Source organism: Alnus glutinosa, chromosome 2 (assembly GCF_958979055.1).
Source record: "Alnus glutinosa chromosome 2, dhAlnGlut1.1, whole genome shotgun sequence".
Classification (NCBI taxonomy): domain Eukaryota; kingdom Viridiplantae; phylum Streptophyta; class Magnoliopsida; order Fagales; family Betulaceae; genus Alnus; species Alnus glutinosa.
In genome coordinates, this window is record NC_084887.1 from 32,051,162 (window position 1) to 32,107,300 (window position 56,139).

Genomic DNA, 56,139 nt, shown 5'->3' on the forward strand with positions numbered 1-56,139 from the left:
AATTTCCTTTCTTTTCTTTTCTTTTTTTTTTTTTTTGGGGGGGGGGGGGGGGGGGGGGGGGGGGGGGGGTGGGGGGGGGGGCAGTATTGGCGTATTGGTAATGTTGGTGCATAACATCCCTACAAAAACAGTCCCTAGCTACTCGGACATCAAATTTATAAAATTTATAGTAAAACAAAATAGCATTGAAGAAACTAAAAGGCATAAGAGTAAAACATAACCTTCTAAACTAAGCTGAAAGAAAGCTTCAAATATCCAATGCTAACAACATTAAACTGGAATAAGAAAGCGTCTACAACATCAAATTGGAATAAGAAAGCATCTAATCACAGTGTCTCACGAAAATTGTCATTTACACTCAAAAACCTTGGTACTAAATAAGACACCTGATCAATTTGCTATATAATAAACAAAATAAGGCAATCTCGCCAGAAAACAGCCTTCTAACTCTGGTTCTTTTGCCACAAAACCAACCCAACAAAAAACCGCAATCAATGCCACCATTCAAATTTGCACCACTGTTCAATGTCCTGAACATGTTTCAAAATCAAAGTTAATTTGTCAAATGAATAACAAACAACAAGTATATCAAATTAATTTCTTTGGTACGTAAAAGTATATCACTGTCATTAACAAACAATAAATAAAAATTAAAATATGCCAAAATAAACAATTGATACTTGTTGTTAATTGACCTTGTAATAATTAAATTCCTGTTGTTTCAAAATAAACTCAAGTTACAAGGCCAAGATAAACTATATATAGCTCTTATATGTCGTCCTATATAAAGAGTGATATACCTCGAGTTACAATGCCATGAGATAAATCATGCTAACAATGTCAAACGACGAGGATCAAAAGAAGCTCCTGGAATTTATTATGTGCTTCTAGTGTTAAAACTAGACTCTTCTCAAAACCTCTCCAAAGATCCCCAAATTAGTAGACTTGCAAAACCTCATTGATCATCTGGAGAAGAAAAATGTTAACAAACATATCTCAAAAATATGGTTACTAGTAAAGATGGCTTGGAAAAGCATGCAAATCCATTAATTAATTATAATTATAAATAAATGAAAGCAATCTTACCTCGATCATCAGTCATTCTACCACCTTTCCGACTTTTTCTTCAAGTCAACATCTTCCCATTTATTCTTCATTCTAGACTTGAAAAGATTTCTGACATTCATTTGTATGATCTTAAGTCTTTTGAAGGACCCAACGTCAAGGGACAGAAAATGGATCATATATATATATACAGCTTGAATAAAGCAAGGAAAAGCAGTTTATGTTCTTATTTGAAGTGATTCTGCAGACGAGAAATTCCCTTGCTTGATGATTGTTTAAAATTTAAATTTAAGAGCAGTAGATGTGTTTCACGCACCTAGGAGTTGCAGTTGATGTTTCTGGCTCATCCCTCAGACTGAGTGAGGATAGTGGTTTTGTGAGGTGCCACACACTATCAGGCTCTGGACAACTACTTGAGTCCACCGGCCATCTCATTGGAACAACTAAGTTCCTGTAGCAAACTCAAACAGATGAGCAGTGGTATCGTACATACATATTCAGGCCCTTTTCAGTTAATAAGCAAATTCAGATTCCTCCTACTGTTGAACACAACTTGATGACAACTTAACTAGAACAACATATATGCATATTAACTGGAAAAAAAAAAAAAAAAAAAAAAAAAAAAAATCAGATAATTAAGCTCATACCCCTCATCACATCTGTGTTTGCAGCGATGCATCTTATTCACTGTATAGCTCCCAAATAAGATGTCAAGATGCTTTGCTAGTCTTGGTATATCAGAAAACAGCACAACATCCCAAACCCTCATAACCTGAATGTGATATGAATTCTCCTTGAGAATATCTACAGTCCAAACCAGATTCAGCTGCCCATCGACCTTGTACGTCTCTAAAAGTTGAGAACAAGTCCCATCATGGACAATGATTTTTCTCTCCTCATTGGGCTCACGCCAACCACTCGAAAGCTTTGCCAAAAGAGAAATCACTTCCTTACGAATCTCTGCATTGCTAGTCCTCGCTATAGATTTCTGGAAATCAATGTTGAAGAAAACCTGCATTTTAATTAAGGTAATTGTAATGTGATCATGGATAAAAATTCAGATCAGTTCAAACCCATTACAATTCTACTATCTAAATCACTTTATACTAAATCTTTATATAAAATCATAGACAAATAGGCTTATATAATGCTGATAAGCATAGAACAACCAAAACATTGCATGTACCTTCCATTTAGCCTCTTTGAACAGTAGAGAGTCATTATTGAGTAAAATATCAAGCTGTTCAAGCTCCATCAAGGCAGCAGTAATTGTCTGAGCCAATCTCTTGTCCTCATTGGCCTCATAGAAACACCCACGTTCCTTGGCATCAAGAACTAGTTTCTTCCAAACAGAGTCACTCTTTTGCAGAGTCACACCATCCCCCAAAATCCAAAGGCAATACCTAAAGAATGAAACAGTGACCAAATTTTAATTTGCAAAACCGACAGAAATTGAAACTTTTTCTGGTGCATGCAGCACAATCTGATATATACAAGTAATACCTTGCTCGAGTCAGTGCCACATTTGCTCTTTGTCGGTTGGAAAGGAAACCTACTGATCCATTCCCATTACATCTTACAGTAGAGATAATTATTACATCATCCTCACCTCCTTGGAACCCATCAACAGAGCGAACACTCACACTGAAGCCACTACCAGACTTGCTGTATTTTCTGACCCTCTCTTCAATTGCAAAAACTTGAGCCTTATACGGTGATATCACTCCTATACTAACATTCTTCTTTGTGTTAAGGAATTCTGTCACAAAAAACAGGAAATTGTAAAAGGAATTCACATCATTTGTCTATTACTTTTCTGAAAGCATTTTTTTTTTCTTCGGGATAATAACTTTAGACTAATAAGCAATAAAACATACGTTTAAAAAGATTGTCAACTATCTCAGAGACCACAGCAGCCTCAACCATATTCTTGGGACTGTGCCCGAGACCAAATTCCTCCTTTCCATGAACTACGCTTATAAAGGAGTAGGAGCTGTACATGTTGCCCTGAAGGAAGCGCTTCTCATAGTTTCTTTCTTTAACATTTGGAGCATCTGAAATCTGTTTGTCATAGAACTCTCGATTTGGAAATAAGCTAATGGATGGATGCATCCTGTACTGGACATCAAGAAGGTGCTTCTGGTGCCCCAACATAACAAGTCTTTCGAACAAACTTCTTCCAAATTCAGCCTTCTCGGATATCTTAAAAGTGCACATTCGAAACATGTTAAACAAAGTGGAAGATGTTCATAATTTGCAAAGATCAAAGAACCAAGGATAAAATTCTAACCTCGCTTTTAACCATAGCAGGGAGCTGCCTTTCATCGCCTATGAGAACAGCATGGCGGAGACCAGGTAGTTGTAAAGGAACAGTTGATTCACATTCTTTAAGTTGAGCAGCTTCATCCATAACTAGGAATTCCAATGGCATAATTCCTTCTGCATGTAATTTAGAAGAGCTTGATGCAGTACAGAACACTAGGCATGCATTTGCCAAGCAAAAGTTTTTTATTGAATAATTATCCATTAAATTTGGAACAGAGGATGTCAAAGATGATGCCAGATGTCTCAGTATATGAAGGCACTCTTCTCTCAAACTCAACTTTGTAAACTGACCCACATCGACACCTTGCAACACAATTTCAAGAGATTTGAGCAGATCCAAAGCTCTAATAATTTTCTTCACTACCTCCAATGGTATTAGAGAAGTTGGTAAGTGTGTATACAAATTAACCATACAAAACTTCAGTTGCTCATGAATCGAACAAAATGTCTTCTTTAAAAACTCCTCTAACGTCAAAGGATCATCATCATCGTCCTGTCTTTTTTCATCTTCTTTTTTTTCCAAGTATATTTCGTACTGTGATTTCGGGTCAACAAACAAAGATATCATTGATTCTAAGCCATTTCTCCAGCCAGATAAAGGAGCAAAGCACTTCCCGAGCACATGAGTACGATAGTCAAGAAATACATCAAGAAGACCATCACGATGATCAATCTTCATACGCTCACCATTCCCAAATAAAACTATATCTCCAAGCCCGTATGTGTCATACTCTACCGACTCCCTGACCAACCTCAGCAGCCGTGTTGTAACTTCCAAAACCGCAATGTTAGTTGGAGCACATGTTAATGTTCTGGACTTCTCTTTAAGGAGGGCATGTAATAAGACACCAACGGTCTTTGTTTTCCCAGACCCTGGAGGGCCCCATATCAGTTTGACAGGATTCTGATGATTGCAATCTCTCATACCAATACAGCTTAAAACTGCAGCTTCTTGAGAGCCATTTAGATTATAAGAGCTGATCATGTCCTGTAGATGAGAAGGGGCAGGACTGTTTTTTCCTTTAGAAAAACAAGTCAAACAATTTTCATCATCCTGTTAGGATTAAATATATAATGCATCAGTAATGTCAGTCTTTAAAGAGAAGGTTACTATTACTGGAGAATGTATGAATCGATGTGCGTGACATTGAAGATCAAGCAAAATGATCGAGTTAAAATTCTTACAGATGAATTGGCTTGCAGTACTGTTTTAATAATGTTTGTGTTCCCCCCTTCCGGATCTGGGTGCAGTGCTTTCCATATACGAACATTTGTAGTCATATTCATAAGATACACTGCAAAAAGTGTTTCTTTCTTGTTTGCAAAAGGTGTGTTGTTCTTGAACTTGTGCATGTCTTGTTCAATCACAATGTGCTTCGATGCCAGTATCGGGATTTTTTCAGATGTTTCATTTTTTACCCCGTGAACATAAGCTATAAGATAGAATCTTTTTGGCCTGTTCAAATCATCAATGCATTTTGGTCTAACATTTGTCAAGGCAATAAGATCACCAACCTCAGGTTCATATTTTTCTACATCTTTTCCTGTATTTGCAGTCGGCTTCAATGTAATTTCATAGAACAAGTCTTTAGGAGGTTTAAATTCTTTAGATTTCTCAACAGAATATATTATACAAGTAGGTGCTCGAGAAACTCCTTTCACATTTGAAAGCAAATCAGAATGTGTTTCCGCAATTAAGGGAGGAATGAATGACTTCATGTAATGTGTCATTGAAAAGAATGTCTCTGGAATCTTGTTCACCTGTCAGTGAATGATGATGCCCCAGTTATGCGTGAAAATGTCACGACTAATGAGAGAAAATTTACACATGCTTGTCACGATCGATAAGGACACTAGCAGCAACTTTCCTTAAATTTTTCTTAAATTTAGAGAATCGAGCTACTTTTTAATTCCATATTGAAATAAACGTCATAATACATTTCCTTAATCCTTATACCAATTTAATATTCTTTCAAATAAATGATTAAAAAAAAAAAAAAAAAAAAAAAAAAAAAAAAAAAAAAGAGGAAAGAAGGCAAAGATAAAACTTTTTTTTTTTAATAAAATAATTGATAGGGAAGCAAATGTGTTACCCCATATTTTAGGTAGCACTTTTAGTTTCATTTGGTTTTCCTTATTTGGTAATGAAATTTAGAAAGTCTGTTGTCGGTGCTAAATAACTTGTACATCACTGAATGAAAATTAAACATAAGAACTCTGCAACATGTATGAAAAATAAATAAATTGATTAACAAACAATTAAAGCACTAAATTTCCTATAAATCTTATGTCAAATCTAAAGAATGACGATGGAGAAATTACAACAAACGAACTCTATATGTAACAATTGTAGAGTAAAACATAAAGCACTAGTACTTCAACCAAACAAGAATAGATTCTAAAAACAATAGTAAGCAGCAGACACCAAATTAAACGATATTCCCTAAATTTAGGGAATCACACTACTCTTTACTTCTCTATCTAATTACACCACACAATAGATTTCCTTAATATTTTCCTATATTATTAAAATAGTTTCTTTTAGTTTTTTATTCATTCATTTATTTTAATTTCTTATCTCTCACTCTCTCTCTCCCTCAAACACAACAGCAGTTCATTTGAATTGAATCGATCAAATATTTATTAAAAAACCAATTAAAGTATCACATGAGACTATAGTGATAATTACATAACCACTCTTAATTTCTTTAATCCCCACCATTAGATGGACTATGGAGGCTAGGGCTCACCATTAATTTCGTGATGATGTTCGTATATAAATCTAACGGTTGGAGACTAACAATGTATTCCCACGGATGGATTTTCACATTGCTTTCCAACAGGTACTTCGTTCAACAATGTACAAGAAAATGTGTAAAACCTATGTATTATCTAATAATTGAAAGAAAAAAATAAAGAAAAAAAAGATGTTCGCAATATTATTTATATATTTAGATTCTTCTTATGTCATGTATGATGAATGAATTAATGTGTCAGTCCTTAGCATTCTAACGATGTAAAATAGCCATTCAGATGTAAGAAAGAAACAAAAAACCTGGTTTTTGTGAAGATCTTTATTGAGAACATCCCGGAGAGACCAAGAGAACACCATGTCTATTAAGCTTCTACCATCCAGTTCTTCTTTCTTGCCATCGCGCTTATGATCCATTCTTCTGGACGGTGATTGAGAGAGAGAGGGAGAGGTTCACTGTTCACAATCAAAATAAAGATGTATCCTTAAATAATAAAGACCATCAAAAGCATAAAGGACAAAAGCTCAGAGTGAGAAGACGTTGACTACAAGTCAAGTTATGTGCAGCGTTCAACACCCTGTTCCCTCAGTACGGCTAACATTACCTAGATCATTTGTAGTAGATACATAATTTAAGTACGTAGTTTCCAAATAATCTAAACTTGCCCACTATATAGGATTACAAACATTGCAATAATTAAACGGAAGGAAGTGTAAAAGAAAGGAAAAGGTAGTCGGGCATGTAACGGAATTGAAAGACAAACAGAGAATAAACTTAGGTAAGAAGTAAGGAGAAAAGGAAAAAGATCGAAGATCGAAGAAGAAGAGATTCTCAAACCTTGGAGGTTGTTTTCCAATGTTTGAGGTTTTATGCATATAACGTATGTTAAATATATACTACTTTGAAACTCACACTTCATGGGAAACGAAAAGGACAGATACATCTACATGCTCTTAGGGAGACCAAAAGACTTTCGCCTATTGGTTGGTCGACAACCGACATAGTTTCCATTATATTGGTTCGGGATATGTTATTCTTACTTCAACCCTACATTCATCTTACACTCAAGCCCGGCCCACGTGGGTGAGTGTATTTTTTCTTTTTAAGATTAGAAAAAGAAAAGGAAAAAAAAAAAATGGAGAAAAACTCAAACCACGTAGACTTGAATATAAGATGAGTGTAAAGTTGAAGTAATAATAACATATCCCTAGCCTATTGGTTCATAAGATACCATACAATGCATACATATAAATATATGGTGCCCAATAATAAACGTGGCCAAAACAAGATTAATGACTGTTGAAACAAATTTTCAACAGTCAATGACCAAATCTTTTATTACAAGGGTCATACATTGCAATTTGACGCGGAGAGAGAGAGATTACTATGAATTATTGAGTACTTGCTAAAATGTGCCCCATTTGGAGCCTCATCTCAATTGTTCACATTATCTACGGACGAAAATTTTCCCCGGCCATCTTTTTCTCTTTCTTTTTCCTTTTCCCTTTACCAATCTTTTTTCTTTCCTAGCTCAAACTCAAAGTAGCAAATCTTGCCTCTTTACAAGACATACAGTAACCGAGAAGCTTTCCAAAGGAGCCCACAAAACCGACCTCATGGGTGGACCCCATGATCAACAGAAAGACCACATATGATACTTGCACTTGACGATGTATTTAATTTGGTTAATAATAAGATAATTTTGTAAAAAACTAAAATAAAGTTATTTGTTATAACCATATTCGTAATCGACTTGTTTACAGCAAAAGTTCGTATTGGGAAATAGTATAGAATTTCTCCTGAAGTATATATATAATCTTATAGAAAAGGCAAAATGATAGTTCATAATGTAAAGAAAAATTCCTCCAGGAAAGTAGTTATTAACCGAATCTAGAGCTTCTTTTTTTTTTGCGGAAATGAAAGAATTATTTTTACATTTTTCTTTTCTGTTAATCAGACATTCTTTTCAAGAATATTAGTGTTCGAACCATTAAATCCTTGGAACATACGAAAGAATATAGCTAGGCTAGGGGTTGATTGACTAATGCTCCAGCTACATTTATGGATTATGAATAGAGTATTCTGTGATTTTTTTGGATTATTTTGTTATAGTAATTATAGATGATATATTCGTATAGTTTAAAAGTTTAAAGAAGCATGAATATCATATGAGGGTGGAGTAACAAATCTTGTGAGAAAATAATTAAACTGTACGTATGCCATGTTTTAAGAAATGTGAATTTTAATTCAATCAAGTCACCTTTTAGGAGTATGGATCGAATTTCTATAGATCTTAGTAAGGTGAATATTGTGGTCCTTTGTGCAATGCCAACTAGTGTGATATATTGATGTTAGAAGTTTCTTAGGTCTTGCTGGGTACTATAGAAAATTTGTGGAATGATTTTCTAGTATAGCGGTCTCATTGACATAGTTGACGTGAGAGAATGTTAGTTACAACTGGACAGAAGAGTGTAAGAAAGGTTTTCAAGAATTAAAGCAGATTAGTGTTTTCTTTTGGTAGTTAGAAGACTGAATTGTGATTAAGAAATTAAAATTTTGGTTGGAAGATTTTGAGTAGTTGCTGATAGAGCATGAAGTTTTTGACTGAGTTTATAAGGTCGAGGAAACTGGGTTGATATCCAAAGGTTTTGAGTATACTATATTTTGGTTTTGCTAAAAAGAATTGTAGATTGGTGACTAGTCTTTGATTTTGATTGGGGAGTGTGTGTTATTTAGAAAGCAAAAAAAAAAAAAAAAAAAACCTGTTTGTGATTATGCAAGTTAACCAATTGGGATGTAATTTTTTATGTTTGGTTTGCTGACTACGAGCTTGTAGGTATGTGGATTTCCTAGTTGATGGCTTGGTCTTGGTGTTGGTGACTATTATATTTGGAAGTTTTGTTTTGTTAAAATCTTGGGTTGTTAATATTGATTTTGGGAGATTTGAACTTTGTTTTTTGGTCGTTGTGTGAAAAAAATTATTTTCCTGAAGGATTCATCGAGCATATTGGTAAATACTAAAGAGTTTATTATTTCTGAGTAGCTATTGAATTGTATACTTGTTAATGATGCTATAGTTGGTGTACACATAAAGAGATAGAACATATTTTGTTAAGGTCCGATTCATGATAGTACTATATGGTGTAAAGGATTTTGGTGGAGCGGGTGTATTTCATTGATAGGTATATCTTAAATTATTTTTATGTCTCTTAATTTGAGATTATCGTTGTTCTATAATATATGATGGAATTAATTGAAGAAATGAGATTTGTTATTTGATGAGTTCTGCAAATAGTACATAAGATATATTGTAAGATTGCTTCCATTGAATTTATTACATGAGAAAGTGTAGCGTATACCTCTTCTTAGTTGAAACTTTATTAACAGAATTATCTAAAGCATGACTTAGAGCTAGTAATTGAAAAATTAAATGGACTACTAATTTTAACAAGTGTGTGTGAACAGTGTGCAACAAAATATTAAATGCGGAATTAAATGAGACAAATATTTTGTTGACGAAGTGGAAACTCAATTAAGAGAAAAACCACTCCGGGACAGCCAAACCCAGGATATCCACTATTCAGAAAACAAGACTAGATACAAAGTAGTAACACTCAAATACCCCTGATGCAGTGGTCGTACCTTGCTCTCTAACGTGTAACCCAACACGAGCGCCTCCTAACCAGGTCTCCTACCTTAAGGGGTCTTCAATGGAATCATTTACCTTAGGGCCAACCCCTAAGATAGACTTCACAGCTAATCAAATCACACACTGGCAAAGCTAGAGAGCTAGCAGATCTTCAATATCTCCCTAAACACCCTCTCTAAGCTGTGGAGAATTCACCACCGAATTCTATATTGAAAGCATGCCTAGAGCCTCTTATTTATAGACTTAGGAAACCCTATTTTGAATCAGAAACGGAGTCTGAGGCACGCGCGTCCGGACGGGAGCCTTGGGCCATCCGGACGGGCCAAGTTTTTCTTGTTCGAAAAGTATTCTGGAATTTTCTGCAGGGTCGTCCTGACGGGAAAATCTTTCCGTCCGGACGCTTCTAGTGGCCTCCAGATAGTTAGTTGACAGCATTTTTTGTCAGCTTTCCAACGACGCTGATTTCGTCCCAATCTGATATTTGAGTAAAAAGTTATGATCAAAATACCGGAGGGAGTCCGGACGGTCAACTGCAACCGCCTTTTCAAAGTAGCACTGAAAGCTTCCATAACAAGGCCGCGTCCGGACGGTGTTACCCTAGCGTCCGAACGGTTGCACTTCGACGGCACGTATTACCATAATAAGGCTTTGGAGCGTCCGGACGGTTGAACTGGTGCACGCGATTTCCATATATGAAGCTTGATCATCCGGACCATGAAGACTAACGTCCGGACGGTTGAACTTTGTATGCACGTCTTGCCTTATAGAGAACATTGTCCGGACGGGATCACACATCGTCCGGACGGTAGCGGCCGTCTTCCCATAACTGTGCCTTGAGTCAGAAACCCTAATGCTTGGCAAACACTGAATGGCGTCCGGACGGTATTGCCACGTAGTCCGGATGGATGCGCTGGAACACTGGGGTCTTCTCAAACTCTGAAGAGCATCCGAACGATTTACCATTACGTTCGGAAGGATGAAACCTTGAACTGTTCGAAGCATCTAGACACTGATGAACATCCGGACGGAAAGATCTTGTCGTTCGGACGGATGTTACTGACTGATGAGCGTCCGGACGGAATACCACGTTGTCCGGACGGCTGACAGGGAACCGAAATAAATCTTTCAAAACTTCACAGAATCTTCACGAAGAACATAGCTGAAGAGTAGACTCTGGATAAAGCAGCATCCCTGTGAAAGCAGCAACATTACATAGAAGTGATTTTGTTCAACAGAATGCAGCCAACACAAAAACTAACAGTAATAATAGTTTTTGAAAAGAAAAAATGAATTTATTGGGATCACAAAAGTCTAAGTATTTATTTACTATTAAAGAGTTAAACATGAGGCAATATAGATGGTTTGAGTTGATTAAGGATCATGCATATTGTTCGATTAATTACCACTCTGGAAAGACTAATGTTGTGATAGATGCACTTAGTACGAAATCCTCTCGATTCTCTGTAGTTATGTTGATAACTCAAAGACATATTATATTCTAGATCTAGAAAGATTGGAAGTTGAGGTTATTTAAGGTGATTCTCAATCTTGCTTGGCTAATATTAGTATGCCACTTACTTTGATTAAAATGATTAAAACTTCTTAGGAGTGGCGCACAGTTGAAGAAAATTTTGGACGAGCTGTGGAATGAGAAAAGACTTGTATTTAATGTACGTGTCAGATGATGGAACTTTAAGATTTGGGAATAGATTGTGTGTAACGAATGATTCGGATAATAAAAGATTGATTATAGAGGAAACTCATCTTTCTTCTTACTCTGTACATCTGGGTAGTACAAAAATGTATTATGATCTTTGTAAGATTTATTGGAGTGGTAAAAAAAGAGAGTTGTTTTGTAGAACCATGTCTGATCTGTTAACACTCACATAATTCCAACTAGTAAATGGCTCGACATCATTCATTTGATTAATTATTCCTACTTATGAGGTTGCTCATTATATTTTATCAGAAAAACTTCACTTATAACTCCTGATATTTCATCACTTTTGAAATAAGGTACCCAAACTTTAAAACGTGTCAATTTAGGGTATCCATATTTCAATTTTTTTTTTTTTTTCAATTTCAACCCTCTGTTAGATTTTCATTAAATCCTATCAAAATTTTCAAGATACCCCTGTGTTTTGGTTTTAAAAAAAAATAGAAAAAAATTTCAAAGATTCAGGTACGGTATAAGTATTTTTTCCAAATTCTAAACAACACCTAAATCCTTGCAATTTTTTTCTCTAAAAAAAAATGAGGGATATTTTTGAAATTTTGACAAGATTTAACTGTAAATTCTAATAGGGGGTTGAAATTGAAAAAATTTGAAAGACGGATACCTTAAATTGACACATTTTAAAGTTTGGGTACCTTATTTCAAAAGTGATAAAAGATCAAGAGTTATAAGTAAAGTTCTTCCTAATTTATTTGCACTTTTTCAAAGGTATCATAAGCTCTTGATGTTAGCCACACCAGGGATAATTTGAGAATCATGGAGTTCAGCAAGAGATTTCTTATCTTGCGAAGTATTTTTTGTGAAACATTAGTTTGGGAAAACCTTATGTGGTTTAATAATGAAGTATTGATATTGAATTTATATTTTGTTAACTTGAGACATGTTAATAATATGATCATTAAGAAGTGATTGATATTATTATAGTGAATTGTAATGATTTGTTGAAAGATTTTGAAGTACTAGGCTTAAATATCTTACAATGTTATCAAATGAATATAGAATTTTGGGAAAAATATTAAAAAAAAAAAAAAAAAATGCCTTCTGAACTAACAACTGATTTTAGAATAGCCCCCTAAATTTTCAATTGCACTAATGTGACCCATCAAACTATCAAAGTTTGCCAAAAAGGTCATTTTTGTCAAAATATTCCTATAATACCTTTATTCTATTAAAACCTGAAATAAAAAATTAATAATAAAAAACTATTTAAAAAAAAAAACTATTAATACAAAACTAAAAAGTTAAAGAAATTAAAATCTAAAAAAATTAACTTTAACTAAAAAATAAAAAATAAAAATAACAAGAAAAAAGTGGTGGCTCGGCAACCACCCCAATTAAAAAAATTTAATTTTTTAATTTATTTAAATTTGTTAGTGTGTGTGTGTGTGTGTGTGTATATATATATATATATATATATATATATATATATTATTAACAGTGACACGTGTCGTCATTTTATTGATGCTAACGTGGCACACTCATTGAATTCGTCAAGTGTTTTCACGAAATTTGACTGCAGGGAGTAATAAAATTTTATAAATGTATTTTTGTAAGAGTGACACATGTCATTATTTTTATTAGTATTGACACTAACAGAATCCGTAAAGTATTTTGATAGAATTTGACTATATTGTTTAAAATGCTACTTTTTGCCTACCTTGAAGACCTTTGAATTATTTTTTATTCCGCAGTGAGCATTTTAAAATCATAATTTATCCAACCACATTGATTGATTTTACATTTTTTTTTTTAAAAAAAAAAAAAAACTAGTTTAGTTTAGTTTTTGTTTTTTTAGTTTTTAAGAGAATATAGATATTATAGGAATATTTCGATAAGTATTTTTGACACACTTTAATAGTTTAGTAGGTCACATTAGTACATTTGAAAATTCAATGGACTATTTTCAAATCGGCTGTTAGTTCATTCAGGGGGCTTTTTTATATTTTTCCCTAAAATTTTTGGATGATTACATTAATAATTTATAGAACATATTAAAGATTATAGATACCCTAATTAATTTGTGGGAATTCTTAAATGCATATATTTATGTAAATGTTATATATAAAAATATATGTATTATGTGCCCGTTCTCGAATTGGGGTGTTACAACTTTGGATAAGAAATCAAAGTAGCACCTAAGTAGTTGAACTACATAATCGAGCACTTGGAGATAAAGGATGAGTTATCTGCAACACTCGGCATTTGAGCTTCAGTTGAGGTTTCCATACTGCATGAGCTGGCTCTTGTATCTCTCTTGCTCTCCAAACCATGCGACGCCATAACATCTGCCTCATGGCCCTCATCCCTCAGACCGAGTGAGTGAAACGGCTTTGAGAGGTTGCCCACACTAGTGACACTATCAGATTCAAGACAATTTCTTGGGTCCACTGGCCATCTCATTGGAACAACTAAGCTCCTGTAGCAAATTCAAACAAATGAGCAATGGTATCATATATATTCAGACACTTTCCAGATATAAGCAAATTCAGATTCCTCCTACTGTTAAACACTAGTAGTTGATAACATACTGTCCATTCATCAAATTCAGAGTTTAAGTCTAACTAGAACAGTATATGTGTTTCACGCACCTAGGAGTTGCAGTTGATGTTTCTGGCTTATCCCTCAGACTGTGTGAGGATAGTGGTTTTGTGAGGTTCCGTACACTATCAGGTTCTGGACAACTTCTTAAGCCCACTGCTGGTCTTATTGGAACAACTAAGCTCCTGTAGCAAACTCAAACAGATGAGCAAGGGTATCATATATATTCAGACCCTTTTCAAATAATAAGCAAATTTAGATTCCTCCTACTGTTAAACACTAGTAGTTGATAACATACTGTACATTCATCAGATTCAAAGTTTAAGTCTAACTAGAACAGTAGATGTGTTTCACGCACCTAGGAGTTGCAGTTGATGTTTCTGGCTTATCCCTCAGACTGAGTGAGGATAGTGGTTTTGTGAGGTGCCGTACACTATCAGGTTCTGGACAGCTTCTTAAGCCCACTGCCAGTCTTATTGGAACAACTAAGCTCCTGTAGCAAACTCAAACAGATGAGCAAGGGTATCATATATATTCAGACCCTTTTCAAATAATATGTAAATTTAAATTCCTTCTACTGTTAAACACTAGTAGTTGATAACATACTTTCCATTCATCAGATTCAGAGTTTAAGTCTAACTAGAACAGTAGATGTGTTTCACGCACCTAGGAGTTACAGTTGATGTTTCTGGCTTATCCCTCAGACTGAGTGAGGATAGTGGTTTTGTGAGGTGTCGTACACTATCAGGTTCTGGACAACTTCTTAAGCCCATTGCCGGTCTTATTGGAACAACTAAGCTCCTGTAGCAAACTCAAACAGATGAGCAAGGGTATCATATATATTCAGACCCTTTTCAGATAATAAGCAAATTCAGATTTCTCCTACTATTAAACACTACTTGATAAAATACTTTCCATTCATCAGATTCAGAGTTTAAGTCTAACTAGAACAATAGATGTGTTTCACGTACCTAGGAGTTGCAGTTGATGTATCTGGCTCATCCCTCAGACTGAGTGAGGATAGCGGTTTTGTGAGGTGCCGCACACTATCAGGTTCTGGACAACTACTTGAGTTCACCGGCCATCTCATTGGAACAACTAAGCCCCTGTATCAAAGTCAAACAGATGAGCAGTTGTATCACAAATAGATGCCTCCTACAGTTAAACACTACTTAATAACATACTTTTCATTCATCAGATTCAGAGTTTAAATTTAAATAGAAAAACATACACATATTAGGTGTCCAGTTTAACGAACAACAGATTCAAAAGCAAATTCAGATAAGCTCATACCCCTCAACACGTCTTTGTTTGCACCGATGCAACTTTTCCGCTGTATAGCTCCCAAATACCATGTCAAGATCCTTTGCTAGTTTTTTTATATCAGATAATGGCGCAACATCCCAAACCTTCATAACCTGAATGTGATATGAATCCTCCTTGAGAATATCAACAGTCCAAACCAGATTCAGCTGCCCATCGACCTTGTACGTCTCTAAAAGTTGAGAACTAGTCCCATGGGGCCAACGCCAGCCACTTGAAAGCGTTGCCAAAAGAGAAAGCACTTTCTTACGAGTCTCTACATTGCTAGTCCTCGCTATAGAATTCTGGAAATCATTGTTGAAGAAAACCTGCATTTTTTAATTAAGGTACGTAATATGTCGTCATAAAAATTCAGATCAGTTCAAACCATTACAAAATAAAATTTCCAAGAGTCTACTATTTAAACCACTTTATTAAATCTTTATATAAAGTTATATTTCCATCCTTTGATTCGCTTGAATCTATATGAGAATTTCATCTGTCATTGATGAAGAAATATTAGATAAATAAGATGTTTTACGACATCAAATAGGCATAGAACAACCAAAACATTCATGTACCTTCCATTTAGCCTCTTTGAAAAGTAGAGAGTCTTTATTGAGTAAAATATCAAGCTCTCCAAGCTCCACCAAGGCAGCAGTAATTGCTTGAGCCAATCTCTTGTCCTCATTGGCCTCATAGAAACACCCACGTTCCTTGGCATCAAGAACTAGTTTCTTCCAAACAGAGTCACTCTTTTGCAGAGTCAGCCCATCCCCCAAAATCCAAAGGCAATACCTAAAGAATGAAACAGTGACCAAATTTTAATTTGCAAAACCGACAGAAATTGAACCTTTTTCAGGTGCATGCAGCACAATCTGATATATACAAGTAATACCTTGCTCGAGTCAGTGCCACATTTACTCTTTGTTGGTTGGAAAGGAAACCTACTGATCCATTCCCATTACATCTTACAGTAGAGATAATTATTACATCATCCTCACCTCCTTGGAACCCATCAACAGAACGAACACTCACACTGAAGCCACTACCAGACTTGCTGTATTTTCTGACCCTCTCTTCAATTGCAGAAACTTGAGCCTTATACGGTGATATCACTCCTATACTAACATTCTTCTTTGTGTTAAGGAATTCTGTCACGAAAAACAGGAAATGGTAAAAGGAATTCATATCATTTGTCTATTACTTTTCTGAAAGCATTTTTTTTTCTTCGGAATAATAAACTTGGACTAATAAGCAATAAAACATACGTTTAAAAAGATTGTCAACTATCTCAGAGACCACAGCAGCCTCAACCATATTCTTGGGACTGTGCCCGGGACCAAATTCCTCCTTTCCATGAACTACACTTATAAAAGAGTAGGAGCTGTACATGTTGCCCTGAAGGAAACGCTTCTCGTAGTCTCTTCCTTTAACATTTGGACCATCTGAAATCCGTTTTCCATAGAACACCCTGTTTGGAAATAAGCTGATGGATGGATGCATCCTGTACTGGACATCAAGAAGGTGCTTCTTATGCCCCAACATGACTAATCTTTCGAACAAACTTCTTCCAAATTCAGCCTTCTCGGATATCTAAAAAATGCACATTCCAAGCATATATGTTAAACAAAGTGGAAGATGTTCATAATTTGCAAAGATAAAATAACCAAGGATAAAACCCAAACCTTGCTTTTAACTAGAGGAGGGAGCTGCCTCTCATCCCCTATGAGAATAGCATGGCGGACGCCAGATAGCTGGAAAGGAATAGCTGTTTCACATTCTTTAAGCTGAGCAGCTTCATCAATAACCAAAAATTCCAATGGTTTCCTTCCTTCAATACGGTGTAATTTAGCAGAACTTGAAACAGTGCAAAACACTAGGCTTGCATTTGCCAAGCAAAATTTTTTTATTAAATAATTATCAGTTAAATTTGGAACAGAGGATGTCAAAGATGACGCCAGATGTCTCAGTATATGAAGGCACTCTTCTCTCAAACTCGACTTTGTAAATTGACCCACACCGACACCTTGCGACACTGCAGTTTCAAGAGATTTAAGCAGATCCAAAGCTCTAATCATTTTCTTCACTACCTCTAACGGTATTAGAGAAGTTGGTAAGTGTGTATACAAATTAATCATACAAAACTTCAGTTGCTCATGAATTGAACAGAAAGTCTTCTTTAAAAACATCTCAAATGTCAAAGGATCATCATCTTCGTCCTTTCTTTTTTCCTCCTTTCTTTTGTCCTCCTTTCTTTTTTCCTCTCTTTTGTCTTGCTTCCTTTTTTCTTCCTTTCTTTTTTCCTCCTTTCTTTTTTCATCTTCTCGTTTTTTTTTCAAATATATTTCGTACTGCAATTCCGGGTCATCAAGCAAAGAAACCATTGATTCTAAGCGATTTCTCCAGCCAGAGAAAGAAGCAAAGCACTTCACAAGCACATCAACACGATAGTCGAGAAATACATCAAGAAGATCTTTATGTTCACCAAAAATCATTCTTTTATTTGGATTAAAACGATCATAAATCTTCATTCGCTTACCATTCCCGAATAAAACTATATCTCCAAGCCCGTATGTGTCATACTCTAACGACTTCCTGACCAACCCCAGCAGCCGTGTTGTAACTCCCAAAACCGCAATGTTAGTTGGAGCACATGTTAATGTTCTTCCCTTCATTTGAAGGAGGGCATGTAATAAGACACCAACGGTCTTTGTTTTCCCGGTCCCTGGAGGGCCCCATATCAGTTTGACAGGATTCTGATGATTGCAGCCTCTCATACCAATGCAGCTTAAAACCGCATCTCCTTGAGAGCCATTTAGATTAGAAGAGCTGATCATGTCCTGTAGATTAGAAGGGGCAAGACTGTTTTTTCCTTTAGAAAAGCAAGTCAAACAATTTTTATCACCCTGTTAGGATTAAATACATAATGCATCAGTAATGTCAGTCTTCAAAGAGAAAGTTACTAATACTGGAGAATGTATGATGTGTGTGACATTGAAGAGTAAAATGAGTTAAAATTCTTACAGCTGAATTGGCTTGCAGTACTGTTTTAATAATGTTTGTGTTCCCCCCTTCCGGATCTGGGTTCAGTGCTTTCCATATACGAACATTTGTAGTCATGTTCATAAGATAAACTGCAAAAAGTGTTCCCTTCTTGTAATTGTGCGTGTATTCCTCATCAGTTAAAAGGGGCTTTGATGCCAGTATCGATACCGTACTAGACTCTGTCTCTAAGTCTCTTGGCCGAAGAACATAAGCTATAAGATAGAATCTTTTGGGCCTTTTCAAATCATCAATGCATTTTGGTCTAACATATGTTAAGGCAATAATATCACCAGACTCGGGTTCATATTTTCCTTCATTTTTCTCAGTATCTTTCGCGCTCTCCAACTCAGAATCTTTAATGCTCTCTAATTTTATTTTATAAAACAAGTCTTTGGGAGGTTTAAATGTTTTAGATGTTTCAACATATTCTATTTCACAAGTGTGTGCTTGAGACAGCGCTATTATGTTGGAAAACAAATCAGCATGTGTTTCCTCAATTAATGAAGGAACGAATGACTTGTTGTAATCTGCCACTGACGAGAATGTTTTTGGGATCTTTTTAACCTGTCAGTAAATGATGTCGCAGTTATGAATGGAAATTAAATGCCATGAGAGAAGATCGATCTACACATGCTTGTGGGAACAAAATGTACATCGTTGAATGAATAATTAAAGTACGCATAAATTAAGAAATATATAAAGCAAAGAGAATAGCAAAAAGGGTTACATATTGCTTTTATTCTTTCATAAAATTTACAATACTAAAGACTCGTATTTATTGAAAAATTGTGGTAGGTAAAGCTAAAGATAGTTATAATAATCAAATCAAACCTGATCATTACAATCAATAGTACTATAAGGAATATATATAGCTATTATGTAACCATATCTTATATTCTCACATTCCCTTCAAACTTAATGTGAAAAATTCTGAAAACTTGAATTTGAAAAGAAATACATAGTGATAAAACTATGGAAAATTGTTTTTGTATACACTCACAATGAGTGTAGGACCTATGCATGTGGAATCCATGTAACAAATAACACAACTCTAAAACTATATTACTAATAGAAAATAGTTTGGACAACTATGGTAGGATGATTATTTGTTTACAGTCTTCCCACTACAAGAAATTGCCTCATTATATTAGTGTTGAGATTATTAGCGGCAACCTAAAAGTCGCCGTGCCGCTAATAATGAATCATTAGCATGCATGTCATATATATGTATGATACATGTGCATGTCTGCTCCTAATCTTACCAACAATTAATATATATATATATATATAGTGGCAGAGCCAGAACTTTTGTTCACAGGGGGCAAGATTAAAAAATAAAATTATTTAAAATATAATTAATAAACTAATTTAATAAAATTTAATTATTATTTAAAACATATAAATACAACTTACAATTATATATTTCAATGGTAAGTGATTGAGTTCAATCCAATTAGAGGCTGGAATGAAAATTTTGAAATTTAATTAGGGAATAGAACATCTTGCACTTAAAACTCATTGTACACCTGAGTGATTGAATGACCAAAAGAATGAATGGGAGCGCTCCCTAAGTTGAAGAACGAAGTAAATCTTTTCCTTTCTTCGTTTTTGATTTGTTTTTTTTTTTTTCTTTCTTTTACATTTCTTTTCTGAGCTCCTTCTGGAAAGTGGAAAGACTTGAAGACGACTGAAATTTCTTCCTTCTATATTCTATTGTTCATCAAAGTTTTAATTTACTTAAGGCTCTAAAGAGTGAAGATTGAAATGTCAATTGTCAAGCAACAATTCACTGGTTCGGCAACAGCTGCAAGAGGAGCCTTGGAGGGGTTCTACGTCTACCGGGGGTTGCCCCCCTTAATGAGTGACCGAGAGTTTGAGGGTGGGCAAATCAGGGCCCCACTGTATATATATTTCTTATTTAAAAACCCATAGATATTAGATGGGGTGTATATATATGATTAATAATATATTTAGATAAGAAGAAAAACAGATCGACCAACCTGATTTTTGAAAAGGTCTTTATTGAGAACATCCTCAAGAGACCAAGAGAACACCTTGTCTATTAAGCTTCTACCATCAAGTTCTTCCTTGTTCTTCTCCATTTCTTCTGGGTGATTTCTGCAAAACCGGACGTCAATTTGCCAAAACCCAGAAGTTCATAATGCACGCATGCCAATTAAAGGGGAGAGGGAGGGAGAGAGAGATCAGAGAGAACTTTCCGTACTGAAGAAAATAGCTAGGCTAGAAAAAATTTACCCAATCGCATGGCTAGCTACTACATGGCCATAAATAAAGATAGGTACTTAAACACCCATTATCATGCAAATAATGATCATCAAAAGCAACACAAATGCCGAAAGTGAGAAAGAGGTCTAAAGAAGACGATGAGTCCAAATCAAAGTAAAATAATTGTTAGTGCATAAAAAAGTTATGTCTACGTAGCCACGTACATAGGTATTTAACATTCAACAAACCTGCAATGCTAATAATTAATTAACCTGGTTAAGTATTGTACGTAGACATCTACGCACCTTCCAATTATTGATCTAATTTTCGTACTATATATAGGATGATGAACATTGTAATTAAATAAAAACAAGTGTAAAAGAAAGGAAAAAGGTAGTGATCAATCAGGAATGTAACTAATTAAAAGACAGAAACATGCAAAGATAGAATATATAAAGTAAGAAGAAAAGGAAGAAAAAGAGATTCTTAAACCTTCGATGTTGTTTTTCTATGTACTAGGTTTCGACACTACTTTTTATACATAGACGCCTGCCTTGCTTAATTTCTAAGCTAAGCCCTTCCCCACTCTCTCACCTTGCTTAATTTCTAAGCTAAGCCCCTCGACCCTCGCCCTACAAAATACAAATCATTTTGATTCAGTACGTACTTGAGAAAGAGGATATATATATATTCCTGCTTGTATGCTTTCACATCTTGTACCGAAACACATTTGGTTTTGGTTTCCTTCGATTTTTTACACTAGTAAAAGAAAGTTCTCATTGCTCCATCTCCATCCATGACTGATGAAAATGTTTTCATTGATTTATAAGTGTATCATGCATGCATATATATACATATATACAGGGGCGGAGCCAGGAAATTCCTGGAGGGGGGGCCGGACTTAAATAATATACATTATATATATAGTCCCTTTATATGTGCGTCCACTTGTAAAATAAAGAAAACAAATCTTAAACTTGACTTATAATAGTTTTTATTAACATTGACAAGCAAAAAAACAACAAATAATTAACCAAATCAAACCCATCAAATTAGGAAAAAAAAAATTCCAATAATCAAAGTAAGTTAATATCTATTAAAAATCTTAATCTAGCAAAAATAGCAAACACAGAAAAATATAGACTACTTAACAAATAAATTATGCACAGTTAATAGGAACTAAGAAAAATGAGTACCTTTCAACGAAGCAACGTTATCTTGAGCTTGAAGGATTTCTTGAAAACAAACCAAACACAATAATGTGATAGATGAATCCTGCAAACCAATACAAACAAATAATAAATTAGAAGAAGTAATGATGAACACAATTAAAAAAAAAAAAAAAAAAGTTATCTTTCAAATTGTCTTCTAAATTGATTACTTATTTTAAAGACAAATATTAATTTAATAGAATAATTTTTTTTAAAAAAAAAAAGAAGTCCAATCTAATTTGGATGAGGCTTTTCTATCTAAAATCAAAATGTTGCATTTTAATTAGTACTTATGCTGAAAAAGACATACCTAGTTTCATTTTTTTATGTATTTATTTTGTAAGTTTTTTGAGAATTCTATCTAAACTAAATACTGAAAAAAAATTAAATAATAAATATAAATATAAAAAATTCTATTAATCATATTTGAGGAAGTCTTTCATTTCAATTTTCATTTTTCACCACCCTCAAATCTCATTTCTCTCCCTCATCAACCATGGTCCCACACTCTTGCCCATTTCCAAGTCCCACCACACCCCCCATTCATTTTCATATGCAATCTTCTAATCTCAAGAAAGAGTCAATAGTCTTGACTCCTTGAGATTTTGAATTTATGAGAAGATGGGAGACAATCCACTCAATTACATCTATTAAAAAAAAATCCACTCACCCAATTACTCGAAGCCTCTAGATTCCACTCAATGCTTCAATTGAAACTATTGCCTATTGAGTCAATTCCTTCTCTCACCCATGGTCCCACGCCCTTATGCCCTGGCCCCCTCATCTTTTCATTTTTTTTTTAAAAAAGGATAAAACCGTTCGGTGGTCCTCCTTATTTCTTGTCCTTATCTTTTTATTTCGGGAAAAATATATATTAGCCCCCCAAACTACCATCATTTCTCCATATGGCCCCCCAAACTACCAATGCTTAGATTCTGGCCCCCCAAACTACCACTTTCTGATTTTTTGGCCCCATCCGTCCATTTATATCGTCAATTCTAAACAGAATTCCGAAAATACCCCTCCTACACTTTGAAATTCCCACGGTTAAGGGAGGGGTATTTTCGAGTTTTTGGCCAATTTCTGTTAGAATTAACGGTATAAATAGATAGATGGGGCCAAAAAATCAGAAAGTGGTAGTTTGGAGGGTCGGAGTGCAAGTGTTGATAGTTCGGAGTGCCATTCGGAGAAATGGTGGTAGTTTGGGGGGCTAATATATATTTTTCCCTTTTATTTCTCTCTTCAACCTCACGCCTCCCTCCCTCTTTCAGTGCTTCAATTCTCTCATCAATCTTCATTGTCTATTTGTCCTCAACCCATCTCAAAGAAATCACATAATCAAACACAGACTACACAGTAAACACTCAGATTTTTCTTTTAGAAAAGCCCAAATTTCAAAGAAAAATCATATTAAAGATTTAGAGCCTGCAAAAAAAATAAGAGCAAATAACTCACTGTGATGAGTGTTTATTGCTACTGGTGGTGCTTGAGCCGGTGGACAGAGGGCTGATGGTGGATGCACAGCCAGATCTCAATCTCTCAGACTCAGTTTTCTTGCCTCAGTATTTTCAAGCTCTGCATTTTTTTTTTCTTTTTTCTTGGGGTTGAATGTGAGATTTAGGGTTTGAGGGAAGTTTAAGAGGTATTGTAAAGTAAATTTTGTCTCTTTTTTTCCTTGTGCAGTGTGATTTTTTTATTGAACATTGGGTTGCCGTGTTGAAGAAGATTTGCTATTGATTATTATTTATTTATTTTTTATCTGTTGCGTCTGGTTTTTTTTTTTTTCTAGTTTAGTATCCGCTGCCTTGCTGGGTTTTTAATATTTTTTTTTTAAGGAAAAGAAAAAATATTATAGTAGTAGAGTAGATTAAATTTTTTGGGGGGGCCTGAATTCTTTTTTGCCGAGGCCATATGTGCCTAACCTAAAAAAATAAAATAAAATTTATAGTGTTTGAAATTTTTTTGGGGGGGCCACGGACCCCCCAAGCTTGTACGTGCCTCCACCCCTGTATATATATCAAGTATAAAATATTTGATGCATGCCCAATAACATAGGTCAAAAACAAGATTAAGGAAAATCTTTAAAGCACCACACCTTACAATATAGCGTGTCCTTGAGAGAGAGAGAGAGCTAGCTAGAGTTAGTTTTGTTGCAAGAGCACTCACAAAAACTAAACAATTAAGTGTACTACTTTCTGTTGAGAATAAGACTGTATATTGAATTACACATAATAATATATAGTATACATACTGATACATACATAAGTAACCAATGTGGACATACAATAAATATAAATTTATCAGCTTCCCTTGAACTCAAGATGGAGTGCAAGAGACCAACTTGAGTTTAGAGACGAGATCACGAATAGCCCTAGAGGATATGACTTTGTGAAGAGGTCCGCGAGCTAATCATGAGACATAATGAAATGAAGCTATAGTGAGCCTTTTTGAAGAAGATGATGACAAACAAATTATATAAGTGAAAATCAATCTCAGTATATTTGGTCTATTCTTGAAAATTACCATTACGGGCAATCTAAATAATATTCTTGTTGTCACAATACACAAGAGTAGCAGATGAGAGAGACACACATATCCTGTAATAGCCATCACAACCAAAGAAGCTTTGAAGTGGTGTCAACTAGAGCACGATATTCTGCCACAGTGCTAAATTGAGCAACAACGGTATGTTTCTTACTTCGCCAAGAAATAAGAGAGGTTCCCAATAGAAAACAGTAATCAGTGGTAGAGCGAAGATCGTATGATCACCTCCCCACTCGAAATTTTGAGCCTTTGTCGAATAAGCGGTTCACAGTTACAGAGTCACTCGTCGTCCAATGATCAACGATCCCAGTCAATGCTTTCAGTGCTTGCTTAGAAACCTTCTCGACCAAACAACGAGGGAATAAAGGGACAAGTGCTTCTTGATACATCCCTTGTAAATTTTAGCTTGAAGTTATGGAGTGCTTGTTGCTCTAGAAGTTCAATCATATTACCTGATGCAGGAGGAAACTAGATACAACTATAGAATTAATTGGTCTATGATGTGGCGATGAGATTTATTTAGCTTAGGCAAGAAAGGAAATGGTCAACTACTCAAGAAAGAAAGAAAAGACTTTTGGCAATTGTGATTTAGAAGATATTTTCTACCGAGTTGTCAACGTCCATCAAGAGAAAGACCAAGAAGGAAAGAAGAGACTATAGACAAATCTCTTGATTTATATTTTAAAGAATTTTCATATTTATATTTACGTTGTCGTCAAGTAATATTATAATTATTATTTTTTTCCCTAAATATGGTCATTCTTTGGCACCAAGTATTTTCCATTAATTTGGAGATATTCTTTGGTACCAAGTATTTTCATAATATGCTTATTTGTATTTATTTCAAGTCTTAGGAGATTTTATTAGGGTTTTGCTATTTTTGGTAAAATCCTAGAGGTCGAATTTTTCAGCTATATTAGCCTGTCTTGTGGGCGTTTTTCCAACAGCTTATTGTTATTGATAATTAATCAAAATTCAGAGTTTTTTCTCTGTTTTGGGGTGAATTTTCTGTTTTCTTCCTTGCAAATTGCCTGTTGATTAGCCTACAGAATAATCGCTATTCTGTTCCGGCGTCATTACCTTTGTTGAGCACTCACAACAGTATAACCTCTTCCTTTCTCTAAATATAGAGAAAATCTTAAAAAAAAAATAAAAAAATCACAAAAAGTAATATGCCGCAGCTTCCTTAAACATTGAGTATGCTACAGTGCTACCCAATGTATTGGGTATTTTAGCTTCCCTATAGCTTTCCTATCAATTATTTTAACATACAATATTTATTTCTCCTCTTTTTGCCTTTCATTGAAGCTTGTATTGGATTTTGTAAAAAATGTAAGAGTTTTTTTTTTTTTTTTTTTTGATAAAAAGGTACTGCTTTCATTAAAACAAACCAAAGACCCAAAGGTTTCATTACAATGTTAAGGAATACCAAGACTCCCTAAACAGAAAATCAGAATTAAGTTCTGATTTGGGAGCAAACTACCTAAAAAACACCCAAAGATTACAATAACATACATTGGAAGCCACCCTAACCAAATAAGCACCACTACTAAAAAAGATGGCTGATCTACGCTAGAAAGCGAAAAACTCCAATAAAATCCAAGCATCTAACAGGTAGCTTGTAGATCTAATAAAGAACACAGCAACCGACAAAACACCCCCACAAACGAAGTGGCCGGAACATTGCAACTAAGGAAACCAAAAACAAATACAACTCAAGACAGAGGCGGATTCCCCAGTACCACCCAACCGAAGAACAACCGCCATAAGCCCCATCCCTACCGTGCAAGACCAGAAAATGGCGGAGCGTGACCGTCACGTGCGCCAGAGAGCAAAAGCTCCTCTGGCGCGTGCAGGCCACACGCCGAACTCCGGCAACCGGCGTGACCTGTGCAACCGACAGCAGGAGCGGACGGAGACAGAGAACTCGGCCGAGGGGCGCGTGTCTAGCAGAAATTGGTGGACTTGCGTAGATCTGGCATCAAAAGTCTGAAGAAAAAAAAAAAAGCAATGAAATCCGGCCAAAAAACACTCCGACGACGACACAGGAAAACCAGCCACTCCCCCAACCTGAGCAACGAGAGTAGAACCTACTACCTGAGCCAAAACCAGAAAAAAAAAAAAAAAAAAAAAAAAAAAAAAAAAAGAAAAAAGAAACACAAACCACCATAACCCACAAAGCTAGGTGAACATCAACCCTCACCGAAACAAAAAATGGGGGGAACAAAAACACTCCAAAACCCTAAGCTAGGAGTCACCACCACCGGGAGAGGGAGGCGTGAAGCCTCCCTCTCCCAACAAAACCAACCTCAAAGAAAACCCCTCTCTAAACTGGGAACAAAATCGGGAGCTTCTCTCTCCTCGAGAAGCCACCAACACTTTTTCCTTGTAAAAAATGTAGGAGTTAAGTTGGGAAATTGTATTTTGTAAAAAAAAAATATTTTAATGGTATATAGAAAGATAAAGAAAGCTATTATGAAGTACTGTATTTGGATAGGGAAGCAAAAAATAGTTTTATTTTATTAAATTTAGGGAAAATCAAAAAGAATCTGTTGTGAGTGCTTTAAGCACTTGATGATGTATTTAATTTGGTTAATAAGATAATTTTGTAAAAAAAAAAAGGGTTAACTTCACAGAAGAGTATCGAACTATCCGAGATTCCACAGAAGGGTACTAAACTATCATTTCTCTCGAACCCGGGGTTTTAAATATCAAAATGAGTCCCATAAGGGCATTCCGTCTGTTCTCGGTGTCAAAACGTGACGGAATTGGTACCGCGTGACTTCCACATGACTTTTTCAATGCGTTTGGTCTTCTTTGCCCTTGACTTCAACGGATACAATTTCGAACTTATTTGGCAAGTCGATCATATTATCCGATTTTCCCCCAAATTGCTTTGCAAGTCTCCAAAAACCCTAGAGATCCCAATCCGTACTCGTGCGCTAAGAACCCTAACCGTGCTGTTACACTGTGGCTTGTTTCGACAGTATACACAAGAATCAAGCATCAAAGGCTGATTTTGACTAAAGGTAATGAACTTTTTTGCTCTTTCTTTTTCAGTGTAAATGAATATTTATTTAGTCATATTCGTTTATTTACGGATTACTTGTTTTTTTTTCCGAAGTGCTGGGCATTATTTGGGGTTTAGGGACACTTTTCCCGTTGTTTAGGGTTTAGGTTGTTACGGGACCATGTGTTTGGTCATCGGCAATATCTGGGTCTTATTGAAGTTGCCGAGATGGTGTATTTGATATATTTTTTGGGTTGTGGGTCCTATTTTGTTTGGGTTTGTGGTCCCATTTGTTCCTGTCATTATCTTGTTTCAGGTTTGTTGTTCTCTTTTTTGTGGTTTGTTGTCCCATTTCGGGTTTGTTGCTTAGGGTTGCAGAAAAGATCGATTTTTTTAACACTATTTGTTGTGGTTAATGGGTCTTAATGTGTTTGCCATTATGGGGTGACTTTTGTTTTGGTTTGCTGGCTGATGCCTTTATTATGCATGTTGTATCCAGAATTGCATTGCTTTACTCTGCTTGTGGACCCAATGCCTTTACTCTTTTTTTTTTTTTTTGTATGCTCACTAGGACGTGTCATTGTTTTGTCTATTTGTAGGACACGTAATGTATCCAGAATCCATAATCTTTGAGGTGCACCATGGTGGCTGATTTAATAGGGAGCATAGGGTCACATATGTTGGTGGGGACATATCACATTACCCTGACCCATATGATAGATACGAGTTGTCTTTTATTGAGATAGAGAGGGTAGTTAAGACTTATGGGTATGGTCCTGGTGACCTAATTTACTATAATCTACCTATCAAGAGTCTAGATGAAGGGCTACAACTTATTTCTTCTGACCATGATGTCATTCAAATGGTGGAACACCATAGGGAGCATGGAATTGTAGAGTTATATTTGGTTTCCTTTGGTGTAGTAGATGTAGAAGTAGAAGTACACGGAGAAGAGGGTGTTGATGATGAGGAAGAGGAAGACGAATATGAGAGAGTGTCTAAAGAAAGAAGTGACCCATTATGGGATCAGGTTCTAAGTGATGACTCTGATGCTTATGATTTACATGGAGATGCAGAGGTGGGTTTAGAACATGATGATGTTCGTGTAGATGAAGGGTTTGGACTACAACCAGAAGATGTTGTGGATCAGGAGGTTGGAGTATAAGCAGCAGTTGGTCAAGCAGAATAGGGTGAGGGTGAGGGTGAGGGTGAGGGTGAGGGTGCGGGTGGGGGTTAGGGTAGGGGTGAGGGTGAGGGTGAGGGTTATTCAGATATTTCCGGTAGTGATGAACTGAACTCACCTAGTGCTAGTGATGAAGAGGGTGTAGCTGAGGCTGAGTCTTCAAGACGGCCCTGTGTCACCAAGAGGGTTCCATTTAGTAAGGATGATTTGGAAGATCCGAATTTGCAGCGAGGTAACACTTTTCGGGATGTCTATGAGTTTAGAAAAGCCATTAAGCAGGCCTCTGTATTGAAAGGGAAGGACTTGACTTACCAAAAGAATTCAAGGAGTAAATGCATTGCAGTGTGTGCAGACAAGAATTGTAAGTACAGAGTTTATGGGAGGCAGTTGAAAGATGAGTCCACGTTCATGCTAATTTCAATTAGGCCTAGACATACATGCCCTAGGAGGTACAAGAATCACTTGATCACTTCGAACTGGGTTGCCGAGGAGTGCATGGACTGTTTTAGGGATCAGCCGAACATGCCTATAGATGTCCTGAAGAAAAAGGTGAAAAAGAAGTGGAATGTTGAACTCCACGACAGTTCCTTGTATAGGGCTAGGAAGAAGGCACAACAGATAATTTATGGAAAGTTGGCTGAGCAATACTATCGATTATGGGACTATTGTGCAGCAATTAGAAGCACAAATGTTGGGAGTTGTATAACTCTGATGGTTGAGAGACCTATGCCCGAAGTGCCTTGTAGATTCCAGAGGATGTACATGTCATTGGCAGCCATGAAAGATGGATTCAGAGATGGGTGTAGGCCCATCATAGGGCTTGATGCATGTTTCTTAAAAGGAGTTTACAAGGGACAGTTAATGGCAGCTATTGGAATGGATGCCAATGATAACATGTACCCAATTGCTATAGCTGTGGTGGAGGCAGAGACTAAAGACAGCTGGACATGGTTTCTCGAGGCCTTATTATCAGATCTTGGCCCTAGGGGTCCACATCGGTGGACTTTCATTTCAGATAGACAAAAGGTAAATATTTTCATATATCTTTTTTTTATGATCTACATGTCTTCTATGTGATTTGATAGAGATATTGTTTTCATGTGTGCAGGGATTGGTACCAAGCCTACATGAGGTGTGTCCTCATGCTGAACATCGAACATGTGTGCGGCACTTATATGCCAATTTCAAAGACGATAGTCATAGGGGGTGTTATTGAAGGGCATGCTGTGGAGAGCTGCTTCATCTTACACACAAACTGGATTCTATGCTGCAATGGAGGAGCTCAAAGGCCTAAACCCTGAAGCACACGAGTACCTAGAAAAGGTTGACCCTAGAACCTGGTGTAGAGGATGGTTCAACACAAGTACAAAGTGTGACCTTCTGCACAACAACTTGGCTGAGTGCTTCAATAGTTGGATTCTCAAGTTTCGGGATAAGACCATCCTAACAATGTTGGAAGGAATCAAGGGCAACTTAATAAGAAGGTACCAAAGAAAGAGAGATGCTATAAGGGCCATGGAGGGGAATTTGGGACCAAAAATTAAAGAGAAGTTGGAGATAGAGGAAGATGAGGCCAGCCATTGTACACCAATATTTGCTGGTGATGGTTTGTTTGAGATTGAATGCAAGGGCAGGAAGTATGTGGTCAATTTGTGCCAGAGAACATGTGGGTGTAGAAAATGGGATGTCTCTGGCATTCCATGTTGTCATGCCATCTCGGCAATATGGTATGGTGGAGGCAACCCAGAGGATTATTTGAGTCATTACTTTGGAAAGGAGATGTACTTAAAGACATATGCACCCATCATTTACCCTGTACCAAGTGAGGAGCAATGGGTTAGGACAAATCAACCGAAGGTTGAACCACCTAAGTCAAGAGCAACTATAGGTAGACCTAAGAAAGTTAGAAATAGAGGTGCTGATGAGACATCAAATCCACACTCAATTAGAAAGGGTGGCAAGAAGAACCAATGTGGGATGTGCAAGAAATATGGTCACAATACAAGAACATGCACTGTGAGGATGAGGCATGATGAAAGACAACAACGTAGGAGAACTTTCTACAGAGAACATGCTGCAGATACTGACTGCAATTTTGACAGGATAATGTTTCTTCTTTGTGATTATTTAGCATGCATTTAGTACCTAAAGGCATATGTTTCTTCATAGTGTGAGTTTTATATGTTTGAGTTGTTTTGTGAACATAATTGATACACATTATGTTTTGTGATGGTTTCTGACATTGGATGTGTTCTTTTTAGATTGGTGAATCATCCAATGCACCTGCTGTGGGCCATTCCAGTGCACCAACATCTAGTGCCCCATCTACTGCCCCATCTACTGACAACCCTACTGTACCAACAAGGGGTCGGGGTCGAAAGAGGGTAAGAGCAAGAGGAGAGAGTACAAGCACTACATTTACTGCACCAAGTAGGGGTGAGAAGAGCACTAGAGGAGCGGGTGCAAGTACAAGATATACTAGGAAGAAGGCTAGTACCAGTTTGGCAACTAGAAGCAGAGTTGGTGGAAGATTGAGAGCACATCCTACACAAACTAACCCAAACACTCGAGGAAAGGTGATGGTTGACCTCACTGGGAACCCTTCTGGACCACCCAAGGTTCCAGGAGGTGGACCTGCATGCTCATGGGGTCCTCCCAGGGTTGCAGGTGGCATTACTTTCAGACCAATTCCCCCTGACTTTGACATAAACAAGTCAAAAGCAACAAGTTCTGACATTCCTCCACCTGTAGGCAAAAAGGATAAAGGGAAGAAGAAAATTTGGCAAGTCTGACCGGATATGTGTTGTACATTTTGGAAGGGCATGGACAACATGGTTACATTTTTCTGGTGATGTGTATTTTTGGATATGTGTATTTTTGGATTTCTGTTATGTATTTTGGAAGGGTATTGATGTATTTTGATGTTATTTGAGTAATTAGGAACTGTTATGTATTGGTTTGTTTTTTTGAAGTGTTTTAATGTCATTTGACTTTTGTGTAATGGTTGGAGGAATTTGTTAAGGCAAATTTGTACTTCCTCTCTACTAATCGAAGCTTCATCTTCTGTCTCTCTAGTTTAGACTTGTATTTCTCAGCTTCTTCCCTGCATTTATCAGCTTCATTCTTACTCCTCTCAGCTTCAGACTTATATTTATCTGCTTCATCCGAGACCTGGGTTCCACTCAATTCCCGTTCAAGCTTCAAACTCTCGTGCCACTTCCTTAACCTCGACACAACTCTTAGACCGTACACACACATTTCAGGGTCACGCCATGAAAAATAATCACATTTCACAGCTTCTTGCTGCATAATCGAAAAATCCCATCAATCAAAACTTGCGGAACCCTTAGGGAAAATAAATTGGGAAAACAGAGATAAATGGAACCCTAAGGGGAAAAAAAATTTGGGAAAACAAAGATGGAACCCTAAGGGGAAAAAGAATTGGGGGAAGAAATTACTTACCTTGTAATTTACACAAGAATAAAACCTTCTACCAAAATTTTCCATGGTAAAGGATGTCCACGAACATGCTTTCAATCCACATTTACACAGTGGACTGGTAGAGGTTGCCGAGCTCGATTCACTGTCGGACATAGGTTATGACCGTAAACCCTTCCACGTGAAGAAGGGAAGAAACGCGTTGATGGAGGTAGACTAGACTAGACCGGAGCTGAGAGAGTGAGAGTGAGAGTGAGAGTGAAAGGATGTATGAGAAGGAGGTTTAAGTCGAAGTTTAAGTCGAAATTGTATCCGTTGAAGTCAGGGGCAAAGAAGACCAAACGCATTGAAAAAGTCACGTGGAAGTCACGTGGTACCAATTCCGTTACGTTTTGACACTGAGAACAGACGGAATGCCCTTATGGGACTCATTTTGATATTTAAAACCCTGGGTTCGAGAGAAATGATAGTTTAGTACCCTTCTGTGGAATCTCGGATAGTTCGATACCCTTCTGCGAAGTTAACCCAAAAAAAAATCTTGAGAAAATAAAATAAAGTTTTGATATAACTATATTCGTAATCAACTTGTTTACAGGAAAAGTTGAGATATGTTACATTACATTTTTTGTACATCTCTTTTCTAAATCAACAATTGGATCTGTAGGACCCACATGTGGGTTCTTGTGGCTCGTATAGATCCAATGGTTAATTTAGAAAAGAAATGTACAAAAGATATACAATAGATGTACAAGAATCAGGGCTATAATCGAACCGAGTCGAGCCGAGTATTGAATGTTCAAGCTCGGTTAGTTTAATTTTTTTTGAACACGAGCTTATCACCGAACCAGATAATCTGTTCATTTATTTTTATAACGATCTCGAGCTTGTTCATGAGCTACTCAATTTATTTAGTCCTTCCATATAAAAAGTAAATGTCGCAATTGTTTAATTTTAAAAAAAATTAATACTAATTATTAGTTACTTAATTATGGTTGAGATTTATTGTTTTAGTAATTAGAGAAATTAATTGAAATCTTAAATAATCTAATCTTAATTTTATATGTTTATTTTATAGTATATTTATGCATTCATATACACATAAATGCACTTATATTTATATTCAGACTCACAATTACAATAATTCAACTTATATATAAACTACATTACGAAGAACAATTTTTTTAAAAAAAAAAATACTTAACATATTCTCATTTAATTAAAGTTAAAAATAATACAAATGAAGTTATACAAGCTTATACGAGCCGATCGATCCGAGCTTATATGAACCAAGCCTAAATTTATACGAGTCTGAATTTTTTGTTCAAACTCTATTCGTTTAATAAACGAACCGATTCTGAGCCGAACTAATCCGAGCCGAGCCCAAACATGTTCACGAGTAGCTCTATTCGCTTGCCGCCCTAACAAGAATCATTTCTTTGAAAAGTTCGTATTGGGAAATAGTTTATAATTTCTCCTGAAGTATATAATCTTATAGAAAAGGTAAAATGATATTTCATAATAAAAAGAAAAATTCCTCCAGGACATTAAAGCAGTTAGTAACGGAGTCTATAGCTTTTTTTTTTTCTTTTTTTCTTTTTTTTTGGCGGAAAATGAAATAATTATTTTTAAATTTTATTTTCTTTTCTGTTAATCAGACATTCTTTTCAAGAATATTAGTGTACAGCTAGACCATTAAATCCTTGGAATGGGAGACAGGAAGGCTCAACACCCACAGGCTTGTGGCAACAAAATTGGGAGTTGGATACTGGTGGCCACAGTATTGAAAGTTATTAAAATTGTATTATATTTTTTGGACATTCCAAAAATGGATTAGAGAACTAACAATACAGGGATATGGAAGACATAATAATTAATAGATAAGGAAAAAAAAAAAGTGCAACAAGTTCTAGATTGCAGAATTCATCACTCCTATTCCAAATCTTCACAGGAAATCAATTTCAAGACACCAATTAAGTTGATCTTTAAACAAAACAATGTAAGTCACTCAAATTCTCAGTGGGAAGAAGGAAAACAGGCTATCTACACCAGCAACTTAAATTGCTAACTTTGTCCCCATTAAGATAGCATTAGCTGTGATTGTAAATATAATACTACCTCTTACTATATGACCAGCCATTTGCACATGCATTTGAACCACTATATCTACTTGTCTACCTAGTCATCATGTGAAAACTGAATATCCTTGAGAGAGGCAAGAGGGAGAATTTTTCTGGCATGAAACAAATGAATTCTAGCAGAGGTTTCTCTTATCTTAATCTAGCTCACAGACATACATACAAAGATTCGAGTCATCTGGTAATGTAATTCAGACGAGAAATGGTAGTAATTAATGGTAGGGTATGGTACAGTTTGAACTTGATAAACTGAGATTTGCATCCGGAAATCCAGGAGCAGAACTTACAAATAGGCATTGTGTCATCCTAAGCCCAATTACAATTAGAACTATTTGCTATAAACGGCTAGTCCATAGTTGACACTTCTAATATTGGGGTCTGAGAAACTTGGTGTCAAATGAAAGAGCACTTTTTGGTGATTAAAACCTATATGACCTTTCTCTTTAAGGCTGACAGGCCGTCATAGCCATACAACAGGGGAGAGGATTCTCATTTTAAACCTAGGACGCGAGGGCTGCTACTTTATAGTCGCATACAATTTTTTATTTTTTGTTTTTGTTTTTGATAAGTAATAAAAGTTTTATTAAAAAAGCGTAAGGCGCTCCTAAGTACACACAAAGTATACACAGAAACAACCAAAGCAACTTACAACAAAAAAGAAAACCCAAAACCTTCGGGAGACCTCAACCCTACACCATGTGCACCTTGCCTTTTCTAAACCGGGAGGACGCGCTAGAATTACCATAGTTGATGGAGTTTGCCAGATTCAGAACCTCCCTCCTTCCTTTGGTCTTAGAACATGCTACCTTAACTCCCCGATGGTATTCCTTTTCAATGGCTTCCAAAATTGTCAAGGACGGATCCATATACTTAACATTATCCAACTCCCAATCTAAGGCCAAATTGGGAGGTAAAACACCCAAAAGGGTAAGGGGAATCGTCATCCTCCCCATCCCATACCTCGTCACCTTGCTCCCACTCAATCACCTCCACAGACGGATCAAAGCCTACTGGCCACTTTTGGGATTAGGTCAAACCATTCATTCTGAAATCTGATCCCTTAATAGCGGTAAGAGAACCAAGAGACGACGCACCTTCCTTAACAACCGGAGTAACTAGCACAATCGGGCTCGGATTAAGAAACCCCCGCCGAAGGAAACCCCTCATCGGGGGTTTCTCCTTCACAGAAACTGCCGCACCAGCTACTATCTCGGCTGAATCACTGATAGGCGGAAGCATAGAAAGAGACCCTGGCACATGAGCAACTGGCCTCAAAGCTTCCATAGAAGCGGCAAAACAATTCTCCTCCATATGAACTTTTCTAGCTTCCCTAGCCTTCCGGTAATACTTCTGGAACGACTTAGAGTTCGACAACACAGTAGAAGAGGAACACAACCTCTTACCCAACTCAGCCGCCCCAAAAAAAGACAGAGAAAAGGTGATGCACGATTGAGGAGAAGAGGAAGCTTGCAATTTTGCAAAGGTAGCCCGTCATAGAGAACCGAACAAGTAGTGATCGAAGAAGAGGTATCCCACGAAAAAGACCCAACAACATTACTTACCTCAGACATGGTAGAAGTTACCAAAGGCTCCAAACACAGCACCTCTGGTGACCGCTTGGGGGGGGGGGGGGGGGGGGGGGGGGAAGAGAACCTAGAGTCAGAGTCAGAGGTCTACAGAAATTATTTCTAACATCTGATTCAGGTCTCCGGCTGAAGCCAAAATTCAAATTCATCTCAATCATTATGGTTAAGCATATATCAGCAATAAAACATTGTAACTTCAGAACTCCCACAACTAATTCTCTTTAGAACAAATTGTCCAGTAATCAGCCTCTTCTATAAAATAATGTGACAAAATAGAATCAGCTTGTCTTCCAATCAATTGGGCGGAATTAACATGGTAGGGTTTGAAGTAAGACCCACACTGTCCAAGGACCATGTGAGCGCGCATTTGCTCGAATATTTAATAAAATCAAGAAGCTCTACACAGTCTTTTTCACTCATATAAACATGGATGAAACACACAACCTACAATGTAGTGGTATATACGTATTATGTATGATTCAATTTTTCTTTCACAACATGTAAAGGCAAAATAGTAGTTGCTTCTTTTAATTTGGTGAGACTATCCAGGATACGCATCGAAATTACCAAGACATGGATCACACTTCCATAATTTTTTTCCCAAAAGCACGGATACACATTGTGATGCCAAACAACACCTCGAAATTAAAATCTGGCAGGCACCTGTAACATGTGGCTGATGCTTCTGATTCATTCATTCATCCTTCAGAGTGAGTAAAGCCAATTGGTCAACTAATAACTGCATAGGATCAGATTTGAGTGGATTACTCTTCCTTGCATCATTCCGATCAACTGAACATGAGATCGAAACTTGATCAACCAAGGCAGCTGTAATAGCCTCAGCCAAACTCTCATCCTCATCAGCATTGTGGAAACATCCCCTTGCCTTGGCATCAATAACTAATCTTTCCCAAACAGAGTCACTGTTGACTAATGTGACTCCATTCCCCACTATCCAAAGGCAATACCTAAATGAAGGAAACAATCAGGAACACCGACTATAGAAAAAAAGCATCTGAACTACATTATTTCACGGTATAATTAAGTAATACCTTGCTCGGGTCAGGGCCACATTAGTTCTCTGAGGATTGGAAAGAAATCCCACAGACCCAATCTCATTGCTTCTGACAGTGGAGATTATTATCACATCTTCCTCACCCCCTTGAAAACCATCAACTGAGCGAACCCTCACAGAAAAATCACTTTTGGCCTCCATACTGTATGTCTTTTCAAGCTTCTCTTGAATGGCAAAAACTTGAGCCTTGTATGGTGATATAACACCAACACTAACTCTCCATTTTTTGGCAATAGATTCTGTAAAGAGATGGCAGCATTTCAGAGACTTCAGTGATCAAACATTTGAATGTAATAAATGTATGTATGTGTGTGCGTGCGCAAATCCTTTGCAGTTTGCTATGGTAAGGATTTCTTTTTAAGACTACAGTTAAACAGTTAAATAACTACAGAAGCACCTTTGAAAAGGTTTGCGACCATCTTAGCAACCACAGCTACCTCCACCATATTTTTTCTACTGTGCCCATCATCAAATTCATCTTGTCCATAAGCAACATTCAGTATAGAGTAAGCACCATACATATTTCCTTGAAGGAAACACTTCTCGTAGCTTCTTTCTTTGACTATTGGAGAATCCAAAATCTGGTTGTTATAAAACTCCTTATTTGGAAACAAGCTTATCGAAGGATGCATTCTATATTGAACATTGAGAAGGCACTTTTGGTGACCCAATAAAACCAGCCTCTCAAACAAACTTCTTCCAAATCCCGCCTTATCAGAAATCTGAGAATGATAATTAATTATGTTAGTTGAAAATAAAAGTTCCTTAACTTCTATTTGTGGAAAACACAATTTTTTTTTTTTTTAAAAAAAAAAAAAAGGAAGGGGATTAGGATTCAGAGAGAGAAAGCAATGGAACAATATTGGATTATAACCTTGCTTCTGATCATTGCAGGCAGCTGACACTCATCCCCTATTAATACAATATGGTGGAGACCGGGGAGTTGTAAAGGGATCATTGATTCACATTCCTTGAGCTGGGCAGCTTCATCAATAATTAACATTTCCAGTGTATCAATACCTTCCTGGTGCAATTTAGCTGAGCTTGAAGCTGTGCAAAAAAGCATGCGGGCATTTCTCAGACAAAAACTTTTAATTGCATACTCATTGAAGAAATCCGGAAGAGGAAATGTGTCACGAAGTGATAAAAGTATTTGAAGGCACTCCCTTATGGTCATACAAAGCTTAAAGTTCCCAGAAAGGGCTTCTTTTAATCCTTCATCAGTAACAGAAACACTTCTTAACATAGTTGCAAGGCATTCGAGCCAACCAAGCAATTTTATCATTTTTTTCACCACTTGTAATGATATGAAACAAGTTGGCAAATGGGTATACATATTAACAATAAATGTCACCATCTTCTTTCTCAAGAAATTGTATTTCTGCTTGATGAAGTCTGAAAAGGTCATTTTTTTAATTTCACTATCTTTAGAAGGAAACCCCTTCTCTGTTTTTACATATTTTGATTGGTTATCCATATGGCATTGCACCTTCTCCTTCCATTTCTTCTTGCTCTTATTTTCTTTTAAGGTTTGAGTAATAATCCTCTTCCAAATACTCGGGTTCTGGTTTTTCAAATCTTGAGCATTTATGTCCTCGCTTTTTTTATTACTCTGCAGGTTTCCATCTCCAAGTAATCCTTCCCCCTGCACCTCCATGTAATCATGATAGTCTATCTCATCAACCTTTTCTTGGATTTTCAAGTAATCATGGTATAGCTGTTCAGGGTCTTCAAGCAAGCATATCATAGATTTTAAGCAATGTCTCCACCCAGAAAGTGGTGCAAAACATTCAGAAAGAATATGGGCACGGTAATCAAGGAATACATCAAGAAGGTCATCCCGATCATAAATCTTCATCCGTTCTTCATTCCCAAACAAAACTATATCTCCAAGACCATAACTGCGATATTCAAAGGAATCCATTACTAACCTCAAAAGCCGTGTTGTCACTTCCAATACAGCCACATTAGTTGGAGCACAAGTGAGCGTTCTGCAGTTCCTCTTTAGAAGGGCAAATAATAATGAACCTACAGTCATTGTTTTCCCAGTCCCAGGAGGGCCCCATATTAGTTTCACTGTATTCTTGTGATGGCATTCCCGTGCAGCTATACAGTTTAGAACTGCCTCTTCTTGGGTGTTGTTTAAACTAAATGAGCGAATAACAGCACCTAGAGAGGACACAACAACACTGTATTTTTCTCTTGGGAAACAAAGATTACAGTTTTCCCCCACCTGTACAGAAGATATCAGTGATATCACAAAGACAACTGATACAAGTAAATAAATTTTATATAGACATAATAGAGTTATTCCAGACTACATAACATTGAATTATGGAACTGAGGGTAGAAATAACACACTTCAACTTTTTTTTCTTTTTTTTTCTTTTTTTTTTAATACTAAATGGAGAACCACGAGAAAGGAAATTGAATTGTCAAAACATCATAATGGATACATCTTTGTTAGTCAAAGAGAAAATGACTCATGTTCTTACAGTGGAATCTGCTTGCAGCACTTTCTTGATAATGTTCATGTTTTTCCCACCTTCTCCTGATGTCAGTGCTTTCCATATACGAATATTTGTTGCCATGTTTATAAGAAAAACAGCAAAACGAATTGTTCTTTTCTTATTCTTTTGCATGTTTTGTTCAAATTCAATGGGCTTTGATGATAATACTTGAATCTCATCAAAACTTTCATCTTTAATATTCTTTCTCGCCTTTCGAACTAAAGCAATAAGATAGGATCTTTGCCTGCTCAAATCATCAATGCATGTCGGCCTTACATCTGTCAAAGCTATGAGATCCCCAGTATCTGGTTCATACATTTCTCTATCACTCTCAGAATCTCCCAGTTTTTGCATTTTGATATTATAGAGCAAGTCATAGGGAGGATTGTAGTCTTTAGAGATACTAATCGCTAGTATTTCAACTGCTGATGCCTTTGACACCATTGTCAAGCTTGAACACAAGTCAGCATGTGTTTCCTCAATTAGAGGGAAAACAAATGAGTTCGCATAATGAGCTGTTGACAAGAATTCCTTTGGGATTTTCTTCACCTGAAAGGAAATTATGTTTAGTGTTAGGGGTTGAATTACATATAAGTACAAGCCTTCCTCTATACGAGCGGCATGCTTTACAGAATATAAAGAAATATATCTAATGTGATATATGTAGATTCCAATTAAATAATTAAATTCCTTTTTCAAGTTTTTTCTTTTTTAGCACGCGCAGGGGGGCTGTACAAAAGCCCCAATCATAGAAGGAAAACTATCTCTTTAAGAAAAGGCATCAAGGAAATCTCAGAAGAATTAAAAGGGGGGGGTGGGGGGTGGCTGTACAAAAGCCCCAATCATAGAAGGAAAACTATCTCTTTAAGAAAAGGCATCAAGGAAATCTCAGAAGAATTAAAACTCAGTTGAACCGAGAGCTGAAAGTTCAAGGATATGAGGAAACCCATCATAATCTTGCTTAAAGAAAGCTCAATCCCCTTGACAGCTTACTTGTTGCAGTGATTCCAAATACACCACAGCACACACGATAGAACTGCCTTCAAGCAACACTAAAACTCCCTTTGCCAACCAACATCCCCAACACTCCAAAGGCTCCACTACCAAGTTTCTACCCAAGAGGAATCTAGTAAGGCAAACACCAAAGCCAAAGCAGCCAGGTCACTGAACAGTGACAAAGAAAGTAATCTACTGATTCCCATCTGACCTGCAAATATATCCCAAACTAACCACACATGCTTTTCGCTTAATCATGTTATCCACTGCTAAAAAATTTCCTAATGCTACAGTATCATAAAATGTTGCTTTTGACAGGGAAAGATGAACATTCGATTTAAAAGGGAAACCTTGTAGAGTTCCTATAAAAATTACACAGAGTTCCAATCAATATCATGTGAAGTAAATAAAAACATAAACAAATACCGGAAGAGATGAACTTGCATACAAGGTGATTAATTAATAATTTACTTTCCTGTTACCCCATTAATCGTGCCCATGCAACAGCCCCTTCTCAACAATGGGGAGCCTCTATATGTGACTACAAAGTCACAGCCTTATGTCATTCCTCTAACCTTCCCCAAAATCCGCAAACCTCTAGGCACTCTCACATTCCTACTCAATTTTAAACAATCAAGTCTCCGCTTGTATGTAATTGGAAAATCCAAATGCCGGAAAAATGGCAACCAAGCACCAAACATACCCACATTGATGTATAACTTAATAGGACAATCTGTAACGTACAGAATGGAAGTAATCAACCAAACTAAACAGCCAGGGTGTACAAAAAAGCAGTTAAAATGGCCAAGCAATCACATGAGAACATTAAAAAATAATAAATAATAAATAATAATAATAATAATAATATTGAAATATTGGTCAACATGGCCAAAAAAAATCAAGAGGTAATTAACTGCTAAGTGCAATAAAAGAATGTCATCTAACCTAAACAATTGGAGATGACAACCTAATAAACAGAAAAAGCCAAGGCAAAATGCATAATTTTTCCCAATGAACCGCAATAGTCATATCAACAACCACAATCTATTTGCTTGTTTGATACCCTGGGAACGTCAAAACCCTTAACTTCAAGTTTGTTAGTTTACAGGCAAAGCCCTTTACAACAGACCAAGTTAGACTTTGACTATGAGCCACATAGTCAGAAGATCACAAATACTAGTGACCCCCCTGTATTTGAGATCCCAAATTTAAATTTTATTCACTGTGCACAATAGATTTAGGTTTGTAGTTAACGTGAAAGGAAAGTTTTGGGCAAATCACATTACGAGTGCTAAAAGATACGATACTTGCTGACATTTTTAACTAATACAGTATGCTCACTCAAATTATGACATTCAAATCAGTGACCGAGACAAGTGGACAGTATGCCTTATTAGTTATTACCTTACCAATCAGTAATGATGAAATGAATTTTAATTATGATTGCAGACAAGAAGAACATACAGTTCAATGTAACTCGGGTAAGCTTTAATCCCAACTAATTTCAATCAGTTACATGAATCCTTTTTCACCATTCATCTAAGGTCATGTTCTCTGTTACATATTTGATATCATATCCCGCCACACTAGATCTACCCATATTAGTCCACCTCCATTTAGCCCCTTTTGCTGATTCAAATTGAATAACATCTCTCTTTTGAACCAGTTTATTTGTTACACACAGTCAAACTCTCTTCAGCAACTTTCACCCTTCTTGCTATCAAAAGATACCATTCAAAAAAAAAAAAAAAAAAAAGATACCACATCCACCTTTGAAGGGATATCTTCATTTTTCATTTTACCTTTCCTCATGTCGCCACTCATCCATCTCAACAGTTTTATCTCAATTACACTCACTTTTATCCCATACAAAGCGTATATCTATCTAATTTGCAAAATCACAAAAATTACGCCTTATTCTTGACTAAACAATATTTACATTTTTCTAGAACCATTTGAGATTTGCATTGGTTACATAATCATCAGGCCAGTATAAGTGACTAAGAATCACATGGTCATGAAGGATTCAACTTAACTCAACCCTTTTTTTAAGTAACTCAATTATACCCTCAATCCAACGATATATGCCTTAATTTTGTGCAGAATATGCTGCAGTTATCTGCACACACTTGACCCTTCCTCCTTATGTGAACCATATCCTATAATTTTATCAAATCTTTCTCTTTGTGGCCCTTATACATCCCTGCCCTCAAATGTCACATTGCCCAGCCATTCCCCAACTACTAGCAATTTAAACAAGAAAACAACTATGGTGGCAGTTTTGCTTTAACAACAATGTTGTAAGCATGACAAGCAGTTAAACAGTAACATGTTTCACCATTTTATCTTATATGCCTATCACAGAAAGAAGAAAAATTGAAGAACCAACATAGCATTGCTATTGCTGAGAGAAATGAAAAAGAGAAAATGGGCATAATCAAACCCTGTCTTTGTAAAGGTCTCTGTTGAGTACATCCTGAATGGACCAAGAAAACACCACTCTTATTAAGCTTTCACTTTGAGAACTACTTTGCATCACTTGCTCTTCTTCTTCTTCCCTAAAATCACAATCCAAATAATCAAATATCACTCTCGCCACAATTGCAGAGTAACAATGCAACAAAAGAAACGGTACCCTTTCATCAAATATGAAGACTGCATGGATGCCCGAATGTAAAGGAGCCCTTCACACGAAGCTAAATACAGAGCCTACAACCAAACACCATGTGCGTCCGTACGTTACGATTTCTTTTCCCGCACAAAGGGAAGTAGAAGGAAAAAAAACAAGGGTTAAGAAAACCCTGAATTACTGCTCGTTTATATTTTTTTATCCTCACAAATTAAGGTCAATTTTATTTTTGATTTTTGTTCGCTTTTTAGATGGAGATATTGATATTTTTTTTTTTAATTTAAGGAGGTACGCGTAATTTTTTCAAAAAAAAAAATACGATTTTCTAATAAACTGTCTCTTAAAAGGAAATTATCTAGTTTTGTTTGATAAATTATTTCTTGAAAAATATCTCTAAAATATCTCTAAGGAACGCTTTTTAAAAAACCGCCGATTTCGACGGGTCTTTTCTCAGCCTGTGGGCCAAAAAAAACTATTGGATTGGGCCCTGCTTTGACCCGTTTTAAACTATTATATGTTTTTTATCGCACTAAAATCAACTGTTCTTGACCGATTGCTGAGGCCTCCACACTTGCGTATGCTGTTTCTTTACCCGTTTAATTTAATTTTTAATCTTACCCAAAAAAAAAAAAATTATTAGAATCGGCAATAAATGAATAAGGGGCAATTAACCCATTTAAATGATCCGCCAAAATACGGATAAGTATCTTTAACAATTTTTAAATTATGTGAATTCAAGCCGTTTCATACATCGGATGACATGAAAAATGCTACATATTAAGCATATGACGAGTTAACAATGAGAATTGAGTATATTTTTATTAACTTCTTACACTTTATGTCGTATAAAAAGCTTTGAACAAAAAATTGTATTTTGATTTAGTAAAGAAGAAGCGTATCTTCAAGAGTGAAAAAAAAAAAAAAAAAAAAAAAAAAAAAAAAGCATTTTTAATTTATTTTTTTTTTGTTGCTCGATAACATGTTATACTTTAATATGTAGGATGTTTCATGATGTTGGATGTAAAAAACAGTATAAGTACATATAATTTGAGAATCTAAGATTTTAACGAAATTGTAGAGAATTCTAATCCCCCAAATCCACCCGTTTGCCACCCCAAATGTGCAGAGTAGGGTGAGCTAAATATCTGATTTCCACCTACCGACAACTTAGCGATCTCCATTGAACCGCGACTGCCTAACTATTTTTAGCAATCGATAATCGGAATAAAAAAACTGTTTCGATGTTTGTTCCGTTTAGAAAGCGATATAATTTTTATTTCGTCGGTGAACCAAACTGACTTAACCGACTTTGAATCTCAGCTTTTTATATCACTTGTTTGGCCCAAACAAAAAAAAAAATATTGGGCCAAAAACCCGCTTTTGCCCACAAAAGTAGGTTTGGCCCAATATAAAAGGCCCACGACTAACCAACTTAATTGACCGGCATTTAACCAACTTCACCAAATTGACCGACTTAACCAAAATAGTTAAAATTTATTCTTATCAATATAAAGTTGGTTAATTATTTGACTTCGTCGGCTTTTTCAATTTTGATAATCGAAAATATTCTTATCATCACTAATTTAATACCCAACCTATGCAAAGTCATCAATAGAAGTCTTGGACCTTTCCAGAAACCAGGGGTCCAGGATCGAGACACACTGATTTTGATATAGTTCTCATTGTTAGAAAATTCACGTAGCTAAAACTTCCCCCACAACTATGATCCAATTTGTTACTGCCTTGACAAGCACCTCTTATTACTCTTTAGGTTTGATTGGTTAGATGATGATCCGGCAAAAACGGGGTGAGAGAGTCAATGGAAATATATATATATATATATATATATATCAGTTTCTATCTCCTCTATTTTAATACCAACATTCTTAGTCAATTCTAACTTTCGAATATGTTCCTGCATTAACCGAGAAATTAACCCGTTTGAATTGGTCTCAAACAATTTATTCCTTGTGTCGAACAGGTGAATTTGATTAAAAAAAATAAAATAAATAAATAGATATATTTATTGCTTTGATTGCTAATAATTCAGAGAATAAATTGCTAAAAATTCAGATCAGCTTTAGTGATTTTTCCATGCCATTTCAGAGAGTAAAAATCAAAAAAAGGGCATACAATTATATTTATGGGCATCCAAAACTAAAAGTATCCAAAAAGTGAAGGTCCAACTCCAGCCAAGTATTAATGTGTGACTGTTCTGCATGTTTGGAACCACAATACATTCATCATTCACTGCAAAATTTGATTAACAAAAAGTTTAAATAAATAAAAAAATTCAGAAATTAACAATAAAAAATAGTTACAGGCATGATGAAATGAGTGGTTCAAAGGTTGTTAAAAACAAATGGCAACTAAAGTCTTTGGCTTGAGATGTATTTTATTTTTGTTAATTTGTTGGCCGGTCTTCAACCTTGTGGGCGGTGAAAGATAAATAAACATGGACTTTTATATATATATATATATATATATATATATATATTTGTTCTTTTGGCAGGTCGTAAGCACTTGCGCTTGGATACTGCCTTGGAGGCTTAAAAAATAATAATAAAAAATAAAAAATAAAAATAAAAATTCCTTGGAGAAAAAGTAACCGAACCTACAAAGAAACTCCTAGAGCCGTCGTGTGTGAAAGCCCACAGAGAAGAAAGGAAGCCCATTTATACCCCACCTTTGGATAATCTATCTCCATATTCTCCATTCTCAAACGATACCAAAAGTCAATAGCATTTCTTCATCTGGGAGTCTCAGATCGGAAGAGAAAATGGGCGGAGTGGAATTGGTGCTGCCTAAGGAATACGGCTATGTGGCTATTGTTCTAGTTTTCTACTGCTTTCTCAACCTCTGGATGGGTGCCCAAGTTGGCAAAGCCCGCAAACAGTAATTCTGCTATTCCCCCTTCAATCTTTTGGTTTTGTTGTTTTTTGTTTAATTACCCCCCCATGTTGTTCCTCGTCAAGGCAATTCCTTTTGTTTTGTTATGGAGAAAATTACAATTTATTTTATTTTCTTTTTGTTGTAATCGTCAACAGGTTCAAAGTGCCATATCCAACCCTCTACGCTTCAGAATCTGAAAACAAAGATGCCAAGCTCTTCAACTGTGTTCAGGTTTGATTGAGAACCAAACCCCCCCATTTTGTTTTTATTAGGAGTAATTCTTTTCTGGGTTGTGATTGATTAAATAAATAAATTCATGTGTGCGTGCAGAGAGGGCATCAGAACTCGCTGGAGATGATGCCCATGTTTTTCATGCTGATGATACTAGGAGGGATGAGACATCCTTGCGCGTGCGCTGGGCTTGGTTTGCTTTACACAGTGACTCGCTTTTTCTACTTCAAAGGGTATGCCACGGGCGATCCCCAGAAGCGTCTCACTATAGGGAAATATGGCTTCTTGGCTTTGATGGGGCTTATGGTCTCCACTCTTTCCTTCGGGGTCAGACTGCTGCTTTGATCAATGATGTTGATCAATGTTCTTGCTTAATTCTGTTTTTTGGGATTTTCAAATAAGTTAAAAGGAATTAATAATGTTTGGATTTTATGGGTTTTAGACTTCTTAAGTTTAGCCGTGAAGTTAAATTCCATGTAATAGTTTTCTTTTGTAAGCTTTCAGTACCTTTGTACTACAATCGAATCCTCCATTACAAGGTGGGGGATCTGATGGTTGGTGATTTTGAGTCAGTTTTCTATAATGAGTAGGGGGTTTTACTTTTCAGTTGATTGTTATGTAATTTTGAGACTTCCAAAGAGATATCTCCACGAGAAAAATTGCCATTTGGGTTCTTATTATTGCTCAACAACGAAGGGACATTTAATTTGGTGGGTTGGAATCAGACTATGGTGGGTTCTTTAAGGGTGTATTTGGTATTACGATTTTGTAGGTAAAATATGCAATTTTAAATTGAATTGAAGAAAATGAATCGCTTGAAATTATGTTTTTAAAAAATTACAATATGAAAACGTAAAAAATATACTTTTTCAATCGCAGACGATAAATGGAAGACTTCTATCCCCCATATAGACATTAAATTTGGTGGGTTGGAGTCAGACTATGGTGGGTTCTTGAGGGTGTGTTTGGCATTGCTAATTTTGTAAGTAAAAAGTGCAATTTCAAATTGAATCGCATAACATAAATAGTTTGGAATTATATTTTTAAAAAATTACAGTATGAAAACGCAGAAAATATGTTCTTTCAAATCGCAAGCAAGAGTAATGGTAAATACAAGACTCTTAGCCCCAAATGTAACATAACTTTTAAAATTACTATTAGATCAAAATTTAATAATGATCTATCTCAAATTCAATGGTAATTTTACAAGTCATGTCACCTTTAAGTAATATAAGTCTTGCATGTAGCATTACTTCGCAGGCAATGAAGTGTTTAATACGATTTTAAAGGTCAAACTGCAATTTTGTCAAATACTTAATTACGTTTTTAAAAATTACATTTTTAAATTGTACATTTTAAAATTATTATTTTTAACTCGTACTTTTTAAAATCGTAAATTTAAATAGACCCTTGGTACGAGGGATCATAGGAATTCTCCCATCTAGACTTCTCTTGACCAACTCTTCGAAGGAAATGGATTGAACACCTCTCTATCGGCCACATTAGGGAAGAAGGGGTGGGGGGGGGTGTGGCAGTAGTTCTATATGCCTAAGGAAACAAAAAGGGTTTGATGCCAAGACGTGAAGCTTCGCACATGTTGGTCTTTCAAATGGGTGCCCGGAAGTTTTTGTAGTCCCACACCGAAAGAATAAGGGCACCTGGAAGCGAACACAGACTATAAAACAAAGACGGAGACATTAATTAACGCAGACTTTTCTCGGTCTTTCGGCTAAGAACAAGTGTAGTATCTGTTCTTATCAGTTTAATATCTGATATGTGGCCATCGGGTCACACGATATTGAATTAATTTATTGAGGGGGAAGGCCCACTACAGTAGCTTAGCTGCTGGGTCTTCGAGCGTCGTCCATAAATAATTACAAAAATGCCATTGACAAGCAAAAATTTTTGAATGAATTTCGGAAATTTTGCTTCTTTCTGGCACTGCTCATTATAATTGGTCAGCTTTTTCCAGTTCTGTCACTTCATTCTTAATGTTATAATGAAGCCGCTAGGGCTTTTACATTTCAACGCCTCGGGTCAGATCAAACGTTAACAGTGCGGTCCAACTTGCCATTGAAAAGACTATGTACAAGAATATGGCTCCCCCTCCCCCTGCAGCCAATAGATTTTGACACTTTTTAGTTCTATAAGAGAATCTTTTCTCAGCACAGGCTGTGCCAAAATCATAAGGACACATCCGGGGATTTTATTTTGGAAGTCGAGGGCTTGTAGTTATTTTGGCCCTCCAAAATTGCTACCTTGTTCAAGATCGGCGGATTTTCTCAATTATCTTTGATACCGATACCGTCGTCCCAACCTCTTCTTCTGGGTAATAGAGGTTTAAACTTTTGTATTCACCATACAACTCAATGTGTTCCGGTTAAATCTTGTTTTACGACTAATACTCTGTTTGTTTCGACGTAAAATGAATTCGATATTTTTTGGTGTTTGGTAAAGGTAAAAATAATAGTCAACCGAAAAATAATTTCTATTTGACCAAAAATAATCTTGTTTTAGTTGCATTTTCATTAGTCCACTCCCTCTCAGATTCCGTCGGTGGGAAATATCCTCCTTCATTTGCTGTAGGGGTTTCCTAGATCTTTTCTCTATCTGTTTGTGTTTTTGGTTTTATTTACTTTATATATATATATATATATATAACAGAAGAAAAAGAGCAATTTTAGGAGGTTCCCCAAAGGGTGTAACTTTTTAAGTCTCGTATTGTTTAATTATGTTCTACCACTCAACTTCTTTTTCTGATTAATAATTTATTGTTGCTATAATAACAATGCAAGAGGGTTGTAAATATTAACATACAAGAAGTCTTCTAATGAAATCATAATATAGCATTCATACACTCCCAACAGTGTTGGAAATATTGACTAAAACTCATGTTTCTTTCTCCCTGAGAGAGAAGCTGATTGTTTGGCCATAATATACAATAATTATACAATAGAAAGCCGCCCCAGAAGCTGAAATAAAAAGATTAAAAGGGTTCTTATTGCAAATAGGCCTGAGATTTTCAGGTCAGTCCCATATGTTAAGATCCAGAATTAAGCAACATAATGGCCATACAAAGAGCCAGCGTCACAACCAAGCACTCCCAATGACGATCAATCATGCATGCATGTGCCAACACAATTGTGGTCAGCCTCCAAAGGCAGCAGCAACGGGGTTGGCCACTGGTGCATCATATTTGCTGAAAAGTTTATACGAAGAAAGGAGTGAAAGCAGTGTATAGCAAACCACCGCAACGAATGTGATGGCTACGGATGCGGTGGCCTTGCGGCAGAATCCATCGTAGGAGCCACAAGCTGCGCTCCAGGTAATGGATGTATCTCCCTTGTATGCCAGGTACAATACCTCCGATGACACAGCTCCGGCGGCCAGAATTACGTAGGTGAGTATCTAGGTGCATTTCATTTGATAGACAGCAATTTAATTAATTACATTGGTTCTTTCTTAATTTGTTATGATTTTTAAGTATAAGAGGTTTTGAAAACCAACCAACCTGGTCAAGTAAGAAGAAGGTCCATGCACGCGACATGGTGGAGGGGCGAGGCATGGCTACAACGATTGCTGAAAGAAGGGAATAGCCAGCACAGATTCCATTGGCGTGCACCAAATACCTGCGTAATTAATGAATATATATTTATATTTATATATGAATTAGAAACTTAACTCTTAAGGAGTCTATATTAATATTTCTCACTATGGAATGCCTGAGAAAAATTCACTTACTATTTCTATCATTCATGACTTTTACAATCATATCTTTCAACTCTAAAAATTGTCAATTTATTGTATCATATCTATCCTTTTCAATTTTACTCATCAATTAGGATTAATATCTGTTAAATCTTATAAAAATTTTCCAAATAGTACCTATATATATATAAAAAAATTTATTCAAAGATTTAGGCATGGGTATTTTTATAAATTCTGTTAAATCCTGACCAATGCCTAAATCTTTGCATTTTTTTTTTCTTGAAAAGAATGAAAGGTATTTTAGAAATTTTGAATATTTGATACCCGGTGATAAAATTGAAAAAAATTGAAAGATAAATATATTAAATTGACATTTATTAAAGTTCATAGATAATATTACAAAAGTGACAAAAAATAAGAGGTAATAAGTGAAATTTTTCTTATATATATATATATATAAAAGATGATGTTGAATTTATTTATTGGTACTGTAGCATTTCTTTTTATTTGTTGTTTTGATCATGATGGATGAATAAGTTTCATATCAATTATTAAGACTCCATGTATAAAAATTTAACCACCCGTAGCATTTCTCTTTAATAAGAGGCAATCAATTACCTTTTAACCCTTTCACTTATTCCTCTATGTTAAGACTTTTTTTTTTTTTTTGTTTTGTTAAATTCAACAGGAAATGCATCACGTGCAATACACATGACTCAAAATTATATCCCTACATCAAATAAAATAAAATAAAATAAAATAAAAACACGGTAGGTCTGAGACTGAGACCCAAAGCCAAGCCATGACCCCCTTCTAGCCTCCACATCTAAAAGAAAAATAATTTAAAAAGGTTTTTTAATCTTTAAATTTGTTAGAATTTGTTTTTTCTTATTTTAGTACCTGATTATTATTTATTTTTTCCCTGCAGAACCCTTTAAAATTGAATTTTTAGTTCCTTCCCTGCCCGGCCATATAAGGGTTTGATCAGGCCGCACACACCAGGGGTAGGGTAGGAAGACGATGAGTGGAAGGGAGAAAAGTTCTTCCAGGGATGTCTATAAAGTTCAAGACAGCGACTAGCTACTTTCTTTACTTAGTAGTTTCATGTATTTAATCATGGACCAAAATAGACAAAGAAGAGCTTTAATAGAACGCCGCTATATATATATATATTCTTAGGACATGCAGATGAGATGGCGGCTGGGAGCTCAAATATGATGATAAGATTAAACAGAAGCTAGACAAATTTTTGAAGATGAAAATGAAAGTACGTACTGTACCTGAATGCTCCGAGGTCGGAGTAGGAAAGGGAACCATAGTCGCTGGTCTGAGAGTTTTTGAGCATGACGACGAGTGCCGCGACGCACAGAGCCATGGGGACCAGACGCAGCATTGTCTCGGCAGTGCGCATGCCGCTGGCAGTCCCGTCGTCGTCCTCATGAGCTCTTTGCCCCAGGACGTCCATGGCTGAGCTACCTCTCTTCTCCACAAACATAGCTTCTTCTTCTTTTGGGTGATTTGGGTACTCTCTGGCTAAAGCCGGAGGCCAAAGTTGATCCCAGTAGGCACTAGTATAACTGCTCATTTAATGACACATTGAATAGGTGGGCTGTTGAGCATTCAATTTCATCGTGACAGGCCACGCATTCCCAAGTAGATAATAAACCCAACCCCCCTAATTCTTACAAGTGGCAAGGCCTGGAAGGATTACTTTCGTTTACAATTATTTGTTTATAATTATTTATTTAAATTTGAAATAATTTGAATAGACAATTCAAAGAGACTGTTGATGAGACTTTTTTTTTTTTTTTTTTGTGTTAAAGACTGTTTGGTTTTGCGATTACAAAAAGTATGATTTTAAATTACGATTTTAAAATGTACGATTTGAAAAAAATAATTTTTAAAAACGTAGTTAAGCATTTGATAAAATCGCAGTTTAGCATTTAAAATCACAAATTAGCATCTAAAATTATGCGTTTTCAAAAAAGCATCATCTTATCTGCGATTTTAAAAAGTAGATTTTCTGCATTTTCAAATCGCAATTTTTAAAAACGCAGTTCTCAAACAATTTATGTTCTGCGATTTGGTTTAAAATCGCACTTATTGCCTACGAAATTGCAATCTCAAACACATCCTTACTCAAATAAAAATCAAGTTGCTTAACCACTTATCTGATTAAGTTGGTACAATAAGTGATATCTCACAATTTTGCTCAAATTTTCTCAAATTTTAGATAAATAATTGTAGACGATTCTACAATGCCAGACAACAAGCTATGCCAAAATAAGCAACTAATTATGTGTTCAAATTGTTAGAGCTTACATAAGACTTATTTGTCCAAATAATTTTTGGATGGACATAAATTTTCTCCATAAAAATTTTTTCCAAACTAGTATGGAGAAAATTTCCTTCAACCCATTTCAATATATGCCAAAGTGTCATCTTTGCATGTGATAGGCACATGTTTTCTTTAACCTCAATAACACCAATTAATTTAGGGGTGAGCACCGGGCGGGGCGGATAATTTTTTTTTAGTAGAGCTGATTGCAAGGTCGTTCTACAAATCCACTGTCACTTCTCACCCCCACCAAGTACTTGAAGTACGAGAACAACAATTGCACCCAAAATAAAAGAGACCCACATATCATAAACTAAAGGAAACAAAGAGTTTGTTAGGCAAACAACTCTTCTTCTCTATTTTTTTTTTACTTTTATCAAAAAAGCCAAATAAAAAACATTTTCTTTTTTTTTATTTTCACTTTTTATATCTCATCAATAATTTTTTATTTTTATCCAAATAAAAAATTTTATTACAAAACAAAATATTTTCATTTTTCTATAAAATAATTATAAATTTTTTTATTATTTATATCACATCAATAACTTTTTATTAATATTCAAATAAATATTCTATAACTACTATTCAGATTTATTGAAAACCCAATGAAGAAAACCATTTTTTAAACAGATATGGGAAAGACGAAAACCATAATGATAGACTATGGTATTCTCTAAGCAACAAGAACGAATTTAACAACTATGAGTTGGGATGTTCACATTTCGTTTTGTTCTCTTATACAATGTGAAATTCAGAGCCAAAATCGGCCTTACCCTGCAGCTCTGGTACCATTAAAAAGAAGAAGATAAAACTAAAAGAAATAAAGCGGAATAATAAATAAAGATAAAATTTTTTACGTAATTTGATCTATGATTTACGTTTACAGAATAAAGCGTAAAGAGCTTATTATACTCTTATTTTTCTTGATTGTTTTACAATATAGAATATTTATATTTATAGGATAATTGAGATAGATAAGAATAGTAATAGATTTGATTACCATCGAGCTTAATTACAATCAATCTTATAAAAAATAAATAATATTGTACAATATCAATATAATATATTTGTTTTTAATATAGGAGGTGGTGTCTAAGACGCTCTAACTTTATATTATCCAAATAAGATTGACTTAGATAACTCAATCATTAAATTTTATTTATTTATTTATTTATTTTTACTTAATCATTAATTGATTCTAAGAAAGTTCAATATTTGGTGTACGTTACTCCTAAAAAATAAAATAAATAGGGAATAGTATAATAATTATAATTGGCTAAGAATCACTCCTTAGAATTGGCCAATAGGATTCCAAAGGGGAAAAAAAGAGGATTTTTTTTTTCTTTATATATATATATAAGCTCACGTGAAACATGATATCGATCTACTAAAGATAAGAATAATAATTATTATAACAATTGTAATAGTCAAAAAGTATTTCCATAGCTCCTTTTTTTTTTAAAAAAAAAAAAGAAAAAAAGAGAAAGTATTGCAATATATATATATAGGACAGAAGCTAGATATATAGGACCGTAAAGACTAAAGAAACAATTAAATGAACATAGGGCTTTAAAAAAAGGCATTGCTTTTGGGAAAGTCTTTGGATCAATTTTCTCAAAGTTGATGTTAATATATAATTAGGTAGATTAATGCAATATCCCGGAGAAATATTTTAAGCAGCAAATGCCAGCTGGTCAACAAATGCAAAGGGAAGTATATATATATATAAAGGGGCGGAGCCAGCCCCCAAGTTGGGGGGTCAAATTGAAAAAAAAAGTTTTGGGGGGCCAAAATTAAAAAAAAAAAAAAAAAAAACAATAAAATTTGAGGCAAAATTTTAATTTTTTTTTTTTTTGGGAGAACCTTGGGACTTGGGGGGGCCCTTTTGGGGGGCCCAGGCCCCCAAGTCCCAAGGTGACTCCGCCCCTATATATATATATATATATATATCCTAAAATCATAAAAATGAGAAAACATTAAATGTTGAAAACAGCAAGCAAAGCTCTGCTTCATCCTGACCACCAGATCCTTAATTCTTCTATATCATACGTCCCATATTTATTCTTCCATCTCAGAAAGTCAAGTTTCATATTGGAGGGTAGGATTGTGAAAGTGTCACGTGTTAATTAAGTTTAATATATATATATATATATATATATATATATATATATATATATATATATATATATATATATATATATATTAGATGAAATGAGTTATTTAAATGATTTTAAAGAATTTCAACTATAATATTGACTAATTTTTTGGAATAATAGTACATATATGGTTAGCATTTATTTAATTTTGGATTATGACACTTAATTTGTAGGGTACTTCTCTCTATCGCTCCTTATATATACACGTACATTTCCAAAGCCCTTGTCGACTATCGTCAATAATTAACTCTTTAAGAAAGTTAATTGTGGGTTGCCGTTTTGATTTCGTCTAGCGAGAAGTGGCGGCATAGTTCTTCGGCAGTGACAAGATGTTGAAATTATTTTATGAAAACTTTCAACATTTTTTCTCTATTTTTGTGTTACATTTTGTCCCACATTAAAAAAGCTATGAAAATTATTTGTGCTTTATAGGGGATTGTATTTCTCTTATTCTATAATAACTTTTGGGTAGACACACGCTAGTGCTAGTAGCTAGCTAGTGTCACTCAGTGCTACCGCTCGCCCACACCCATCACATAGTCACATTGACGTTGTAAACGCACTTTGCATGTACGCATCGTCACACACTTGCATGAGCCACAAGCTTACGATTTTCATGTGCTTTTTCTAATGTGTTAACTAATATTCTCATATACAAATATTTTGTTCGATTTTTACATCAATGATTGTTATTTTAGTAGTAATAAATTGTTCATTTTTTTGCTTTATAAAAGGCTGCTTTCAGTAATTCACTTTTACTACTCTTATTCTTCTTTTTTGTTATGAAACTTCACAAAACTTTCCTCAACTTTCACTAAATTTGAAAACTACTCCCTTAAAGTTTAAAAATTCTCAATTTTACCCCTCAAACTTCTAATTTAATGCAATGACCCCCATTCGTCAGGGTTTGACATTAAATCAGTTGAAAAAATTGGTGAAATGACTTTTATATCCCTGAAACTTTTATAAAATTTGTCTCTGAAACTTTTATAAAATTTTAAAATTTACCCTTAATTTCAAATTAAAAATTAAAAAAAATAAAATAAATTGACCTAACGTAGGTCACGGCAGACTCACAGCAGTGGGTCACAAGTGACCCAGCATGGGTCAGAGGAACCTACCACAGGTATGGTGACCCATGCATGGGTCAGCCCATTTATTTTATTATTAAATGAAAGAAAAAAAAAAAAAAAAAACAATGTGAGGGTATTTTAGTCATTTTATAGGCATCCGTTAGGATTTAACATTAAATCCTAAATTCCTAATGGATATATAAGGGATATTGCATCAAATTAGAAGTTTGAGATGGTGAAATTAAGAGTTTTTGAACTTTAAAGAGATAATTTCAAATTGAGTAGAAGTTCTTGGGTTTTTGTGCATCGAGGCGCTGTGGAAGCAGAGATATGAGAAAGAAGGCAAAATAAGAAGAAAAAGATAGGGGCGAGCAATATTGAGAGGTTCCTCATGGCATGCAGCAAGAGAATTAGAGAGAGCAGGGCAGATAATAGAACACAAAAGATAGAGATTGAATTGACAGGGAGTACTTGTCGTTGTATATATATAAGAGAAAAATAATATTTAACCCCCAGATTTTTATCTGAAATGATTTTAGTTATTAAGTTTCTAATTTCAAGAATATAATCATTATATATTGTTTAAAGTTTAAATAGATCTCTCTGTTACTTTTTCGTCAAAATAAATGATTTGTGTCTTAATTGATACTCTAGCTTTCATATCAACACTTATATTTTAAGCGCCAGATCATGCATAAAAAATCAAAAAGAAAGACCCAATCTCCAAAAATAGAAACAAAAACCACATTCATTGTCATCTTAATCTTCTAGATTTGTTGCGTT

At 35.6% G+C, this 56,139-nt stretch overlaps 5 protein-coding genes and 1 non-coding gene across 7 annotated transcripts; 2 read left to right on the top strand and 4 right to left on the bottom strand.

Moving 5' to 3' along the window:
• Positions 1-270: 270 nt before the first annotated feature.
• Positions 271-6,565, bottom strand: LOC133860517 (helicase SEN1-like). Its single transcript, XM_062296106.1, has 10 exons — positions 6,446-6,565; positions 4,576-5,151; positions 3,356-4,444; positions 2,943-3,267; positions 2,569-2,824; positions 2,252-2,468; positions 1,713-2,077; positions 1,382-1,516; positions 387-530; positions 271-292 (listed from the first exon to the last, which is right to left on the bottom strand). The coding sequence occupies exons 1-10, from the start codon at positions 6,557-6,559 to the stop codon at positions 271-273; spliced, it is 3,243 nt and encodes a 1,080-aa protein (XP_062152090.1). The 5' UTR covers positions 6,560-6,565.
• A 6,987-nt stretch (positions 6,566-13,552) lies between these two features.
• On the bottom strand, positions 13,553-20,688 carry LOC133860001 (uncharacterized). 2 transcript variants are annotated; one of them, XM_062295618.1, is made up of 12 exons: positions 20,416-20,688; positions 18,395-18,979; positions 17,056-18,276; positions 16,639-16,963; positions 16,266-16,521; positions 15,949-16,165; positions 15,359-15,696; positions 15,037-15,171; positions 14,732-14,866; positions 14,424-14,558; positions 14,116-14,250; positions 13,553-13,943 (listed from the first exon to the last, which is right to left on the bottom strand). In XM_062295618.1, exons 1-12 carry the CDS (start codon positions 20,515-20,517, stop codon positions 13,676-13,678), a joined length of 3,852 nt encoding a protein of 1,283 aa, XP_062151602.1. In that variant the 5' UTR covers positions 20,518-20,688; the 3' UTR covers positions 13,553-13,675. The 2 variants fall into 2 exon arrangements, with proteins under 2 accessions (XP_062151602.1, XP_062151603.1); XM_062295619.1 differs by lacking the exon at positions 18,395-18,979.
• A 15,389-nt stretch (positions 20,689-36,077) lies between these two features.
• On the bottom strand, positions 36,078-43,243 carry LOC133861127 (uncharacterized). The gene is made up of 7 exons (XM_062296842.1): positions 42,965-43,243; positions 42,773-42,887; positions 39,319-39,882; positions 37,698-39,056; positions 37,221-37,545; positions 36,801-37,062; positions 36,078-36,716 (listed from the first exon to the last, which is right to left on the bottom strand). Exons 1-7 carry the CDS (start codon positions 42,988-42,990, stop codon positions 36,443-36,445), a joined length of 2,925 nt encoding a protein of 974 aa, XP_062152826.1. The 5' UTR covers positions 42,991-43,243; the 3' UTR covers positions 36,078-36,442.
• Positions 43,244-45,606: 2,363 nt separating this feature from the next.
• LOC133859501 (uncharacterized) lies at positions 45,607-46,687 on the top strand. The gene is made up of 3 exons (XM_062294918.1): positions 45,607-45,853; positions 46,006-46,081; positions 46,181-46,687. Exons 1-3 carry the CDS (start codon positions 45,738-45,740, stop codon positions 46,424-46,426), a joined length of 438 nt encoding a protein of 145 aa, XP_062150902.1. The 5' UTR covers positions 45,607-45,737; the 3' UTR covers positions 46,427-46,687.
• Positions 46,688-47,789: 1,102 nt separating this feature from the next.
• On the top strand, positions 47,790-47,985 carry LOC133862089 (U2 spliceosomal RNA). The gene has a single exon (XR_009899116.1). It is a non-coding gene; the product is annotated as a U2 spliceosomal RNA (small nuclear RNA).
• A 904-nt stretch (positions 47,986-48,889) lies between these two features.
• Positions 48,890-51,389, bottom strand: LOC133861223 (CASP-like protein 2A1). The gene is made up of 3 exons (XM_062296958.1): positions 51,070-51,389; positions 49,593-49,710; positions 48,890-49,489 (listed from the first exon to the last, which is right to left on the bottom strand). Exons 1-3 carry the CDS (start codon positions 51,372-51,374, stop codon positions 49,229-49,231), a joined length of 684 nt encoding a protein of 227 aa, XP_062152942.1. The 5' UTR covers positions 51,375-51,389; the 3' UTR covers positions 48,890-49,228.
• Between the last annotated feature and the right edge of the window lie 4,750 nt (positions 51,390-56,139).

Bases quoted from the DNA above. Each gene is read 5' to 3' on its own strand.
- LOC133861127 (XM_062296842.1), bottom strand. From the start codon at position 42,990: ATGCAGTCTTCATATTTGATGAAAGG. The intron at 37,546-37,697 runs GTTATAATCCAA...TATCATTCTCAG, and splicing joins CTGCAATGATCAGAAGCAAG to ATTTCTGATAAGGCGGGATT. The intron at 37,063-37,220 runs GTGCTTCTGTAG...ATCTCTTTACAG, and splicing joins GGTCGCAAACCTTTTCAAAG to AATCTATTGCCAAAAAATGG.
- LOC133861223 (XM_062296958.1), bottom strand. From the start codon at position 51,374: ATGAGCAGTTATACTAGTGCCTACTGGGATCAACTTTGGCCTCCGGCT. The intron at 49,711-51,069 runs GTACAGTACGTA...TTAATTACGCAG, and splicing joins TCCGACCTCGGAGCATTCAG to GTATTTGGTGCACGCCAATG. The intron at 49,490-49,592 runs GTTGGTTGGTTT...AAATGCACCTAG, and splicing joins CCTTCTTCTTACTTGACCAG to ATACTCACCTACGTAATTCT.
- LOC133860517 (XM_062296106.1), bottom strand. From the start codon at position 6,559: ATGGATCATAAGCGCGATGGCAAGAAAGAAGAACTGGATGGTAGAAGC. The intron at 1,517-1,712 runs GTATGAGCTTAA...AGTTTGCTACAG, and splicing joins AAACACAGATGTGATGAGGG to GAACTTAGTTGTTCCAATGA. The intron at 293-386 runs GTGTCTTATTTA...TTGATGTTGTAG, and splicing joins TTATATAGCAAATTGATCAG to ACGCTTTCTTATTCCAGTTT.
- LOC133859501 (XM_062294918.1), top strand. From the start codon at position 45,738: ATGGGCGGAGTGGAATTGGTGCTGCCTAAGGAATACGGCTATGTGGCT. The intron at 45,854-46,005 runs GTAATTCTGCTA...AATCGTCAACAG, and splicing joins GTTGGCAAAGCCCGCAAACA to GTTCAAAGTGCCATATCCAA. The intron at 46,082-46,180 runs GTTTGATTGAGA...GTGTGCGTGCAG, and splicing joins AGCTCTTCAACTGTGTTCAG to AGAGGGCATCAGAACTCGCT.
- LOC133860001 (XM_062295618.1), bottom strand. From the start codon at position 20,517: ATGGAGAAGAACAAGGAAGAACTTGATGGTAGAAGCTTAATAGACAAG. The intron at 15,172-15,358 runs GTATGAGCTTAT...ACTTTGATACAG, and splicing joins AAACAAAGACGTGTTGAGGG to GGGCTTAGTTGTTCCAATGA. The intron at 14,559-14,731 runs GTGCGTGAAACA...AGTTTGCTACAG, and splicing joins ACATCAACTGTAACTCCTAG to GAGCTTAGTTGTTCCAATAA.